The 72089-nt window shown below is 32.3% G+C and overlaps 2 protein-coding genes across 3 annotated transcripts; one reads left to right on the forward strand and one right to left on the reverse strand.

Annotated features, from left to right (window-relative positions):
- Nucleotides 1-1322: 1322 nt before the first annotated feature.
- Nucleotides 1323-34493, reverse strand: LOC123693388 (disks large homolog 1-like). 2 transcript variants are annotated; one of them, XM_045638463.1, is made up of 11 exons: nucleotides 34403-34493; nucleotides 24320-24768; nucleotides 17653-17723; nucleotides 13609-13791; nucleotides 6841-6921; nucleotides 6143-6343; nucleotides 5815-5953; nucleotides 4892-4961; nucleotides 4306-4540; nucleotides 3706-3869; nucleotides 1323-2141 (listed from the first exon to the last, which is right to left on the reverse strand). In XM_045638463.1, the coding sequence occupies exons 2-11, from the start codon at nucleotides 24576-24578 to the stop codon at nucleotides 2138-2140; spliced, it is 1407 nt and encodes a 468-aa protein (XP_045494419.1). In that variant the 5' UTR covers nucleotides 24579-24768; nucleotides 34403-34493; the 3' UTR covers nucleotides 1323-2137. The 2 variants fall into 2 exon arrangements, with proteins under 2 accessions (XP_045494419.1, XP_045494418.1); XM_045638462.1 differs by having other exon boundaries at nucleotides 34283-34479.
- Nucleotides 34494-40340: 5847 nt separating this feature from the next.
- Nucleotides 40341-57367, forward strand: LOC123693343 (myrosinase 1-like). Its single transcript, XM_045638399.1, has 10 exons — nucleotides 40341-40393; nucleotides 40767-40897; nucleotides 48919-49087; nucleotides 50635-50905; nucleotides 51257-51392; nucleotides 52346-52443; nucleotides 53192-53323; nucleotides 54254-54427; nucleotides 55656-55900; nucleotides 57100-57367. The coding sequence occupies exons 1-10, from the start codon at nucleotides 40341-40343 to the stop codon at nucleotides 57254-57256; spliced, it is 1566 nt and encodes a 521-aa protein (XP_045494355.1). The 3' UTR covers nucleotides 57257-57367.
- The last annotated feature ends 14722 nt before the right edge of the window (nucleotides 57368-72089 follow it).

Consider the following 72089-nt stretch of genomic DNA (forward strand, 5'->3'; position numbering starts at 1 on the left):
TTATTTTAAAATATTTTTTTTTGCAAATTAGCTTCAGCTCAGATAATACTATAATATAGCTTCAGGTAGGTTATAAAACCTCCTATAAAAAGATAACGGTGTTCAGTAATTTTTGCTTGATCATTTATTTACAGTGACGGCATAAAGGGTTTTCACAAAGAAATCATCCCGCTCAGCTTGCATAATCGTAGCTAACTTAATTAACTAGACCTTTGAACCGCCGCCATTAATTTATAAGTTTTAATGATGCAATGAATTTTTAATTAAGATTTATATACGTGAATGAACTTTCATAAATGTAATTAGATACTATTATTATTTAATCTTCCATATTTGGTTTGTTTTTATTGTACCTATAGGTGTGTTACAAAAAAAGTATGGTATGGTTAGGTTAGTATGGTTAGGTACTTTGAAGGCTTAAAAAGTTTATAATGTATGAAAAACAAAGAAGCCGTAAGGCCGATTCAAATCCCTCTTAATTGCCTCCAAATTATATCATGAAAATTAAAGACTTTTCCTACCTGTGAATAACTTGTAAAGACAAATAATGATGTGTGTATTATGTAAACCCACCAAAAAACATTTTCATGTAAAATTTTGCTAAGACTTAGGGTTAGATTTTACTAAGGGTTTTTTGTAGGACTTGCACTATGAAAAATTTACAAATTCTTATGTAGAGCCAAACGTTTAACTCTTGGTGTGTTAATCTACAAGCTCTTACTAATAAAAGCTCTACACCTTCAAATATGGAACTTAGCTTTCTTTACTACGAGGACCATTGTAATAAATGAGTAAATTTTTCACCTTACGTCAAACAAGGGTCACATAACGGCGAAGTCACAATTTTTAACAGAGGTGTAGAGTTTTTAACCTACAATTATAATTTAAAATCTTAAGGAAAAGTTAGACTAACCACTGAATATATTTTTAGCTTTGCCATTTGTTACTACATAAAAATGAAAATGAAACTATATAAAACTGAAAAAAAAAAACTGAACTGCAAACCTTTTTTTTTTCAAATGATCCTACTTTTTTTGTCGTGCGCCATAACATTTGTAGTTATTATGTAAGCACCGTTTAATTATAATATTATGACCGACCGAACCACATCCACACTAACCGAGCAGCAGTTGCTTTGATTGCTTCGCTAGGATGCTCACTCTGTTGCCTTTTCTTACGTCAGAAGAATGATAAAGGCTTGGATACAGGTTTAAGGATGAAATAAAACAACAGAATGACGTCAAATATTATCCAGTAATATTTTTTTTAATTTAGTATCACAGTTTCGAAACTTTACAATTTTACATAACAACGATTAATATTTACATCGAGATATTTATTAAAACTATGAATTTTATAATTAATTTAAAATTAAACAAACACTTTAAAACATGGATTAAATAAGATGTGTGTAAAGAGCTTACACATGGTTCGTTACATTTACAAAATAATTGTTGCCTAACCAAATAGTATCAATTTTTTATATTTACATGTTTAATTTACAGTTAGAATAGAATAGAATAGAATAGAAAACAATAAAAAAGGATATGGGTTAACTCTCAATGGAATAATTATCAATAAATATTACAAATAATACCCAATTTCTTATGCCTCATAAACATTTATTTCGACCACCTTCCCGATGCCAAGAAAAGGGGGAACAAGGGACTCTTGATCATACATTTTTTCATCGTCGTTAGGTAGGTACCTAATGATTAACTTAATGTAAATGCAATTGAACAGGTGATTTATTGTAATGGAATGAAGTTCAAATTATATCTAATATCTCATTTTATTTCTGGTACCAAACCAATTGTGTCGTTTATTAACAGAAACAATTATACAGCAGTTCATGAAATCTTATCGTCCATACCATAATTCGGGAAACTTGTTCATCTTTACAGCACTTATGACTATTTTATAAAATTAAAAACACATTTTTTATTATTAATACTAACTTGTAAATAGCCACAAATTCTGTATCAAACACGTACTAAACATGACAGAAATTTAAATGTTCATACATTGATAAGTATTTTATAGTTTATTTAGTAGTCTTGGTGCCTTGAAAGCGGGTTCCCGTTTAGGTAACCTGTGATCAGTCCTTTCGATGCTCAATATCGCAGACTGTGAACTGCTATCTGTGAAGAGAAATAAGTCATTTGATTATCCTAAATAAATTATCTAAAGAACTGTTTATGAGCCCTCTTCACAGTGGGCAGCGTTGGACGAGTAGACGCAATCACGATAGTGTAGAGAACCTTAATGTCTATCATCGTCCAGCATTGTAGGTTCATCATCATTCAAAATCACCGTAATGGCGGCAAACATTGGCGATCATTTGTTGGGCCAATACTGTTCATTGTGAAGAGGACCATAAAATATTATGTAGAGTCAAATTCGAAACGAAGATTTTTAACGTCAACTTTATTAACATTAATTGCTATCCACCCACACGTCAAGCCATCTGAAATAGAATTGCGAATTTCAACAATTTACGACATCCTAAAAATGTTACAGTTATGTTAAGCTCTTTATAATTAAACCCGAAATAAATTCTAATTTTAAAACTTCCTATCAAATATAGCTCTACCGTAAGCTGCCGAATCTATCAATCGATACTTTAAAATATAAGTAGCTATTTTAATATAAACAGCTAGGTACAAGACTTGTATAGCTGTTATAAATATACCCACTCAATTTTCGAGTAACATTTCATTCGTGTTATGAAAAACCCACGGGAAACTACGGTATACCTCCCTGACACGTCTAATCAAGTTGGTTAATTAACGCTTCTAGTTACTATCTTAAATGGATAGCATTAAATAAATAGATTGCAACTAGATAGGATTTCTCAAGCATTTCTGCCGCTGCATCGTATTATAATAATTTTAAATAAATTCACGACTTGTAGCGATAAAATTGCTCGATTCTTTTATTACTTTTTGGTTGCTGCTTGATTTCTTGATTGAATCGCGGAATAATTATTGTAAATGCATTAATTTTATAAAATCGTTAGTAAATACGATACGTAATCCAATCAAAACGTGTGTAATGAAGCAAAAGCAAAACTAATATTTGCAAATCGACAAAAACTTTTCCAGACACAATTATTTCGAATGTTTCTATGAAGCTGTAAATGGTTTTTGTATCGCAGAGTATCATAGAATATACACTATACAGTATGCAAATCACGCGGTGGGCTTTATTTGGTGTGAGTTAGAATCGGAACGTATTGTGGTTTTAATCCTGTTATTCCAGCAACCCTATGCAATGTTTTTTATCTTTAGCGTATTTTCGGATGTTTATTTTCATTATTTTTGTTGTTTATTTTTGTATAAAATAGTAAAGGAAGGATAAAAGTATAGCTACAGGCAATATATTACATATTGATATCTGCATTTAAGAAGTGCCGTTTATATGACTTGGTATAGGTACACATAATATAAAGCATTTGGGGAAAACTTTTATTAATTCAGTCATCAGTGTGGCTTTGCTGACAGCAGAAGCAAGGATTCAATGACGTCTTATCAATATCAATGTGCCATATTTCTTGAAAATTTATCAATTCAACCGAACCATAAACGCTAGCAAAGAAAAACCATGTAAAACTCTTGTCACAGAACATATAAGATTGACTACTGACTACTTAAGAAAATACCCCAAGAGACTAAGGTTAAAAAAGTATAACATTAACAATCTCACCTAGGATACATAATGTGCAATTCGGGTTGTACAGGAACATGTGTGTGGTGCGCGTGTGTGTGTGGAGACATGGCGGCCGCGTTGATCGCACGGATGCGCGCGCGCAGCCGTTCATACTGCTCGGGTTGGTACTGAGCTGCCACTGTTACCGCGCCTCCGGAATACTATATCAAAACAAAAATGTATCTTCATCATTGTGAATGTACCTATTAGGTAAGTACTTACAAGACTTCAATATGTGGGGACACATGTATAAAGTGCACATGCTGCATTTGTGTATAGCGTGTGCTCTTTATACGTGTGTTATTGCATAATATTCTATCAGTTATGATTTAAATGTAATAAATTCAGTTGACTAGTGACACTCGTGTGTTTAACCCCTTCCGTCATTACTATAAGTACACACTTACTAATGCATGGAAAAAAGCTAATTTATTCACTGCTTATTTAATTTAAACTTAATTTATTTGAATGTGCGTTGAAATAAATAGTGTCACTATATTCAGTAACAAATAATTTTAAAGCCAATTAGGTGTTTATTATTTTTTATACAATCAATTCCATTCACGCTTACACATATTTATTGATCTATGCACTTACTTTTAGCGCAGCAGCCGCCTGTTCATGAGTAGCTCTAGTCAGATCATGTCCATCGACGCTCAAGATCCTATCTCCTCTATGTAACATGCCATACGCCGCTCCACCAACTGCTATGCCAGACACAAATACTCCATACGCGTCACCCTCGCTACCGTCTTCAGCGTCGCCCAAACCTCCGACTATGTCCATTCCTAGTCGGGAACCAGTTCTGACTAAACGCACCATGCGTACACATCTGAAAGCATTGCTTGTTGTATTGGAAAGGGTTAAGCTGTGACAGTCAGTAAACTGTTAATTAATTATAATCAGGACGGGCAGGCCTCTTACTAATTGCAAGTATTTACGGTATTTTAAATTTGTCTGTACTAGTGCATTGGAAAAATTTGGCAATGAGCTGGATATCATAATATAAAGTAAAGGCGGCAATAATAATAATTTTATCTATCAATACCTATACAATTAAGTAAAAAAATTGTTATATAAAATTATTTACTGTTGATGTAGATGACATTTTAAATAATAATAAAATGAATACCTATTTACGCTACTGGTTCTTATAACAAAAGTCAATTCAAACAATACTAACCTGGGTATTTTACTAGGATCCTCTTCAGAGAGTTCATGGAGCGTGGAACATGACGTGGCTTGTGTACGAGCTATCAATAAAACATTAGTCTTTTTATTTAAAATATACACGATTCCTATAAAACTGCATATAAAAATATATATTTTTTGCGACACGGCCATGGCAATTTGATTTGCGTACAGGACATACGGTAATATTTTGGTTTTAATTTCTTCGAATACTATCAGATTTCGATGGACGCAATAATCTGGTATAGCGAATATAAAAAAGAGAAACTAAATATTATATTTTTATTTCACAGCAAAAAATACTTCACTCGAATCGATTGGGGTGGATCTGTAGTACTAATCAATATACCGAGACAGTAATGAGAGTTAATAAATATTTATATGGGAGTTGATCATTGGAACGAATCGGATTACACCGACCGGAGTGCTTACCGCAGCTACGCAGGAAATCGGCAAAGTGGTTATATATTTACATAATGCTACCGCGTACGTTAAAATCACAGCCTATCTTATTATATGTGAATGTGTGTTGTGCTTAAAAGTACCTACATAAAAATTATATTGCACATTTCACATAGGATACCATAATGGGCTTTTCATATTGTCTAGCCTTCTTTTATTGTACATAAACTGTCAGTAATAGCATCTTTATATGGTATTTTGTAATACATTCGACAGTAAAGTACCTAATTGTATGCGTTTGATATACAATTAAACATAGAAACACAAAACAATGGGAATTTCGAGAAAATTAACAATCAAAACGAGCTAACGATCTCTGTATGTATCTTAAAGCAGAAAGCAAATAAAACAGTTTGCTTTTTGTAATTAGCGCGATCGTCTACAAGTCCTTTAAAGGGCTTTATTCAATTTGCGTTCAAGTTTCTTATAGAGTGGTATATAGGGTGTGCTTACTGGAGTAGAGCGGAGCGGTTCTTGCGACCGGTGGCATAGATGCCGCGGGTAGAACCACGAGGGTTACGTGGTCTCCAGTGCTTCGTAATGCCGCTACTGCTTTCGCGTGAGTTGCACCGATTAATGAGGTCTCTATACCCTATGGGTAACAGACAATTAATGTTTATGCTTACTTACTATTTGTTTTATCCAGATACAACATTTAGCAATATCGCAGTGTTTTCATATTCAATTATTGTTCAAAACTCATAAATCTCCATAACAGAAGACTAAGCACATTTATCTACACATCAAAAGTAACCAGAAAAACGAGTTAAACTAAACTTACGTCTTCATCTCTCACAGCCAGTATCTTATCGCCCAGTTTGAGCCTGCCATCGTGATGCGCGGCGCCTCCAACCGCTATATGCGATATGAAGACGCCTCCGCCGCCCGCTGCGTCGTCAGCCCCGCCAGCGATGCCTAGCCCCAAACCGCGGACGCCTCTCCACAGTGTCACCACCCTTGGTCGCCGGGCCCTCCGCACTCGCTGCCACATAAATAATCTTTGAACGCGTCTGTTTTAATAATTTTCAGCGGTAATTAGGTTCATAGGTCATTCTTTGAGTGTAAAGGGAATTTAAATATCGTATTAATGTAAAATTTAAGACATTTTCTTTTTTTTAATTCTGTCAGAATGATGTAATGTTAATGATATTATAATCTTGATATAATATTGCCTAAGAAAGGCAAGATTCTTTTACAATTTTCGAATATACTGTATGATAATCAGATGATCTAGAATTCAGATTCTACATAACACAATTTTAATAAAGTATAATATAGACTATAATTTCTTCAATATAATAAAAAAAAAAAAATTCTTCAATAAAAAACAGCAACGCAGTAAACACTAAACAGCTGACATCACAAACAACACGCTTGACAAAGTAATCTGACAGTTCATATAATGGCGTCATTCCGTTGGTTTTTCCAGTACGTACCTATTACGGGAGTAAAGAGAGCCACTTACGTACAGATACTTACCAGTTTCACAATGTTTCCTGCATTTTGTAGGGCGTCTACCGCTGCCGAGTGCGGCGCATTCTCAACCGAGACATCGTTAACCTATGAATAAGTAAAACCACTAGAATAAAGAAGATTGTATCTCATGCGGCTTTGTGCATTATTTCGTTTTATGTTGGCATTTGGCAGTCATATGCTTGATTATACAATGTTATATCACTTTGAGTTTAGAAGATGAAGTTAAAATTGAAAAATTAATAATATTTTATATTAAAGTTGTAGTCGTATAAGATTGTAAATATAATACAAATCGTATAGATTGTAACTTATCATTAGAGATAGTGAAAGGTATCAATAAAATAAAATTCAGCAATTTAGCTAATATCCATCCATTCTATAAATATTTTAGATTCACACAACACTTTAATATAACGTAGTACATAAAGATAATATTGATACTAACATTATTTATTACATAATAAAAATACAATGAAAACTCGTAATTGAATCATACAGAATATAAATAAAATAGAGTCGATCCTCTGAAATATTCTCTTGCTCTAACAAATAATAACTTCAGCAACGATTTAAATAACATATTTCAAGTGAATATTTTAAATCGAAAATACAACATTATTATGATAATATTAAACTTAGTGTTTATTTTAAACGAACATAGTGTTCCAACAATAATTCACGAAAATATAATAGAATAAATGTTGTATTAGAAAAGATAATATTATTATGTTGTGAATTTAATTGAAAAAAATGAGGATTTTCAGAAATATTTTAGACTTCTATTTCGCATTGAAGATAGAAGAACAAAAATCCAACCTGTATAATAACAATCTTTAATAATAATGTTTAAACCTTGTACCGAGTTTTATAGATCTAAGCATAGGTACATAGGAACAGCGACTTTGTTTTATGTAGTGATTTGACAGGATATTTTATCTATTATTGGCATTTATTTTTCGTTTGATTCGACGATTTAAATATTATATATTTTTAATTGATTAAGTGACTGTAGAAAATTTAAAAACCGGTTATTTTATAAATATAGTTGCAAAGAAATCATCAAAATCTTAGAAATAATATTTTACCATCCTTAAAAATTTAATGCCATGCCATGAAATTGAACCACACATTGGTTTAAACGTCGTTATAATTAGTCGTAATTTCACGTGGATACATTAATATAACGAGGCAAATATATCATTAGGAGTTAGAAAACCTAGGAACTGTCATTTAATTGTAGGCTTCAAATCATAACACATTAATATTCAGTTGTATTTGATCAAAACCCAACAAACATTAATAATTACAATTTGCTCGCTATAATATTGGGCTTTCTCTTTACGATTTCAATTTTGGCTTTCAGTCTTGTTTCTAACAGTTTCGCTGAATAAACATTAGGATATAATGGAGCCTCTTTTCATTAATATGCGATCCCTTTACTCGTAGTAAATTCAAAGTGCTTTAAACACTTAAAATATTTATGTATCTTATTACAGGAACACGGAAATCCTAAATTAGGGTAACCTAAAGACGAGATGTTGCAGCTACGGAAGTCGGTAACAATGTCAACTTCGATGTAAATATAACTGAGTTTACAGATTGATTGTCAAAAGCAAGATAACTGCAAAGTTCAGTTCCTACATGGCACACCGAGAATTAACTTATAATCATACTAGCTTACCGCCCGCGGCTTCGCCCGCTTCGTCTAAAACCTAATAAAATAAAACCTTCCTCTTGAATCACTCTATCTATTAAAAAAACCGCATCAAAATCCGTTGCATAGTTTTAAAGATTTAAGCATACAAAGGGACATAGGGACAGAGAAAGCGACTTTGTTTTATACTATGTAGTGATGAGTTAGGTATGCTATATCACCCCCCAACGGTCCAGGCCTTGTCGCGGCGGAGGGGCTCAGTAGCTCAGAGTTATGGCCCTCTGAGTGAAGCGAAATTGGACCAGCGAGGGGCTGAACGGCTGGTTTAGAGTCGGGGAGATTCGACCGGCCCGACGGCCAGGGCTAGGTGTGGCCCAGCGGCCGCTGTGTGCGGCGTGGGATGGCGACCAGAGGTCGTGGCTTGGTGGACCTCGTGTCCACTAGGCAAAGGTGGCGCTGAACGGCAGTCGGGGTTGGAAAGCCTCGACTGACCCGACGGCAGAGGTCCTGTTTTGGACCAGAGAGCAGCCGGCTTTTATGCGGCGGTGGATGGCGGCCAGAGGTCGCGGCGCGGCTGACTTGCTGGTTTAGCAAGCCACGCCGTGCAGCGGAGGGCGGGATCCCGACGCGTCATTGTGATGACGCGCGGAGACTCCTGCAGAGAGGTGTGGAGCGGCGGCCGCTGTAAAACGGCCGTCTGCCAACTCGTAATCCGGTCCGTGGGGCCGGACCGAGGGCCGCCACCTCTGGTGAGGTGGGGGCTGCGAGGTAATCTCTATAAAAGTGCGCCGGAGGGTCCCTCGACGTGTATTTCACACATCGGAGGACCTTCCGACGTGCACCCTCCGGCCGGACGGTGATGGGGTCGGGGGTTCGGGGGAACGCGGATGATGGAGCGGGGAAAAATCCATTGTCTGCGCGTTGGTGGCGTAAGCCTTCGTTCCAGCAGCCGCCAGCGAGGGGGGATCTAGTGGTGGGCCTGGAAACGGGCATCTGCTGGGCGGGACACGCGGTAGAGTCGTAACCGTTCCCGCAGTTCCGTCCAAAGCAGCGCGATGGAACAGAGTGGGGTTTTAGTCGGTAGAAATCCGACATAACCACGGCTCCATCCCCGGGAGCCGGGGGTATCTAAGAAGATTTCCCCACTATAAAAAAAAAAAAAAAAAAAAGGTATGCTATATCAATGTCAAGTCGCTACAAAAAATTAAATATACTTTCTATGTGATAATAATATTATAAAGATGGATTAGGGATTTTTATTAAGATTTTTTCTAAATACATACATACATACCATGTCTTATATGAATTTGAATAAAAATATATACCTAGTTAATTGAATTGAAATAGTATGTTACTGTTTAAATTTAATGTTAAACGAGAAAATCCGCTTATCCAAATATTAGTTGTATAACTCACCATGGAGATAATTAGGAATAGAACAGATATATAGGCTTTAATGAGGCATTGTTTCAAATTTCGATTTCCTTATTTGCACAGATGATTCATTAATCCATACTATAATATTATAAATGGGAAAGTAAGTGCCCTTACGCACTAGCGGTTAACCGCGGGGGCGGCTAACATGCAACCGCTTTTATAATTAGTGCGTACAATCATAAGCGGTTGCTTAATAAAATGGGAAAGCGGCTAACCGCGCGGTTAGCCGCCCCTGCGGTTAACCGCTAGTGCGTAAGGGCACTTACTCTGTCTATCTGTCTGTTACTCAATCACGCCTTAACTACTGAACCAATTTGCATGAAATTTGGTATAGAGATATTTTGATACCCGAGAAAGGACATAGGCTACTTTTTATCGCGGGACATAGGATAGGTTTTATACCGATAATCCCACGGGAACGGGAACTATGAGGGTTTTTCTTTGACTGCGCGGGCTATGCCGCGGGTGGAAAGCTAGTATAAACTAACATACGAATAGATTATGAAACAGATTATAAAACAAAAAACACAATATTATACCTTCTATTTCTATTATGATATCGTAAATGCGACAGTGTGTGCATGTTTTTATTTGTTTGTTTGTTTGTCTTTCTTTCACTTGGCAACGGAGTGATTTTTGTGACTGGAAATAATTCGGTGATTACAACTTTCTCAACATAATAAGTGAAGTCCCATGTCCCCGTAGTGGGGTAAGGGGCAGATGCATTATGCATACATCTGTTTCACTGATCGATTTTTCTTTAAAGACAAGTAGGTGATCAGCCTTCTGTGCCCTACCAGACCGAGACATTTTTTTTTTTTCGTCGTCTCCACCGGGAATCGAACCCAGGACCCCTCGGTTCTACGCTCACGCGTCAACCACTGTAGCAAGGAGGCGGTCTCTCACTATCTCAACATAATAAGTACATATTATATTCATTTTTATCGCGGTGAAATATCTTATTCCCATGGGAATTTCCTTTAACAAGTAGGTATGCGAAGTCGCGGGCGAAGCTAATAATATAATATTATAGTCTATTAAACGATTGAAACACAAGAATTTATGCATATAATAAAATCGTAGGAAAGTCAAAACTGTACATTGAATATTTTTTTAAAAGAATACTTGGGGCGTGATCTACAATAGATAGTACCGAAGCTAAAAACATAGTTTTTAGAATTTTCGCCCGTTTGTCTGTATGTCCGGGCTAATCTCAAAAAGGACGGGAACGGGAACTATGCCGGTTTCTCTTTGACTAGGTACGCGGGCGAAGCCGCTGGCGGAAAGCTAGTACCTACAATATAAACAGGAATTATTTTTATAACCATTAAATAAATTTTATCCAAATTAAACACAGGAATGAGATTTAATTGTATCAATGATTATTTTATATTACATCTATCCGTGGACATGATCCACTTAAATACTTTCAATATTATATGCGTGCTATTAATAATTATTGGTTATAACCATAACCATTATATTTTTTCAATAATAAAATACAGCCGCTATTATAACAACATCTATGTAATAGAGCCAATAGAATTTGTTTGCACACATACACCTACTTACATTAAATATCGCTTCATTTGTCGTTTAGAAGCTTGGCAGAAAAGTCTTAAAAAGCAACAAAATACATACAAAAATGGCCAAAGACAGTTCGCTTATGTTCTTTTTCTTTTAAAGAGATTTATGTTTTACTATTAAAAGTAATTATGTGGATGTTATATAATGTTTAATGAAAAATTATAGTATAGAATATTTAATGAAAAATATGCTAACAATTCAAAGGAAAGAGGAACATGTTCAACAAACTTTAATACTAAGAAATGTTAGAATATTACGTTAGACTATTTACCCAACATTCACACATTTCCTTTTACGACGGTCTATAAAATTCCATAAAATGAATCACATACTTTACGGTAGTTTATCTTCTTCACTTGATAATATTTTTCAGTTTATTACGTCATTTTATTTTGGCGATTTTATTTTTGTCCTTATTCTAGAGTCTGTATAACTATTTTACGTTCATATTAAATTTTTATCCCTCTGCATAAATAAGGTTATGTTTTTAAGTGTGTTTATGGCTGTTGATTTTAAGAAACGCACAAATAGGTGAAATAAAAACTGAATATGGCCACATTAAAAATACGCCTCAAAAATTTTAACGCTGTAGGTATCGCTATTCTTTAATAATAACTACTAGCGGTCCACCCCGGCTTCGCCCGTGGTACATATTTACGTTTTCTCTACATAAGAACCATCCTCGTACTTCAAGGAATATAATAAAAAAAATTATCGAAATCGGTCCACCTGTTCACGCGTGATGCCGTGACAACGCGAAACGGGTTTAATTTTTACATATATAGATTTCAATGATATATTCTCCTGGGACTGTTTATCTTAAACTTTCATTACAAAACAATATAATATAACTATGAATTGTGTTTTTTTTTTATGTCACAACAAGCAAAGGGAACTCAGTTACAGTGTTACTAGTGGCCTTTTAAGGACAAATAAGTTCTTTTCTTGAAGGTCTCAACGTATTAGTTGTGTATTAAATGAAAAATAAGTATATATTCTTTTATTATTTTATTATTATTTCTTCCATTCTTCCTTCACTGTGTCTGCAATCAACCTCTGGAACTCTATTCCAGAATCGATAAGACGTGCTCAGTCAATAAATGTATTCAAGAATGCATTAAAGCAATATTTATCGCAACCAGCTTCATAACATATTATAATATATCTACTTTATTTATTTGAATTTATTCCTTGCCTATAATTTATGTAGTTCCACATGTATGTTGATGTTCCTCTTTAAGTTCGTATGTGTATTTGTGTAATATATATGAATGTATGTACATATTTATTTACGTATTTATATGTGTATGTATGTATATATATATTTGTTATTAGTTATTACTTAATATGTATCTATTTATTTATATATATGTATTATTTTATGACATATTTATTTATTATTAATTTTATTCAATTTTAAAGCATACTATGTATCCAAAATGTACTGCACCACCACCATAAAATATGTAATCCTTTTAGTTTTTCGGGTTGTCTGGCAGAAATCGCTTACAGCGATAAGACCGCCCTCTGTACATATTATAACTTGTATCATTCTTTTTTGTTATCTTGTATTTCTGTGTGCAATAAAGAATTTTTCATTCATTCATTCATTCATATTCTACACTACGCAGTGGAATGAAGTATTGTGATACACATATCGTTTTCGATGCAGATATGCCGAATGTATATTTCACTTTATACGTGCTGTAGAATAGTTAAAACGATCCTAGTGTCAGTAAGTGTATTGCGGCCAAAATACATGAAACACTTTGCTCAAATTGGACCCAGTCTTTAAGATAACATTGTCTTAAATATTTACTTATTTTATTTTATTCATGACATGATATTCCAAAATTAATTATTTAGATAATTTCTCAAAACACAATTTTCTGTTAATTTTATTACCGCTGAAATAAATATTGAAATCGGTTGACTTTTTGTGTTTATTCGTTACAAACATAAAACAATTGAAAATTTTCGCCTATTTACTAGACTATAATCACGAATTACTCTTAATAAGAAATGGGCTTTACCTCTCAATTATCCAATACATCAATATCTAATATTAGTATTACAGTAGTAAAAATATATACCTGCAGAAGGATATCACCAATATGCAGTCGACCATCCTTCTTGGCAGCCCCCGCTGGTGCGATCCGCGTGATGCTGACATCTCCACCGCTCTCCCCGCCCGCTATACTCAGTCCCAACCCTGACATTCCTCGCTCCAACGTCACCTCTGCTGTTTCCCAAACATCGTCTGAGTTGGGTGAAAACTGCGACAGAAATAAACAAGTCTTTTCTATTGTAGTTTCTATGCAGTGATTAAACATTATGTATTATAGTAGCTTTCTGACCAAGGCTTCGCCCGCATTGTCGAAAACTTGAAAAATGTATACTATCAAAATCACAGATAGCTGGACTTTGTTTTATACTATGTATTGATTGTAAGGATGAAAATAACCATGCATTTCAATAATTCGTAGAAGCGTACCTATTACTATAAGTACTTGAAATATGAATAACACATCACTACAAATACAGGAAAAAAAAATGTGTCTTTTTACACCAGTGACGAAGTTTCAAAAAAAGAAGTTGTATACTGGATGGAATGGAAAATGGTAACAAATAGGGTTGTGTGGAGTGTTCTTATTGTGTACATTTTAATTCGATATTCGCTGGGTTAGTTTACTGCGAGCGAGCGATCACCTAGTCATTAAAACTTTGATGTATTGCCATTTCGATGGTCAGTTTGTAATACAAGAGACATTTTCATAAAATTCGCTATGCCAGTATTTTTTTCTTGAATTTAACTTTTAAACGGTCATACAAAGTTTGTTCTTGACCGTCAAGACATTTAACATCTTAGTCCCTTAGAAAACTCTTTTCGCTATGCTAATTATTATAAATGTAGATGGGTTTGCCTTTGCCATTTAATGAAATATGATCGAAATATATGGAGATTTTTTTTTTTTTTTTTATAATGAATAGGCAGACGATTGACCACGATCCCACCTGATGGAAAGCGGCGATGTGGTCTACTTGGATGCACGTCTGCCTAGAAGAAGCCTGTTCACCCTCGCTTTGAAAAGGTCCAGATTGTATATTGTGCGGGAAATATGGAGCTAGGGAGAGAGTTCCATTCCTTAGCCGTTTTCATTAAGAAAGATGACTCGAAGCGACGTGTTCTAATAGGAGGGATATCTACAACAAAAGGATGGAATCCCTCGCCACGTCTCGAAGTGCGGTTGAGGAATGGAGATGAAGGGATAAGGTTGTGCAACCCGTACGCACACTCACCGAAATGTAACCTATAAAACACCGAAAGACATGCCACCTCACGACGATGCTCAAGGCTCAAGAGACGAGACTCGACTAGTGAAGGGTTGTTTATTATACGTTTGGCACGTCTTTCGATCGAATCCAAAGCTCCAAGGTGGCGTCTAGCTGCGCCTGCCCACAAATGACTACAATATTCAACACAGGATCGGACTTGAGCTTGGTAGAGATTAAGAAGCTGCCTTGGTGTGAAATATTGTCTAACCTTGTTAAGGATTCCGAGCTTTTTAGCAGCTAGATGGGCCTTGGATTCGATAAACTGCCCGAAGTTGAGTGAGGACGTTAATGTAACACCAAGCAACTCTAGGCAGTCGGTTATTGGTAGAGATACACCGCGGAAAGTCGGAGTATTTGTGAAGATGCTCCGTTTGGCAGAAAATAAGCACGCCTGGGTTTTTGAAGCATTAAAACCGACTAGATTGGCATCGCCCCAATCGGAGACAGCCCGAAGAGTTCGGTTCAAACGCTCCAACATGTCCTCCCGTAGTAATTCAGTTTCGGCCTTTGATGTGCGGGCACTGGATTTGTAACTCTCGACAATAGTGCTGTCATCTGCATAACTGAATATATTAGGATTAATCATGTCATTTATGTGAAGAAGAAACAGTGTTGCCGAGAGAACGGACCCCTTTTTTTTTTTTTTTTTTTTAGTGGGGAAATCTTGCATAGATACCCACGGCCTCCGGGGAAGAGGCCGTGGGTTATGCGGAACGCCGGCATTGATGGACATTGGCTCTGACGAGCAACCATCTACAACAACACGAATCGACCGGTCCCGCAGAAAGTCAGCAATCCATGTAGTAAGGTTGCTTGGGATGCCGTAAGAGGGTAGCTTGCCTAGAAGGCTATCGTGCCAGACTCTATCGAACGCTTTAGAAATGTCCAAGGAGACCGCAAGTGCCTCCCCGTACCTCTCAACAGCTTCCTAAAAGATGCGTCACGTGCACTAAAAGATCGCCAGTAGATCTATTATGGCGGAAACCATACTGATGATCATTCAGCAGATCGTTGGTTTCGAGGTGCGTGAGGAGCCGATTATTCAATATACGCTCCATAGTCTTACAGATTATGGAGGTTATTGAAATCGGTCGGTAGTTGGTGGGGTCTGACCGACTGCCTTTCTTTGGAACAGGCTGCACATTGGCAAGCTTCCAGTTTTTAGGAACAACTCCAGTCGTTAACGAGAGGCGAAACAGACGTGTAAGAACAGGAGATAATTCGGGAGCACAAGTTTTTAAAACGATAGCTGGTATTCCGTCAGGTCCACTGGCTTTATTCTCATCGAGATGACGCAATGTTCTTAAAACTTCTTTGTTCGTGATGCGGATGTCAGGCATATGAACGCCACAATGTTGAATTGTGGGTGGAACAATACTAGGTGGGTTTAGACGAGAGTTGTTGGCAAATAATGAGGCAAAAACATCTGCCTTATCCCTTGCATTGCCAGAGAACCATCGGGTCTCATCAACGGAGGTAGAGTGGGACGACAGAAGTTTGTCTCGACAGCTTTGGCCAAGGACCAGAAGGCTTTACTTCCTGCGGGGTAAGAAACAAGCTTACTTCCAATATGCCGCACATGAGCAAAACGAGCCTTCTTTTGCATTTTTTTGCAGGTTTTCGAAGCTTTGTTAAAGGCTTTCTTTTTTTCCCGAATATCGTGAGCTTTACGGATTCGAGCATCGACCCAGGCTTGGAAAGCTGCTTGCTTTTTAGCCAATGCAGCTTTACATTGGGCATTGAACCACGGTCTAGCATTGTTGTTGATGCGAATATCAGAAAATGGTATAAAATATTCCATCGCCTGATGAATCACACCAACAACATTATCCGCACAGCTGGATGGGTCAGCGGTAGAAAAGCACACTTGCCGCCAAGGATAGGATGCAAAAAAATGCCGCATCTCATCCCAGTCCGCTGAGTTATAACGCCATACTCTCCTTGTTCCCTTTAAAGATGGATCTGCAGGAGAGTATGAAGACACGGACTTTACCAGACAGTGATCAGATGTCCCCAGTGGAGCGGAGACAGCGACCACATGACGGTCTGGTTCTGTCGTCAGGAGAAGGTCGAGACAGTTGGCAGTATGGCTGTCGATGTCTGGTACACGAGTTGCGTCAACTACCAGCTGAGAAAGGTTAAAGGATGTTGCGAAATTAAAGGCCTCTTTCCCAGCATGGTCCGTCTTCTGGAACGGGAACAGCCAGTCTGCATGGCAGGCATTAAAATCCCCCAGAAAGACAAGTTCAGCACTCGGATATCTAAGTTGTACTACATCTGCTACTTCACTCAGATAATTAAATAGCCGTGTGGTCTCCTGATCTCCTTTGAATGAATAATTATTTCTCTCAGTTCTTCCTATGTGGAGCATCGTCATGCGGTTTTAAAATATTTTATAGCATGAAACCGTGTTATGATTTAATTGGAATGCGAATTTTTATGGTAAGTAAATTTTTATTCAGAATACTTGTTATTTTTTCATATCCCAAAATATTTTATAAAAAGTGAAATTATCATTTTATCATATAAAAAATTACGTGTTGTTATTATGATTCCTCCTTTCTTCGAATAACTCACTATTAACGATTTCACAAATGAATGCATGCAAATTGCGATCTTCACGTTAAAAATATTACTCCGTGATCCGTCATTATGCAGTTAATCCTAAATAATCGACCAAAACAAAAAAATACGTTCAACGTGAAACAAAAGGTCACGCTTTCGAACGATAAATAAAATAATAAAGGCCATAAACAAAAAAAAAACTGTCAACACCAATAAAAAAACATAATTTATCGAACCTGTGTGTTTCCTGCGGCTCGACTTTCCGGACTGCGCGGTTCACGCCCCCCCTCACAATTGCTGGCGTTTGCTGAAACAAAAACAACATTTTAAGCTCTGTGTCTGCATTTTTTCAGGTAAACACTGAATTGACGCTGAATTTATACTTCTTTTTTTATCTGTTAATATGTACTTACCGTATTAAACTCCTACAAACAAGTGGAATGATAGTATGTTTGATTATGATCGTGAATGGATCGTGACTTTCAGTTGATATCAGGAAGCAGGAAGCTTTTAGCTTAGGATAAAATATTGTGAATAATTTTGAATAGGCCATGATAACATGTTAAAATTCTTAATATTTTTTCATATTTATGATGCAAATTTTACATATTTTTGTATTATAAATTATTATACTTAGACCACAACTTAGACGATAGGTACTATAAAAAACAATCAGTATTTTTTATAAATAATCATTAAGGATTATAAATACGTATTTATACAATACGAAATTTACGAATACAAACACAATACAAACTCTAAGAAAACAACGAATACAAACTCTAAGCAAACATATTATACGTATTTCAAATTCTGTAAATTGAATAAAAGTAAATTACCTAGTAGCTTTAACACAAATAGGTACAAAAAGGTATCAGCTATTATAGTGTAGGTATCTACTATTAATATCTACTGTTTCTTGCTCTTGACAGTTTACTATTAGAATATTAATTTTATCGATATGGTTGCCTTATTAAGCGTCCTTTTTAACTTTTAAATACTTCGTATTTTCAAGTACAACAAGAACATGAACAATTTTGACAGACAAATGATTATAAACTACTATCTGTGTTATTTTTTGTAAAACAAAACAAGGTATTTGTTTTTCACGACATAGTATAAAATCCCTAGTCCCTATCTTTAAAACTACGCATTTTATAGATGTATTTTTATTCAAGAGGAAGTTTTTAGTATGTTATTTATTATGTTTTAAACAAAGCAGGCGAAGCCGCGGGCGGAAAGCTGGTATATTATATTTCATATAAAATATGTCTCATCTGGCTATCAGATAGGTGAATAAGAATCTACGTACCTGTACAGAATATCAATAACAGAATGTTATCTTATATACAGCCAAATCCTTGAGGGGGCTATTTGTTAATTATCTTCAGGTGTTTACAAATTGGACTGTGTCAATACTTGCACGTGGTGTAATTGGCGAATAAATTTCACTCTCGTGATGTAGGATTAGTGTCGAGTATTTCTCTCGAGAATGGCGGTTGTGCAAATTGTCTTGCCAATAGAAACGGTTCCAGTGAAGTGGAATGAGATTCCACTTAATTCATGGTGAAAAGGTACAAATTGCGGAAAAGGTAACGTTCATTCGAATGAATTGCAGTCACACGGTAGAATTACGGAGACAAGCCTAGAACCAAATGTATTAAAACTAACTTTGAATCACAAGAGTGACCGTTTAAATACAAAGGTTTTCTGCTGAAAGGTTTCTGGGGAACAAAACAATTACAGAATATTAGATAAGTCTTGCAACAAGGCTATTCCTGGAACACAATATTCTACTGAAAACTCTTCGTGCTTTGACCAGCCATAATATTATGTTATAGCCGGTGCCAATAACGTACGTAACAGTTCCAGGAACATTGTTTATGGGTTTAAAATCGAAACTACGTAGGTACAGCTGTAGCAAATATTTTGGCTGCTAAATAATAAATTAATACCAAGAACCAATTCATTATTAAAGCAACTTTAAGATAACACTGTTCTCTATTATTATGTAGAATGAAACTCAAATATCATTATAAAATATGCACCTTTAAACCTGGCTGCTTTTATACGGTAAATGAATTTCTAGCATATAAGATAAACGAGGACTTGGCTTAGGCTTAAATAAATAAAAATTGACATAATATTTATTTATAATCATTTTATTACTATAATTTTGCAATGTACCTATTGAGATCTAGTGTTGTGTGATATTGTATAATGTAATTTATAATTTAAATAATTTGCACGCTCAACTACGAGCAGAATGTCTAAGCACCTATAAAATTTGTACCTCAGCTTTGTAACTACATTCAGCAAATAAAGACAATTTGAATTTGAATTTGAATTTGTTTCGTTTTCATGACAGCATTCAACGTGGATTAAATAATAAATAAGCCAAGTGATGTGATGGCGTAATAATCTTTATTTACAACACTTGAATCGTGCAAACTTAAGTGTAAATTATCGCGACCATTGCCGTGGTAATAAAAATTCAATTAATGTAATTGGAAGTCGCAAATGGAAAAATATTCTCCGCATTTTATTAACCGCGGACGAAGAGTGGTGTTATTATTTTGACGCCTGTGTCAATAGTATATTTATTCAGTACAGAACAGGAAAAAATACCCGTAATGAAATAAATATTTCATTACATCCAATTATTAGACTTTATTGAAGTATTGAAAGGTATTTAGAAATTGATTTAAGCTTGGCTATATGATATTTGATCTTTTTGTAAGTATTTAATTTAGAACTAAATTAATAATTTATTAATTTAGAAATAAAACTCAATTTACGAGTTCATATACCTAGAGATACTCAGTAGATCAAGACAGAGTCGTAAGGAACATTATATTATTACCATTGTTTTTTTTTCAAAATAATGTTCAACTTGTACTGCATTCAATATGATAAAGTATGTCGTCGTCGTTTAAATCTTAATATTATATATAAATCTCGTGTCACAATGTTTGTCTTCAATGGACTCCTAAAGTCCTAAACCACTTAACCGATTATAATAAAATTCGCACACCATGTGCAGTTCGATCCAACTTGAGAGATAGGATAGTTTTTATGAAAAAAAACGTAAACATGTAGGTACCACGGGCGAAGCCGGGGCGGACCACTAGTTGTATTATAAATAACGCATATCCGATAATAATCTATGAATCTAAAAACATTCTCAAACATTACGACACCAAACCTTTGTAGACAAAAAGCAAGTAATTCGTTTTGACAAGTTCACTCCCAAAAGTAATTTATCTATCAAGACTTGACATCAAGAAGTCCTTGTATACTTTGGGAATATAAGGCATTGAACCCATATTATGTTCAATATGTAAGGAAAGTTCGAAAAGCTATTACTCCTACAACCTTATTTTACGAATTCTTCTGATTATTATTACAATTGAATTACTTAAAGCAATTTTTGGAAATTTGAAAATTATTTTTACCATAGTACTTAATATTTAAACCAAAAAGTTTAATTAAGGAGTAGTACCATAGTACTTAATATTTAAACCAAAAAGTTTAATTAAGGAGTAGTACCATAGTACTTAATATTTAAACCAAAAAGTTTAGTGTAACAGAGAAGTAGCCATTTTTAGTATAATTTATATTAAATTTTATGGCTATAATTATCGTTGAAAATTCATAGAAGCAGCGTTAATCAGATTCTTTGCATAAAATATAGCGAGCAAAGACTTCAACAGTTTCAAGTATTTTTTTTAAACAAAAATCGCGATTTAAATTATATTCAAGACAAAGGGATGGCGTATATTTTTTAAAACGGTAAAATATGTGATTATTTTCTACTTGCAAATTAGACCTTATTCTTAACAAATTTAAATCAAAAGTCAAATAAAACAGTTACAAGAACTCAGTGTGCACTTATAATTTACATGCATTACACAAATTTGCATTTCATTTACGAAGAGTTAACTCACTGATAGTTTTTAAGAAGCAGAATGGATAATATATAAAATTTGTTTTTTAACACCCCATTTGTGTTATAAAGTATAGCTAATACAAAGATTTTATTCAAGCAATACAAATAAATTGATAGAAAAGTATAAAAAAAAATATTTATAAAAAAAACGCCTCTTTATCAATTAAATATGTATGTCACAATTAAAATTATTTTACACAGACTATACAGATAAAGCTACCATTTTTTATAATATTTATAAACCGATACATTCATTTTATGCCTTAAAACTGAACTATTTCATAAACATTGCAGAGAGTAGCGTTTCTGAAATTTATTCACGTACACCTGATTTGACTACGTAACTTCAATGGATACGAATATTGCACATTTTGAATAATGGTACAAATAAATTTTATATTTAAAGGAATGAGCTAAAAATATTGTGTTGGACTTGTTTTGAATAGTTTTAAATATATCCTTTTTTATGGCTCTTAGAGTTTGTTTGTTTAAACTGGTTAATCTCAGGAACTACGTGATCGATAAAAAAAAAATCTTTCACCATTGTATAGCTAAGTAATCCCTGAGTACATAATATAGTGTAATATCTATGGGTTAAGCCGGAGCGAACCGCTAGTAGTAAATACATATTATAAATATTCTAATAATGAAAATTTGAAAGATTTTAAACCAAATACTATGATATGAAACAGATGAAGCAGTAGGTATAATTAATTATGATAATATAACGATTTGAGCAAAACAAAACAGTCTCCAAGATAGTTCATAATAAGGAATAAGATTAGACGCAACATAATTACACTCCCTCTCAGAGAAAAGTTTAAAAAGGAATTAACTTTACAGTTCGCGAACTGAAAATAAAGGAACTTCTCTTGCAATTTTTTTTGCTGTTATTGCGCGTAATCGTAGTCGAACTTTTTATAGCTTTCTTTTACTTCCGCCATTTTTAATTATTTCTCATTTCTACCGTAGTTACAGTGATAATAATATTTTTAAACTAGACAGATATGATGAAACGAGATTTTAACAGCTATGGATTATATTCATTTTCAATGGGAATGTGTTCATTTGCTCTTTTATACGTCATAAGAATACGATTATGAATTAAAATGCTATCAATGTAAAGTCAAACTAAACGTGCATTTGCAGATAAAGCTTTGCCTCTACATATTACTTTCTTTTTTTAATTAAATGTTGTACCATGCAAAGTACTATATACTTATATACGCAGAAGAATGATTAATCTCTCTTAAATACTTTAAATCCAATTTACATAGTTATATTGCAAAAAACTACTTAACTAACAAATCGCAGTATTGCGAACTAGTTAAAACTAGCTGAGAGCCGCCCTGGGACTTAATAGGGTGACGACATTCGAGTTGCCGGCCACAATAATTGCTATCAAAGAGTCGACGGGAGTAGCGGGATCAATTACGTGCCTTAGAAACCCTATATTTTGTAGTGGTTGAAAAACCTTAATTAATTATAAGCAGATAATAATAAAAATAAAAAAGTGTTTTAAGGGGAGAGTTATTTTATTGAGGAATAAAATTATTTATACAGGATCATAGGTATTATTATATCTTCATAAAAGAGCATAAAGATTAATAAAAATAATGACGCTATAAAATTGATAATAATTTTAATAAATCAAATTGCTTGCTTATAATCGCTTTCTCCAAATTACCTCATTTATTATTTTTATTATCCAGTAGGTAATTAGATAATTTTTAGGTGTTGAAACTTTTAATCGCCTGATCTGAACTAAACCTGTGATTATACTATGTACAAAAAAGATAAATATCAAGCTATCGAGCAATAAGAGAGACAATTAAATCATATAAATCCGTGTTAGGTATGTCGTGATTTAGTAATAAACATCCGTATTAAATCTATTTATATATGAGGTAGATCGGACGTTTTGATTGAGATATAGATAACTTACAATACCCTTTTGATTCACCGATTTTCAATAGGTTAGGAGAATCCATCCATGAATTAGGTACATAATATGTGTAATTATTGAAAGGTAATTCTCGTTTGTTTTCAGTCAATACGAATTCAATACAGTATATATTTTATGATAAGATGCTATATTATATAAATCAAAAATTAAGCGTGAGTAACAGTAACAGTAACAGTAAACAGTAAACTGTCATTTTATTACAATGTATTATTACGATGGCAATAAAAACATTCAATTGTTAAATGTTGTATTATATAACCAATTAATACTTATTATAACGATATCACCTATACGCTAATAGAAATACTAAAGGTCAGCCGTATCAAGGAGACTGATCTGGTTTAGGCAACCCAATTCATTATTTTTTTTTGTCTAGATCAATATTGAGCACTTTAGATAGATTTATCTATATTAATTTAAAGCACCTTTTATTTGTTGGGTTCATTTCAATATTTACTTAATTACTTTCTTGATTGTTTTAGATCATTTTTATAGATTTACTAGTGGTCCGCCCCGGCTTCGCCCGTGGTACATACTTCGCAATAAAAGGTAGCTATGTCCTTTCTCGGGTATCAAAATATCTCCATACCAAATTTCATGCAAATTTGTTCAGTAGTTTAGGCGTGATTGAGTAACAGACAGACAGAGTTACTTTCGCATTTATAATATTAAAGTATGGATTCAATGATTAAATGACACAAACGTACTTGTCACGCAATGAGTTATGACTCGTCACGACCACGCGCAATTTCAAAAACTTGATTTCATGACATTTCTGGGTCATGTCATAAGGAAATAAACCATGTGTGTATAAATAACATGTATGCCTTATCACAATTATCGTGGGTAGTATTGTTTGGAACCTTCAATTCTTTATTTATGACCGCATGATATAACTTCCTTCCTATCAAACGTATCAGGAACTAACTTATTTTTATTTCTAGGCGCGGTCATACAATATTGTATCTACAACAAATAGCACACTTACATTCTTCCGTGATTTGTAACTCGATCTTATCGAGATCTTCGACTTCCTCATCCTCGAAATCTGTTTGTACCGTGGCGTCACGGGTGTAGTGTTGCAGAGTGATGACGTCAAACGCCGCCCGGTCGTCTGGGCTGGGCGCGCGCGAGGCTTGGGCTTCAGGCGTGTCCAGCCTGGCTCGCTTGCACGCCGAGCACCCGCAGAGCGAGCCGCGCACACGCAGCAGCCATACAAGCCCGAACAGCGCCATCCACGTGGTCATGCTGTGACACTCAACACCATATCACTTCACTCCCACTTACACTCTACACTAAACTTCAATGTTCTCATAGTCATATCCACGAACAACCGACATTTTTATCCTCCTATTTTCTTGTAACAACAAAGGATAAGCGCAAAATCTTAAGATTTGTTGCGCTCATGAATCTTTTCATTCAACTCTAATTACGACGCTATACGTAAACAATGAATATCAAACATTAGCACTTTAACAATGGACATGAAAAGTTCTGAAGCATCTAAAGAATGAGTCAAAATGGAAGAAAAACAGGAAAAATGACACAGTTTACTTGGAAATGAGCGTTGCGGTACAGATATGAAAATAGCTTGTCGTTTTTACATACTCGTAATATTCATATTCCACCCTGGAAAGTTATTGTGGAATTTCTTTCTTGACTTGTAACATAATAGCCGGGTTGGTTTACTTAAAGATTTGGTTTTAAAAAATAAATAATGAGGTCGTCTTATAATGTTGGTGTTAAATTACTAACAAGGTTAAGATGGTATGGTTTTTATTACGTTTCCACTGCCAAATTGTAAAAAAAATGGATCACTTTTAATTGAGTGCAACTAGCGGTTGAGATGAAACAGACATAGGTAACTTGAAGACTACAAAGCGCTTATTTCAGAGATTATCAACATTTTATTTCAGGAAATAATTTAAATCATAATAATATGTAGGTACTATTCGTAAATATACTTGCTTGCGTAGAGGTAACTCTATATTATGTTATTTCATGTTATAGTTATTTATCTGCGTGCTATATAATATATAAATCGGTTAAGAAGTTGCTCCTCCAAATATCTTCTGATTTATAATTACAGATAGAATTGCTAGGTTATTGAATATTGTGTAAGTATTTATATTTAATGTTTTGGCAAATTCTGATTATAAAAGATCACTTATAAAATATTACCTGCTTCGAATGTCGTTAAAGTATGTACTTCCGTGAACCGTCTAACTTTTAATCTACGAGTTTAGATTGAAAAATTCGAAAAAGTATAAAAAATTTAGGAATTCAATAAAACTTTCGATAGAAGTCGTGAAGAGAGAAAGGTGCATTTTTATGTTTAGGCATAGAATATAATATAATAGTCCTACTTTTAGATAGATTATATTTCTCCTATAGTCATAATATATAATATTTGTGCTTGAATTAATTAAAAAATATTATGATATTATGATTCATATGACTGTGACTACCTATAATTCGAAATGAGAGCTTTAAAATAAGTACATTGACAGCATTTTAATTATTTGCACTAAGCTCTAAAATATATAATATGCAGTATGCACATTGCACATAACAATGATTTTGTTCATTTATAATACAAAACTGTGATCTAAGAGCCGTATGCTTAAGTATGCGTGCATAAATAAATTAAATTCACACACAGTTTAGACGATGTACCTACAGCTGTCATAATCTGATGAACAGCCTCCAAAATTGACTAGTCGTATTCAATTAGGATTTATTCCACTTAAGTAGTCGACCATGCTACATATGACGTGGGTGACTCGATAAAATGATAAATGGAGGCCATAAATTGCAGCCCCGCGATATAAATGGCAGTTCTTTCACTGAAGGACTCATGAAAAATATCAATTTGTTACAAATGATCGACGAAATTCTCCTTGGATAACGAATTATAACCCGAAAATATTGCGACGTGACTGTCCGTATTTTGCCCATAGTATATTTCAAACTGAGGTATTTTTAATACCGCGAATCGTACAAATTGAAACGGGACATTAATAATCGTTGCGTAAGGAAGAATCTTTTAGCAGAAAATCTCTTTCGCCTGCCTACTTACAATATTCATTTCCTGTCTGTTTATCTCCACATTTTTCGGATTAAATCACTTAAATCCATACTTTTTCTTCTTATGCTTATCTTTAATTTTGTTTTTGAAGTTTTGCTGAAAATATTCATTTACCTAGTAAACATTATTAGAATGCTAACAAATCGATAACGTTTTTTGCTTAGTTTTCAGTTCCAAACAATTTTTAACGCAACCGGTAAAATCTCTGCGGTAAATTCCTCTCTTTCGTATGGTAGACTGGTGCACACATAACAGTTAGACCAAACAATAACTTCAAAGTTCAAATCCAGCTCCTAAAATACTTGTGCAATTTTCAACGGTTTTTTCTCTTTTATTTCATTGGTTGGCAGGATCGATTTTAAATGATTTTCCGTTTTCTATATAAAAAGTATTTTTAATGTTTTTCTATACATTAATTAACGAGGAAAAGGTACCATAGCTTCGGTTATATAATTTTATTAAACATAAGCTTATTTTCATAATATGAACAATGTGTGAACCATTTGAAACAATTAGATACAAAGACCAGAATATATGATTGCTCGAGAAATTACTTTGTACGCAGTTATATTGTTTTAACTTGTTTAACATCGTCAAACGTTTCATGTTCATTGCTTCATTCTTAATGGATTGTTAGCAGAATAAACTAGAATAATCATTTTGTGATATTTTATGTTCTGTTCTGTTTTTGACGTGAATTAGCTAAGTGAATTAGTCTCCTTTTCTTACAATTAAAATAGGTTGTCATTTCGAAAAAGTACATCACCTTACATGGTCAGAACCAGACCAAATTTACCGTGGGAAACTGGACCACGTGAAGAACGGACTAGCTTTCATATATAAAAAAAAATCGTTAAAATCGGTTTACCCAGTCGAAAGTTATGAGGTTTACCCCTAAAAATGCAGTCAAACTGAGAACCTTTTTTGACGTTGTTTTAAAATAAACAACAACCAAGTGTGAGATGAAGGCGAATATAATATATTTTAAAAAAAACAAGACTCTCTTGTCTTGCGAACACGTCTTGAATAAACAGCTATCGAATTGCAGTGGCAATTGCAGCTTGAATAATAAGCTTTGTATTCAATGTTACGGTTCAAATGATTCAGATGGTCAAACAGACAGACAGCATGTTTAAAATGTATGGGTTTCGTATTTCTATTAAAACAATGTCCAGAATTAACTTTATATTTCTATCTTTTTTTATAAATAAAATATAAAGAAGGAAATAAACATCTACTATGGGAAGTACATTTTATAATAATTATGAACACGTGTAACATATTTAATCGACCGTACAATAATTGCTATTTTACCTTTAAGGTAAATATTAGATATCAAATTTGTTTTTAAGTATAATTGCTTTGTTTTCCTCTAATATGTATTAATTTAAAACAATATACATTACCTATTTGGAAATATGTTATTGTTTAATCTTTTTTAGTTCTTTGCGAAAGGACCAAGACCTTTTATCTTCATATTCAGAGTCATGAAAACTTCAGCTATAGTACCTCTAGTAACATTTGTAAGCAACTGCTTCTATTATTAAACCGTTATTTATATTGTTTAAATAAATCAATTGATTTGTACCTACTAGCTTCTGCTTTCCATAACTAACTCCTTTTTTAATCATTTGAGTGGTGAATTTCTTAAAATATTACTAAAAAGGTTATAATGTGAAAAATCACTATACCTTTTATCCAATCAGACACAAAATGAGATGTCCCTATATTTAGATAAACATACTATAATGAAAATACGTATTCTGAAATCATACACTGCTTTAAATCGACCGCAACTTGATAGTCAAAACCACAAACTCTATTACTGAAACGTATCACAGTTGGCCTTGTCTGTTTTGGAAACATTGAGTGATGGATTACGACCCAAAGGTAGTAAAAAGTGTTTTTTATTGTGTTTGATTTTACGCGAGAAATGCTAAAATTTTGTTTGTAAAATAAGTATGGACAGGAGTTTTCGTTACTAGGTACGGTTTATGTGAATAAATTTGAATATTTTTTTAATTATTTACTTTTACAACAAATGCACATACGGAAATGCATTGACTAAGAAGGAAGTATGGGAACATTAGTTTAAGATTACTATGCCTGGTTCCTATATTCAACGGATCGTCATAGTATCAAAGCTACTATCCGTTTTTCTAGAACTAACTACGAGTCGTTATTACCGTTCCACAATTTTATTTCTTGACGTGCTATCGACGGACATCCGTTGGTCATAAAAATACCGAGCCCTCTTCACTCACAGATGTGCGTTTCGTTATAAGCCAAATTGAAATTAAAATAACACAAAATTCAGGACAAAATAAGTTAAATATACAGCCGAATTATAAACTTTAAGAATAAAGTTTCTTATTAATAAAGAACTAATACTAAAGAACTATATATTTGTAGACATCTGCGTGATAATTTTCCTTCTAAACAACCTAATGCGTTACACAGAAAGCAAAAACGGAACGTTTTTCTCGCGCACGCGTGCATTGCTTGTCAGTTGTCAAATTATTGTCATTCATTGTTGATTGATGATTCATTTTCAAGTTTTATAATTAAAGAATAACAATACAACGACCACTGTTTATATATTTATTAAAAATGGATATTACGCCGGTAAGTACGCCTTTATATTTCTTCTTTAAAATCGTCTGCCGCTTACTTTTTGCTTCGGACACTTTTAAAGTCAAACATATATTTCTGTTACAGAAATCGAAGAAGGCTATGAGTAAAGACGAGATTGCTCAATTATTATAACCAGTAAGGAGACTAATGCTTCTACGAATAAATTAAAGGATGAATGTTGGACTTCGTTGACCAACACATTTAATGCAAAAATTGGTCAAATACCTACCAGGAAAACTTTTTATTTTCAGCCAAAAAATTCAAACATAATAAGGATGATGGACAAATATTATGAAGAAATAATTGAAATACTGAACACACAATAATTGAAATACTGAACACACAATAACTAATTAATTTTTGTATATTATTAAGCAATATATCTAGACATACGGTAGAAAAAGAATTTGTTAGGTAGTGCTAAATGTAAATCTTATGTAAAAAATGTATTTAGTTCAGAGAGCCTATTACAGCGTTAAGGAATATAATATAGAAGATGATAATCGATGGAGGGTTGTCGTGTAAGAATCACAGGACAGTTCTTTGGCATATATTATGTAGTTACATATTACTATGTAAAATTAAACTGTAATAAAGAAATAAAACTTTTATTCCATTTTATTATGTACTTTTATTTATTTTTTATTATTTACAATACAATGTTTAAAAAATTGATTTCTACATTGCAAACATAGACATACATATAAATATACTAGTGGTCCGCCCCGGCTTCGCCCTTGAAATACTGAACACACAATAACTAATTAATTTTTGTATATTATTAAGCAATATATCTAGACACACGGTAGAAAAAGAATTTGTTAGTGCTAAATGTAAATCTTATGTAAAAAATGTATTTAGTTCAGAGAGCCTATTACAGCGTTAAGGAATATAATATAGAAGATGATAATCGATGGAGGGTTGTCGCGTAAGAATCACAGGACAGTTCTTTGGCATATATTATGTAGTTACATATAACTATGTAAAATTAAACATAGTTATAAAGAAATAAAACTTTTATTCCATTTTATTATGTACTTTTATTTATTTTTTATTATTTACAATACAATGTTTAAAAAATTGATTTCTACATTGCAAACATAGACACATATATACTAGTGGTCCGCCCCGGCTTCGCCCTTGGTACATGTTTATGTTTTCTTTCCATAATAACCATCCTCGTACTTCAAGGAACATTATAAAAAAATAATTATCGAAATCGGTCCACCCGTTCACGCGTGATGCCGTGACCAAGGGAAATAGGTCTGCCACTGATATCGATATTGTGCCTAAAGCATAGAACCTCAGCGTCAACAGTAATTGATGTTATGGAGATACCCCATGATTCCTGAAATGACAACATAAATTAGGTATGTAATAAGGTTAGACGTGTTTGGTATAATATTAATGCCTCCATTAAACTAACCTGGCTCCTTTTATTCGTACGTCTGGATAAATTTCAAGAAGTAATTGTTCAACAGATTCTTTATCAAGTCGAAATCTCAATTGAAATTCGTGAGAATCCAGGGTCGCAAAAAAATCCACTCCTTCTCTATAATATATTATACTCTTTCACGCCCACTATCTTCTTCCGAAATTCGATATAATATTAAACACTTCTCTATCACTATCTGAACTCCACATTTCGATATTGAAGCGGAAACAATGAAATAGTAAGAATTTAACCGCCCGAAATCGACGGGTAAACAAAATGCTATACGAATAGTAACTTTGACAGCATAATGACATTAAAAATATTTATAGGAACGCGATAAACTGTCTTCTCCATACAATATGCTTACCGTTCGTTAATAGTAACCCTCCCATCCGTCAGTAGGAAGCCGTCGGTAAGTTGCTTGACGAGACGTTTTTTATAGGAACGATTTTCGCTTACGCTTGGTTAAATTATACTACTATTCGTAACTAAAACGGATCGTTTTTCAAATATAGGAACCGGGCATTAGAGAATTTTGGGCTGTCAAAAACATTTCTGCATTTTATTTTCTGCATGCTATTATTATTAAACTTATTAAACTATATTTATTTATAAGCGTAAGTGGTCTTTTCTTCAAAAATTTTTGAAAAACAAAAAATAACAAATTCAGATTTATACATTTTGACCCGTAAAAGATTCTCGCATGTATATTTTATAATTTAACTCTTTCATTTCAGAAACAAAATACTATTAGCCTAGTTAGTTAGGGAGGGATTCGTTATACAAACCCCAACATTGTTAATTTCAAAATTGAATCAAACGGAGTTCGTCGTCAAAAAAAGAACGATGTCAATCAGTTGAAACTGCGTGGCTGTTAATTTACATACGTAAAAATGGGTTATGAATTGAAAATCTCTGTTGTTTTTAGGTCCTGTCTGTTAAAAAAGGAACATGTTGATTTAATTAAAGATGAATATATTAGCAGTCATAGGATAAAGACGTCTATTATGCGAACATACTAATAGCACCCTAAAGGTTCTCAATACATTTAATTTTAACGAATACATTATATTTTAACTAGTTTGGCCCACGGATTTATTCATGTAGCGTATCTTACTGACTATTTTATTATTAAGAAAGAAATTAAAAAAGTAGAGCCAATACCAAAATTGAAACTAAAATTTTCAATTATTATTCACGCTCAAATCATCTATTTGTCGTGAAAAGAACATTCTTTATTATTTTAAGTTGTGATATAAGTATTCATTGTAGAATTAAAGTATTGTTCAACGTTCGTAAAACATAATCGCTTTTGAGCGGTTCTATTCAAAATTAATAAACCATGTGCAAAGTTTTAAATTTCCATATTAAGTAGAAGCAAAGTATGCAAATACGATAAACTTTTAAGTTTAAACAAGTAATGTGGAACACTTTTTTTCTTTGTATTATTTATGACTAAAAAAAGGTCAGAAAAATACTGTTATCTTTCGTTATGTAAATTACAATTCTGCTCTACGTATAAAAAACAACATTAAATTTTAATCTGCAAACTATCGCTTAAATATAATTTAGTTATTCTATCATAAATATCCTACATAATTATATCATAATTGAAGATAAATCTTTCGAAATGGAATAAAGAAATGGTATTATTTTCTCTGCAACTGTAAGACCACGATTTTAAGATAGAGCTTTCGTTGCCAAACAAATAATATTGTAGAAAGTAGGTATCCTAGGATACCCCATATTATACAATGGATTATTTATTTATTTTATTTTATTTTATTTTTTATTGCACATACAAAAGGATTATATTATTATATATATTAGGTATATATTCGATATTCCCTTCCCAATTGGATTTTTTTTTAATCAATAGTGAATAGGATCCCGTAAAAATCTCATGTACCCGGAGGCGGTATCAACATGTAGGCGTCAACAAGTATTCAATAAAGAGTGATGCAATATTTCGGTGCAATATCGGCAGACATAAATACATTGTGAATGACGTCATAAGTGCAAGGCCACAGCGAATAACTAGACAGCCGCTCAAAGTGTAAGCTTTGTGACCTTTTGCAAAACGAGACTAACTATTTCGGTTCCTAACTCTCATGTGATATTGTTATATAGTTTGATGTAGCTTCATATTATCTATACTCACATTATAAATCTGTTTGTTTGTTATGTAATGTTATGTAAATGCCAGGATATTCCAAAGAAAATGTAGTATCAGTATTTACTATTGAATATATCCTGACAATATAAGAATTTGTTGTTATGTTTGATTGAATGCGCTAATATCAGAAACTACGAATCCGATTTGAAAAATAATTCATTGTTGGATAGTCCATTTATCGAGGAAAGCTTTAAGCTATATATCATCACGATAAGACCAATAGGATCGGAATGTGGGTAAAATTGCGGGGCACAACTACTAAGTTACTATTTTATAGTTTGGAAAACTTTATACCGCATAAGATTTTTTGCGATTGGTATAATTTTTAATCAAGATAAAATCCTTTGCAGTTAGATGAAACTAAAGTTTACGAAATTTAATCAAGATCGGTTAATTACTTTCGAAGTTTAGTGCGGTCGAGATACAAGACTGGTACACAATATTTATAGTAGCTGTGCCACACGGTTTCACCTGCGGACGAACCCACGGGCAACATCAAGTATTCCTATAGAGTATAGATCATATTGTGTTATTCTGATGTATATTGTATAACCTATAATATTACAGTAAAGCTTTATCAAAATCCGTTCAATAGTTTTCGTGTACCGGTAACAAACATCCATCCATACTCATACATTTTGTATAGGTATTGTAACACTGATTGAAAAAGATACAATGCAATTACCTTACGGTATAAACTATTTTTATTTTTAGTGAAGAAACGTTGTAAAATAAACCTCTTAATTTTTATTTTCAAAATTACGCCCTATGCAAATTTTGATATTGAATTTTATTATTGTTGCCTGATTATTCAATGGTCAATATAATATTATGTGTACTTTAAGGATAATATTTTTATTAATCATCATCATCATCATTATCAGCCAAATTAGTTACAACAGCACGGAAACAAGAGAATAAGTGTATAGTCCTTTAAGAAATTGGTAAATTATTATGTTTAGTATTATTATGTTAATATTATAGTATATTATTTATAATTCCTGAATTACCTATATTAATTGATACGTAAATATTTATTTTTCATAGTTTGAAGATGAACAGAAACTAGATCATTAATATTAGTATAATACAGAAAACTTTAAAAGTATGACAAGAGTATGTTCAGTATCTTAGTTAATTTTATAAACAAAAATCATTAATTATCTTTCTCAATCTAATACAAACAAAATTAGACCGCATTTGATGCAAAGAAGATTCGAAAAGCTTGAAAATATAACGAGCTTTCATATTTGAAAAGCAAACCTTAATTAATCTACGTTTTATTAATCAAATAACTCGAACGTGTGTTAAAATGTATGTGTGTCTGTCATTAATAATGGCGGAGGTGAAATAACTTCCTGCTTCATTCAATGAAACAAATTCAACAAAAACCGAGATAATTAATTCTCTGCCATCTCGTTATACGAAGGACTTGTTTATTTCGTCAAGTAGAACATATGAAATATGCATGAGAATCTCATGTGTGTCTGTAACTTCTAAAAAATATACTTAGTATCAAAAAGCTTATATTTTTTGCAATTTTTAAAGAAGTTTAAAATTGAAACGCTGCTAATTTCATTATCAACCAAATATTTATCTTTAAAAATTAAATCAGTACGTTGTTAAAAATGTCAAATTTCAGTTTCAACCTCAACGCTTAAAATACGGTCACTTTACAAATTGGTTCGATAAAACACATCGGTAGCTAGTTAGACGCACAAAAAGTTCACTCGCTCACTTAAGGTGCCGTAACGCCTGCACAGTTAATGTCCCGATCGCGTAAAACAGCATTATTTTGGCACAACGGCGTGCCTTCTCTACGGTATCTTCCTCGGCACTGAGTTCTCTGTACAGTCGAGTGCTTCACGCATGCGGCCTGCTTTCCCTTCAAGCTTACCGAGATGGCTATGATAATTGAACTAAACAGGATTTACGGAAACTTTTCGCGAACTGTTGTCTACAAGCTTGATTCCTTTGTGTTTGTAATTATAACTTTTAATTACACAAATCAAAGATCAGTTGTATATTGATCATATTATTTCGTCTCATCATTTAAAATTACAACATTTAAAGAAAAAAAATCGACTACCGAAGAAATTCTGACCTTTACACAGATAATGATAACGCATACATTAGCATTCCATATTTTACTTCTTCCTTTCATTTAATCTCATAAGTCATTTCCATATTTCTTTCTGCCAAAATTAGTTTAGCTACGTTTCCACCCATCGTATAAATTACCCTAACTCGAGCTCTCTCATAAAAATACCTACGATCAGCTTATTATTAGAAGGACTTTTGTATGTTTCTCCTTGATTCAATCGTGCCAAAAGATTGGTTCATAAACTTGTACAATTTATCGAGTAGTTTCTTAAACAAGGTGAAAAATAATCTATTGACGACGAGTAAATTAATATTCCATGAAACTACTTCGTTTGAGAAGCTATCGCAAAACTTGACTGTAGAGGTAGTATCCGGATTTCCCTGAACGGGCTTTCTGTTATTGGGTGTTCCCATGTGTAATTCCTCAGTTGCATCCTGGATTTTGTGCTAGGAGAAAGGCTGCCTTGCTATACGAGACTTAAATATAACTAGCAAAGTGTACATCGCACCTCCACGTAATCCTACGGGAAATAACGACGCGTCATAATATTATCTTATATTATGATTTAGTTATAAATGTTACAAACTAATCATACTCGTGGGATATATCAACCCAACATAGAAATAAACAACATTAATTGCTATATTAACAGTAATTATGTAAGTTTCTCAAAGATAACACAGCCTATCACAGCCATAAATATTGAAGGATTCACCTCGAATGGAATCGTTCAGGACACATGGCCGCCAGGGGATCTGTATCCAACGGCTTAATGTTATAATCGTTATGGTCAGAAACCCATTTTAGTTAACCTTTGTGATACCCTTTGTAGTGTATTGTGGTTGAAATGTTTACGTTCACCTTCTATCAATATTTGTTGGAACTTGCTTTGCTAAAATTGTTCAAATTGTAATGAATAAATCCTGAACGCATTTGTTTAAAAAGTTTTACGAGATAAAAAAATATAAAGCATGACTTCAAAGCATTTGTGGACAGATTTGTTAGTGCTCTTTGATGGTTTTATAAACGGCATACAGTGTGACATGGGAAACATAAATTGGTCTTTGATTTTTCGACACGCCGCGTTGCATAAAGGTTTACCCAGTGATAGTTTCCTACTATTTGAAAAGTTGGAAAAATAGCTCGTGGTTTTTATGCACATAAACTTTTTCTCCAATTAAATATCGTAGTTTTTGTTGTTCAGCTCTGTACCAAAATAAGTAAGTAAACACAAATGCACTCTAATATACTAAGTGCATGGCCTAGATTTTTTTAGTCCAATGCACAAAGGTGTTGACTTTTTTCTATTCGTTAAATAAGCTAAGGCTAGATTTTTTCTAGACGGTGAAGTTTTAATGCTATTTGTTAAACCACTGATTTAATATTTAAGCGTCGGAACAGGTTACCTACCTATCTAACTACATTAGTCGTGTATATCATGTTTACTTTAGAAGTAAGTTCAACCAAGTATATTTAATATTTATTCTAAAGGAGTAAATCAAAAGAATCTCAAGTAAATTAAATGATTATGTACGCGAGATTATATTTTGTGTATGTGAATGCAAGTCGCATCTGCCGTCTAGTGGCTGCTGTCACCGCTTTATGAAATATTAGGGTTATAAATTTTTCATTACAGCATGTGCAGCAAAATTTTCCATGTGATAAATATGCACACATTTATTTTATTCACATTTTGCCATGCAAATATGTCCAACTCATGGATCTATCCGAGCATAATTCAAGCGTCTCATCATAAAATACACGCTTTAACGTAGACGGTAAACGGAAAATGTTATCAACACGGGCGATACATTGTTACTTACAATAAATTTAATGTTAGCTTTCTCAATCGTTGAACTGTTCTCTGACAAGTTTATTTCCGGAGCAAGAATGATGTAGGAACTCCGATACAAATCTGCAACTGAATGCTTTTAGTACTTACGTCTTTTATTTTCCTCTTCACGAGCCGACGACGCTTTTAACAGCAAATTGCTCGGTGTGAAATTAAATTTAATATTAGCCTCTGCTCGCGACGATATTATCTAAATTTGAATTTTCAGAGCGAGATCCTTAATTTATATCTGCACTAACTAAATTTTCCTCGGATAGTTAAGGGAAAAGTATGCTATCTTCTTCGAATAAAATTGAAAGCTTAGAGCTGGTAACTTATAGTCAGATTACCATAACTAAGTTTTGCAACCAATGCAAATCGCTGCAAAATTTCTCGCCCATCTGCACGTCTGCCGTTCGGCTAAAGTGCAAGATTGGAATTTATAATATTTTGTCTAGAGACATCTGCGAATTTTATATTTATTTAAGCATTGTTCCAAAGGTTTAATAGCAATCGGTACCTAACAAGAGAAACATTGTTTGAATAAGTGTTATATTTTCCATATACTTACATAATATTTATAAACATGTATAATGTAAATAACGTAAAAGCTTGAACAAATAGATATAAAATGAAAATTTATTTTTCTGGAAAACAATAATAATACAAAACGAAACTAATTTGTTTGCATCTATTGAAACAAATAATTACAATAATTTTCAAAACAAATCAAAATAATTTAAATTTCAATTTCAAAGATCATCAACAAAGTTATCATTTCATAATTAATGCAAATTTCCTGTTACCCGGAGAGGATGTTGCCAATTTCGTATAATTTAAACTTATGTATTGTCAATTAAATCTGTCTCGTTATATTTTGATCAAACATCTTCTAATATGTTTGTAATAATAGAAAGCTCGTTACTTTTTCCATTTTGTGTGAGAATGTCACCTATACATAATAATATTATGTCGCCCTGCAAAATAATTTATCAATAAAAGTATTAATAAAATTGATGTGGTCCATATAAATATACTTCTTTATGTTACTACAAGGAAGGATGAATGTCTCCTATAACACAGGCTATTTTTGTGTTATTTTCTAAAATAGCATAGAGACATTGTTCAAACCATCGCAGTTAATTGTACCTGAGAATATATTATTGAAATTTAGGTATGTAATTTTAATTAATAAAATTATCAATGTTTAAAAAAATCCTGGACGATGTAGACCGTACAAGAGGATTTTTTTATATTTATAATAAGCACTTGATGTTGATTATTTTTCTGAAAACCTTGATCGATTCCAGAACAATTATCCATCGATTTTATTTTGACACTATATCAGATTTCCACACATCACACGGGTTATAATACAACCTTACTTATACGCCTAATTATACAGTAATCTCAAAAACCATGATATCCTGGTATTCAGCTAGCGATGTTGCATTCACTAGTTCAAAATAGACGTTTGAACAGTAATTGTGGTCACTTTGAATGTTAACTATCAAAACAGAAACCCTTCTAACTTTGTCTATAGAAATTTAGTACGGTTAACATAATAATCCTACCTAACACCGATACAACCCTTGTGACAGGTACAAAACTGTTCCATTTTGTTAGTCATCTCTTCTCATTTTCGATGTATTGCAAACTATATAATTTGATTCAAATATAATGATGTTATTTGTTTATATCAAGAGTTCGATTGAAAGGGATGTTTTGTAGAAATCTGTGATTTAATTTGGTCAGGCATTTAATTCATAATATTATATTCTACTAGCTTTCCGCCCGCGGCTTCACCCGCGTTTCCAAAGAAAAACCCGCATAGTTCCCGTTTTTTTGTGATTTCCGGTATAAAACCTATCCTATGTGTTAAACCAAGTTACCCTCTATATGTGTGCTAAATTTCATTGTAATTGATTCTATATATGTTCTGTAGAATTTGCGTGAAAGAGTAACAAACACACACATACACATTACACATCCATCCTCGCAAACTTTCGCATTTATAATATTATTATAGTAGGATAGGATTGCTACAAAAATACTGGAGTTGTGTGTTTTTATTACCTATTTTTTTATTATGTGCTCGTAAATATTAAGATATCTAGTGGTTATTATAAAGTAGATTTATGAAATTCTATCTATTTTATGAGTTCAGTTAAAAGTTGAGATTTCGAAGGTTTCACATCAGTTACCAAGCCAACCAGTATTCCACGATTTGGAAAAATAATATTATTTGGACGTGTTCCAAATCTTTATTTTGTTCTTTTAGAAAACTATCCCTTTGGGAATCGTTTTGTGAACGAACTTCTTATCTGATGAAATATGGTCACACTTCTCATCATTGTTATCTTTAAGTACTTACTTTAATTGTAAAAAGCTTTTGGACTATAGCTGAACTACCTGAATTATATTACGTAAAATTCCGCCCGCTCCAATCGACTGGAAATATCTCTGTTTCATTTATCAAAGGTATCTCAATAAATAAAATTTATTATGTATTAAATGGTCAGTGTAAACAGAATCAAAGAATATAGAAAACGGACCCAAGCAAAGGCAAAAAAGAGTTGAAATAAATCATTACCTTAGCGTTTTTCCTTTGATTTATTCGCGTCCCACGTGAGGGAGTGTCAAACGCACCCGGCTTTCCAGTGTCTTATTATAATTTATGACCGCATTTTTTTCTCTGAGTGATTTAACCGGCTCACCTCGTCGTGGATCGCCTTTTGGGCATTTAAAGAAATATCTATAATTTACATCGTAAAACAGGTAAATACCCTATACATATAAAGATGAATCTTTGAATAGTCATATGAAATGACTATTCATTCCATTTGTCAATTAAACATTATTAAAGTTTTAACATAACATAAAGTTAAAAATAATTAATTAAAATTAAAAAAAAACACAAACTAGTTCATAACTTAGCATATTAATATTACATAGCTATCATTTAGAGGTATAATGTATGAGAGGTATAATTTCGCATTTATAATATTAGTATGGATGAGCACAGTAACTATCAGGCTATTCAATGATTGTCATAAATTAATCTGAAATAAATGAAATAAATAAAATAAAGGAAGGACGGGATAGGAACAAATCGGTACTAGAAAGATTACAATCATACATGCTCAAAATATAGAGAAAAAAAAATTCCGTCTCTCTAAACTTGATATTCAAAAAACTAACTTGTTGTTAATTACTTCGTTATATGAGCAATTTGTCTTCTGTAAAAAATTATCAGAAATTGTTTTTATTTTCAAGGACTTACAAAAAATTATTTAAAGGCAGTATCGGTTTTCAGTGTTGCCTGCAGGCAAGCATATTTACTTACTTCATACGAAATGCTTTTATCCAATAGTCAATATGAACAAAACAAGGAAACATTTCCTTTTCGTGGAGAGATTTCACTGTTTTTTTCTCATATTTTTATAATATATAAGACAGTTAATGTTATTCACAAAAAATTCCCATGACCTCGTATTTTGGCATTGTTATCAGAAGTTAAAATATAAAACCTAAGTTACATTTAGTATTAACATTATACGTCTAATTGAACATAATTATAGTATGTCATAAAATAAATCGATGCCAGGAAGTGTCAAATGTTTCGTCGTGCAGTCATGAAAGGTATTCTCGATGTCTAAGGGAAACCCCAGAAGGTTAGCGCTCTCGGCTAAGGTAAAAATTAAATAGTCTCATTGTCAATATCTTAGTTTAGTCAGTAAAATGCAGAGCATGAGTCGAGTCGCCCAGAGCAGAGCTCTTCTAGTCAGCTTCAGGTCTAAAATTTATATTTGATCCGTGCTTAGAGTCAGTGTTGTGGTTTTAGTGTCTATAAAAAATGACAAAATATTTTCACGTTTAAAACGCGACGTGTTGAATATTCAACGAAACAATCAACTTTATTATCGTTGTAATTTATAATCTTTGTGAAGTAATTGTTGTATAATGTCTATTGACATAATTATAATACATTGTATTTAATTTTTGTAGTATGAATAGAATTAATAATTATAATTGAAATATAAACAAACACACTACTCTACAAAAGAATCAATCTGGCACATTAATTTCGTTTAAAAAATTAATAATTGAAAAAAAAAAATATCGTTTACAAGGATTATATAATGAAAACGAATATTTTGATTGTAGCCTGCTGCTTATAGCAAATGGAGTGAGCGGTCTAGTAGGCTCTGGGTTGAGCAACTATTCGTTTCCAGCCAGTTTCATGTTTGGAGTTGCAACGGCTGCATTTCAAATAGAAGGAGGGTGGAATGATGGAGGTATGTCAAGCCATAATTTACCGTAAAATGGAATCATCGCAGTGATATTTGATATTTATTTTTAATTCGTGCTGTATTGGATTGGATATATTACAAATAGAGAGTATAGACTTAACCTAAGTTGTAATATTATAACAAATTGTGGACTTATCGCTACATATCGATTTCTTAAAGAAAAACGAACATAACGAAAGAGTTAATATTCTAATTCTTTCTATGAAGTATTTTGCGATTTTGGTAGAGGCACAGAATATATTGTAGAGTCGGATTTGTACGTCGATTTTTTAGCATAATTACCCTTGTCTTATGGGATCGGTTGTATGTATTTATGTATTGTATTGATCTTAAGGATCAAATGTGAGATATTACGGTTATAGCCTACGTGATCAAGGAAGTGGTCTAGGTATTAATTGCGGCAATTATAGTATTATTTGGCTGCGGTAAAAATATAAACAAGTTTGTCTGCGGTATTCTATAAATATCCCTTAACGTATGCAGTAAATGCAAGCTTGCGTAAGAATTTTAGGCAATTACAAAAATAAATGAAATGTATTTATAATCATAAAGAATTGAACGTTAATTAAGGAACTATTAATTATGTAGCATAGTTAACGTATTTTTATTTTATATTTTTACTTCAAAAGAATACGAATAGAATTATTATAAAATCCGGGTCTGCTTTTCGTGCAGATTACGTTTTTATTTTCGAATATGTTAGTCTTTATAAAAAGATAAAAGGTTTTGTTAGCATTTTCGCTTCAGGAGTTGTAAAACTAAATTAAATAGCGGCGTGTGTAACAGTTTGTTTTAGCATAAGTATGCACCTGCGGACATAGATGTTAAAAAACTGTTATCCCAAACTTACAGCGCTTGGAATTACTGGTTTTTTAGCATATTTTCATATTACGTAATTAATATTGTGAAATGTTTTTAATGCTTATAAAGTAAACAAATTTAATCTTATTCTCTTAGATTACAAAATAAAGTACAGATGGAGCATGACAACCGCCCGTCGCCCTTGTCAAAGAAAATACGAAATCAAAAACAAATACGTCGCTGCACCAGTGCTAAAGCGCATATAGTGTCATGAAATATGTCAAAAAGGGTTTGCAATTTTAGTAAAAAAATGCTGTCTTGTGATAATAAAACGCTGTAAAATTTGTTCCCGAAAACAAAAAAAAGATGAAACATCGTTTCACAGGTTTTCTGTAGATTATTTGGCTGATTTATTTCTATAAACGAATAATAATTTTACAGATATGAAGGAATACAAAACTTCAACGTATGTTGCCAGTATTTTGAAAATGAATTTGCCATTTTTATTGGTAAAACGGTAAAATGGTTAAAAGATCTTCAGGGTAATGCTGTTGGATTTTTCGATCGTGAATGTGATTATTTGTATAGTCCACTAAAGGTTCATGATCATTATTAGATTATTTTAATAAGCATAATACATTATTTTGTTATAAAGCTTAAAAACGTCATAGTCGTTTTCGCTAGCGATTTAATTTATGTGAACTCCATGATGGATATGATGAAAATAAAATGTCCCGTATTCTCGACTAAAAACTACCGCTATTCGTATTCATATATTATGAAAAATAAAAAATAATATAATTATTATAGTTAATATTGAAACTTTTGTAATTTATTTAATAAAAAATTGAATACAATTATTTTGTCCATATATAACTTTAGTAGGCAGGTACTTTATGTAATAAAAGAATTTAAATAAAAATTAAAACTTGACTTCTCATTTATGTATATAGCCTACGTCACTACCGCCACTAACATAATAATTCAGATCATTGCAATGAAACCTCACAACTCAAAATCGGTCCAACGGTTTATACTGCAGGGCGTGTCAAAGAAATATTATACATACATACATAAACTCGAAAAACATAACCCTCTTTTTTCCGTAGTCGGGGAAAAATTTGGGAAATTTTTCAATATCTGGCAACATTACACGCACACAGAAGCACCGTGTACGTACAGTGTAGAGGCGAAATGACAGCACACATAGCTTTATTGAAAATGACGATAAATTATTCGGTTTAGTTCGGCAACGCTCCATCTGCTTATTCTTATATGGACAAATCCAACTGTTAAATTTCACATATTGTGTAAATTAAATTAATTTGACTCGTAGCTCGTCCCGGCTTCACTCGGCCAAAATAAAAAAAATATAGCCTATCATTAAATAAATTGTTATTCTGTAAAGATATAAATTTCTTATGGTACCTAAACTAAATTAAATAATCGGTATAGTTTTAATGTAAATGTTGCAAACTCACTAAAAGTCCTCCTTATTATTTTATGATTTAGGTAATAATATCAAAATTTAAAGTGTACCTAACTAACAATTTTCTTCTCTATAGATAGAAGCGTCATAGATAAGTTAAGGTCAAAAACTATATGTAGGTATTGTAGTTCTTTGTTAGACAGAATCTCCATTTAGTAGAAAATCAATTGATTGAAATTAAATCTGATTGATTTATAATCAACAAAAAAATAATCAACATAGACGATTTAGATAAAGTATGAATTTTAACTAATATAATAGCCAATTAACTTTAAATGTCGTCATTTAACCCATATACTATCAGCATTGATAGTATATGGGTTAAATGACGACACGACAACTTTGCATATTACTGGAATTGCGCCTGTCTAGTCAATACATATAATAAAATTCTAGAAAAGTCGTGTCTGTACAATCAAAATATATAAAAAAAAATTAGCAGGTGCTATTATTAAATCGATCCCAAACCCAAAACTGTAGTTAAAAAATTTTTTGTCTGTTTGTCTGTTTGTCTGTATGTTCGTGCACGCTAATCTCAGAAACGGCTTATCCGATTAAGATGCGGTTTTCACTTATATATTGTGGTAATCTTCATTTAACATTTAGAGTTTATTTCATGTCAATCGGTTCGTAAATAAAAAAGTTATGACCATTTAAGTATTCACGGCGAACATTTGCTAAGGCATTCTATACACTGTACGATAAAACGTAAGTTATCTGTTACAATTATTATTCCTGTAAATGTCCAAGTGATCATATCGAAAGTGCCCAAGGGTGGGGGGGGGTTTTTGGTCAAATTAGAATTATTCTTACTTCTAGGTAAATTTTATACATAAAATGTCCTTTAAATTATGTCGTATTAAATTTTTAACCCCCGACGCAAAAAGATGGGTGATAAGTGTTTGACCGCTATGTGTGTCTGTGTGTGTGTGTCTGTTTGTGCCACCGTAGCTCGCTAACAGGTAATCCGAATTAGATGCGGTTTTTTTAGTTAGGCATCATATTTTCCGACGCTGGTTCTTAGATAAAGTGTATCAAAATCGGTTCATCCATTTATTATACCTAGGTATATTATTATAGGGGTAAATGTGGGAATGGAAAAAACGAAAGTTGTCAAATATAAGTACCTAAGTGATATATTAAATGAAAGTGAAGGACCTATCAGTAACAAATCGGTTCATCCATTTATTTGATATAGGTATAAAAGTGCTAATAAAAAAATGAATTTGTCAAATATACTCAAGTGACATATCAAATGAAAGGGCATGACGTGTAAAGTATAATTAGACATACTTTATCAAAATCGGTTCATCCATTTATTATACCTTTATATGGGTAAAAGTGGGAATGAAAAAAAACGAATGTTGTCAAATATACCCAAGTGACATATCAAATAAAAGTGCATAACGGGTGAAGTACACTTAGTTATATTTTTATTTTTTATCCAATTCGGTTTATCCATTTATTAGATTACAGCGGTGAAAGTCTGTGAAAGAAGAGGGGATACGGGAGCGAGAGGATAGCCACACCCTGGAAATTTTGAACTCTACTCAAAGCTACATAGGCCTGGACCTTGGCAATATTTTTTCCTAAGTATACTACTTCTTTTGCCACTGTGGTCCATTACAATTTGTGCACGGTTACGGCCCAACTTAAAAGATGTCAAGGAGCAACAAACTTATAGATATCAATATGATGTAGGAATGTAATATGGAGGTAGAGGTAGATCTCGCTCACTTGAAAATATTACATGAAAATAAGAAACCGAAAGGAATAAATAACTATTTTACAAACTTCCCGACGATCTTTAAAATTAAGTAGGTACCATATATTTTGATAATGAGGTATATTATGATGATGTTGGCATGGCAGCCCCGATGACTTTGTTTTTTTTTTATAAATATTTAAAATGGTATTTATTTTTAAAAATCTTCGGGAAGTTTGTGATATTATTTATTCCTTTTTCTATGCACTTTTCTTCGTAGCGCTGTTTTTTTTTTTTAATTTAATTTTTATTGCACGGTCTAAACGGTATAGTTACTACAGGCGTGAGACAGGATTCAGGAAAGATCTGATTTGGATTTTGTGCTGGATTTGATAAAAACTGAGTATCGAGTTGCTGCACGATATAAAAACATCCATACAAGGGAGGAAGGAAAAGAAATTTGCTCCCCTTCCCCCTGTTTAGCTCAATTTAGTAATAAATTTTACTTACAGTTCTTTTAATTATTTATGGTAGTCTGTGTTTACTCAATAATTTAAGATAAGTAGTAACTACTATGCAGTCACTATTCCACGCGGACGAAGTCGCGGGCACAGCTAGTCTAAAATAAAGATTTTGCAGACTTACTATAGAGGTACGTATTACATTTGGTTTTGCAGCAAAATTCATTGCGAGTCAAATTGTGGTTGCAGTTACAGATGTAAATTGAACTAATTTAGTATTTCTATTGATTTGAATTACATGGCTTAAGGCTCTTTATATGTTCTGTGGCTTAAGGCTTTATAAGTTTCCTTTTAATTACAGTACTTATGTATTCTGGTACCCATTTTGTATAATATTCAAAATTATGAATTGTAAATTAGCTCCAAAATCTTCTGCCGCGTCTGTCAGCCTGTATGTCTAACGCCTGTTTACGGTAAACACAAAAACAACGACAATAATTTTAGGGGGCTTTATAAAAGAAAATATTGCCATCAAAAACCTCAAAATGGATGAAGATTTTAATAATTAATAAATAAATAAATATTTATAAATATTTCAGGACAAATTTCACACACGGCACTGATCCCATACTAAGCTTTCGCTTGTGTTATGGAAACCAGATGGCTGATAAACATACATATATAATTTTAAATAAATACTTATATAGATAATAATCAACACCCAGACACAGAGCAAACATCTATGTTCATCACACAAATATTTGCCCCGGGTGGTATTCGAACCCACGACCTCTGGCTTGGAAGGCAGGGCCACTACCGACCAAGCCAACCGGTAATTATTAAAATCTTACACAAATTTTAAATCTTTTTTTATGAAATATTCCATCAATTAAATTATCGAAGAGGATGTCTTGAAAGCGGTTAAAAATAACTTTGTAAAATAAAATCATAAGCTGTATTCTGTGTTCTGAATTTATAATCATAAAGTTAACGCTCATGATATTAATTTGTAAAATGGTTTGACGAAGCTTCATAAAAAAATCATACGTTGTTTGGTTTTTATTAAGAGTACATACATTACTATGTAAATATACCTATGTAATATACTACCTAAAAATATCTGAAAAAGTAATTGGGAAGTATAAAATAAATCATGGAATCTACACTAATATTATAAAGAGGAAAACTGTGTTTGTTTGTTTGATTGTAATGAATAGGCTCATAAACTACTGGACGGATTTAAAAAATTCTTTCACCATTCGAAAGCTACATTATCCACGAGTAATATAGACTAAGTTTTATCCAGGAAATTTCACGGGAACGGGAACTATGCGGGTTTTTCTTTGAAAACGCGGGCGAAGGCGCAGGCGGAAAGCTAGTTTGTTATAATTGTGTGTTAATTTGTATGAAACTTTATTTACAATAGAAATTACTTTAAAAATAAGTCAAATAGATTTAGTTGACTCAATAATAAACTTGCGATGATAGACCGATGGTCAAGATTCGATGTTCTCTTAAAAATATTTATATGATCTGTTTCACTACGCAGTTATTAAATTAATGCGCATAGAAATTCCAATACAAATACATATGTATAAAAAACGTTGAAAAGATCACAGTTTTTGTTACATAAGAATAATTACAAATATATACCTATGTACTTGTATAAGTTCATATTATGTAGGTACTTATAGGAACATATAGTACAATTTCTGAATGCATAACAATAAGATCTATAAATAGATAAGTTTTTATGTCAATCAACAAAAAATAACCATTTACTTAGCGTAGTTTATTAAGTAACATATAGTCACCTCTAGAAGTCAAGACCTGGTTTAAATTTAGTTTTTTAGTGTTTGGCACAAATTTTTGTGCGCATTACTAGGTACTTATACATAATATTTTGGTACCTATGGAGCATATTACATAATGTCAGTTTTTATTCATCAACTGACTGCAATTTTGTGTTGTTTTATGAATAAGGTCAATTAAATGTTTTTAAAATAGATATTTTCATTAAGAGTGCATAATGTACATAATTGTCATTTCCCAAACGTATGTTGGTCTGTTCAACCAAGTTTCATAATTATGAAAGTCACTTATACACATAAAATCTTCGTAATATAACAACAAAATATAATTTATACTACAAAGTAGTGCTATAGTTTCCTATCGACTTTTCTCTATAGATTTTGATTTCCGAATTGCTTCCCATAGATTGATAAATTTGTAACTAAATAATTTCCATGAGTTATAACGAAGCCTTGTAGAAAATGTTTGACTGTCTACTTAAATTCTTCAATGTCTACAAGTGTAGGTACTATATATGAAAATGACAGTACTTTTACGAATATTATCGAACGATAAACATAGTTGAACAATGAACGAATTTAGTTGCTAATTGCTTATTTCTTGTTAAGCAATTTTTGTTTGAGATAGCACGCTATGGTGTTATGTTTACTACAAAATTGTTAGGTACTTTACAATCAATTTTTAAAAGCCGATGTTGAAGAGCAAATTTTTATGTAATAATATATTAAGTAGTACTTATAAGAGAACGTATCCATTGTCGAAATGAATTAATAGCACAATAATTAAGTTTGTATCTATGATTGTACTTTGTACAATGCGCATACACTTCATCAAAGCATCAAAGCTATTTACCATACATAGTTACTAGATATTTACTAGTCTCAACTAAACGGCTTATTGCAAATATATATAGCTACATACATACTTCGGTTTTGAAGAATACCAAAATATCTTTCAAATAGTGTGCCTTATATTAATGTAACTTTCCTCGTTAAATAATAAAAATTAAATTGGCTTATCCTTTTAAAAAAAGGTATAAAAGGTAAAACAATAGGTACATAATATGATACGGTCTTGTTATTTCGACAAAAAATCTGGGCAAATACGTGACGAGTCAAAAGGGTCCCCTTTCAATAGCAGTGTGAAGTACTTTGTTATAGGTATTCTTTTACTGAACTCTGATCATAATATACCTACTAGCAGAGAATTTGATCTATTTTTTTTTCGAATATTTTTTATTAAATCGAGCTCTGGCTCGTCCTGGCTTCATTAAGTTTGACACGGATCAGGAATTGCAAAATATAATGACCTGTGTGAAAAGGAAATATAGGTTAATAAGTAGAGTTTTAATGTTTTAGATGATTTTAATTATTCTTGTAGTTTTTTAAATAAATAAAAAAACAGGGAATCAAACCTTTGCTCTATCTATACTAATATTATAAAGCTGAAGAGTTTGTTTGTTTGTTTGAACGCGCTAATCTCGGGAACTACTGGTCCGATTTGAAAAATTCTTTCGGTGTTAGATAGGTCATTTATCGAGGAAGGCTATAGGTTATATTATATCATCACGCTACGACCAACAGGAGTGGAGCCACGGGGGTGAAACCGCGCGGAGCAGCTAGTATTATATAAGTGTAGTTGAAGTTAGATGTCCTGTAAATTCTATGGTCTTATATTTAAGACTATAGAACTTACAGGACATTAGTTTAATTTAATCAATTATTGTATTTTCTTACAGGCAAAGGTGAAAGTATGTGGGACACATACATACACAAGCATCCCGAGTTTACGCTGGACAAGTCAAACGGCGATGTAGCTGCGGACTCGTACCACAAATATAAGAAGGATATCATTATGGTGGAATCCCTTGGCGTGGAGTACTATCGGCTGTCCATTTCATGGCCACGGTAAATTTATTTTAGGCTTATTTTTTTATAAGAAATCTATTTATGCTCTAGATATGTAACTAGTGAGGTCGGCTTAGTTGTAACTTGAAATTCAATTAGGTACATTACAGGCCACTCTACCTAAAAATCTAGGTAGCACCGTACAAATATTAATGATTTTATAATAATACAAATATTAATTAGTTTTTAATAATAGGTACTTAACTTACTTTGAGCACGTAGCTCAGTATAAAATGTACCAAATTCGTTGCTTTTCATAATAAAAATGCTGGGTAGAATACTTCTATCTATCTATCCTCGCAAACTCTCATCGTGTAGGATGTATTACTTTCATAATAATATCAAGATAAGGCCGATATCTCTATCGTAACCAGATTGTAGCACATCAATTTCATATAAATAATTGTAAAGGAATGCCCTCGTTTGTGCCTTGATTATATTGATATTAAATCTCTTACCACTTCACGGCAGAGGCCTCTATTACATAAAATAATAATAATTATTACGTATACTTTGTGTAATAACTTTGCAGTTAACGTTTATTTGTTCTATTGAAAACATCAAAGGCGCTCATTATAAATTTCCTAAGGTTATTAATGTTTACCTCATATTAAGAAGGTTATACTTACATTTATTAATTTGTAGTAATGAATATTAAAACCAAATATGATGGTGTATAAATAATTACGCAGCTGTTTAAATTTTCTCACGTATTTTTTTCAATATCATTTTTATTTTTCACGTACTCTACATTTCTCTTAGGCATTTGTTTAAAAAACATAAAAAATGGCGTTAGAATTATCTTAATAATAATAGGAAAGCATTTGGTACTCATAATATAATATGTATATTTTCCTATCAAAATCTGTAACCTTTTTCTCATAAAGACATAAAAATGCGTGCAGTAGGTACCTAGTTTATAAACTATCACAAAATGTTACATGAAACTTATTAACATCCTTATCATGTAGAATGACAAATTATTGTAAGCGAGAATTAGATTTTTTGCGTGCCTTACTACGAAAAAAAGTTAATTAAAAAACAAAAAAGAGCAGCGTTTTAGTATAGACGCAATTACTATTAACATAATCTTTGTGGCTTTTCACACTACCTGAAGATGTTAAGACCGCTTAGTTACAGAGTAATAGAATTAGTTTAGTTTGAGATCACTTGCTCAAGTTGCGCGTATTACTTAAAGAGCTTTACTTAAATCACATTTCATAAACAGCTGATAGAAAGACATTTCAGCTTGAATTTGCGTCACGTAAAAGTTACAACTAGCTTTGTCTTTAAATTATGTAGTAGATACCGTTTAAATAGTTAGAGGAAAATGATTTCATAGAATAATGTGAAATCTATTCTATATTATGAATTGGGCACTAACTTTAGACAACAACAACAAATCTAAAGCTCGTATGAAATATATGATAACAATCTTATTATGATATCATAATTTATTCAGAATATTAACGGATCCTATGATAACAAAACATTTAACATTAGATTTATTTTTTAATTATTAACATCTTGTATATTCACCCGTGCAGGATATTACCAAAGGGAACGGACAATTACATAAATAAGGAAGGCGTTAAATACTATCGGAAGATTTTTGAAGGGCTCGTAAAAGCCAATATAACTCCTGTGGTAACTCTGTTCCACTGGGACCTGCCCACATCTCTCATGGACTTAGGAGGCTGGAGCAACCCCAGAATGGTTGATTACTTCGAGGATTACGCACGAGTAGCTTTCACTTTATTCGGAGATATTGTCAAAATTTGGACCACAATGAACGAACCACATATTCATTGCTATCAGGTAAGTTGTTATAAACTAGCTGTTGTACGGCAGCTCGTGCGAAGTTTTAATCCTCCAATGTCCCACATTAGTTTGAAATTAAATGGATAATTAACATATTCATTTGAAGATGCTACTCTCCTTTGAGTCGTTGTTTAAACATCACAACTTAGAATTATTTAAAGAACCTTGAAGCCACTCAAATAATCTGTTCATTTGAAATTTATTGTACTAAATTAAATTACACTGCATTAAATGTAAAACGAAAATACCTCGCAACTGGACCCTGATAAAACTGGGTCGTTCAATATTTCCGTTGAATATTTTGCCAAAAATTTGTTGTAATATTTTAAAAAGCCAATTTTATTTTAGGGCTACGGTAAAGACGTATTCGTGCCAGCAATAAAGATTCATGGAATCGCGGAATATTTATGTTCCCACTACATGCTGTTGGGACACGCTCGAGCTTATCACCTGTATGATAAAAAATTCAGACCACACCAAAAAGGTATTTAAAATATTATATATATAAGGCTTATTTTTTGATGTCATCAGTTCGTGGGATGACACTTTTATACGCATTTGAAGATGAAACTGATAGAGCCACAAAGTGTAAAATTTCAAGTTTTATAAAATGAACAAACGATTCGATGGGTAAAAGTTAGTGGTGTAGTTAATGCATCAATTGACAGATTATGTGTATATCAATCAGTTAGTTTATTGTTTAAATATATAGAATTAAACGTCACTGAGACATGAATTTATTGAAGAGGTTTTCATTTCTAAAAAAACATGAAATACCTCCTCCCGTAGGTCGTATAATGGAAAAGTCTGTCCCTTGTGGAAAGAGTTATAAGTTAAATAGTATAGAACAGCAATTAAAACTACTAACTTCAGAAAACTAACATTTAAGGCACAAAGCAAAGAAAGTATGAAAAATATTTAATACTTAAAAATAAACTTTCTCAATTCTTAGTTTTTGTTTTTATCTGAATAGCAGATTAAACAATGAAACACGTAGCAATTATTTTTACAAAATGAATTTTAATATCTGAAAATTATATATTATACTAGCTTTCCACCCGCGGCATCGCCCGCGCAGTCCAAGAAAAACCCGCATAGTTCCCGTTCCCGTGGGATTTACGGGATTAACCTATCCTATGTCCTTTCTCGGGTATCAAATTATCTCTATACCAAACTTCATGCTAATTGGTTCAGTAGTTAAGGCGTGATTGAGTACCTAACAGACAGACAGAGTTACTTTCGCATTTATTAAATGTTTTAGTTTGCTGTTGTATAAGTTGCTCCAATTTATTTTTGTGTATAGTATGTGTAGTCATATTATTATCAAGTCTTTTAGTAATATTAAAACATGTTTAAATGATATTGTACACTTATAAATTGAATATACACGCAGCTTATATAAAATGAAAAAGTATTTAAAAAAAAATCTTATTGCAGGAAGAATCGGAATAACTTTAGATGCTTTTTACGCGGAGCCTAAAGATGAAAATAATCCAGATGATCTTGCTGCCGCTGAACGTTATCTGCAAATGCGGGTTAGTAATAATATTATAATTTTTCAATATATAATATTATCAGTAACTTTAAAATTCATATTTTTTTATTTATTAATTCTCACTCTTAATCTAAATTGTGGCAGCCAAATCTGATAAATGTGTATTCATGTCATAAATAATCAATTGAAACAAATATCAAAATCATAAAATGGTTTCCCTTTTCGTCAACCATAGTAACAACGCGTAAGAGCATAACCTTTACAACATAGAATAATAAAGATACCGGCAAAATATACCATGACATTTGTAAAAACCCGCATTCCAACAAAAATAAGAAATGCAGGGTTTATCCCATGTCATGTGTACAAGGTTGCCTTACATGCATACGTTATGTTTTTTCTTTTTTCTTATATTTTGTAGGTATATATAATTTATAACTCTCATTCTTTGTTGCTTTTCTCTCGTGTATGTTTCCACTGTAGGAACACATACTCCTATGATGGTAAAGGCATAATCCACCACGATGGCCAAATGCCGGTTGGCAGATGTCACATGTCATCGAACTTTTTATTCTTCGACATACCAATTTCCTTACAATGATTTCCCTTAACATTTTGAGCAGTGGTGATCTTATCAACATGTGCAGATAAATTGAAAAACATTTTCATTCTTGCTCGCCTGGTCAGGAACCTTATCGATTTCTAAGTCGAAGTTCCTTACCATTGATCTTCCACTCCTTGGTCTTCTGGGTTATATTTATCTAATAGCCATTATTATATTATTACAGGTAGGTTTGTACGCGCATCCGATTTATTCAGAAAAGGGTAACTATCCGGATTCAGTCCGTGAAAGGATCGATAATATGAGCATAAGCCAAGGATACGCACGGTCACGACTACCGGTTTTTACTCCGCAGGAGGTAAGTGTTAACATTGCTACTAGTATTCCAAGCATTTGATCTGAACCAATAAAAGTCAATTTTAAAGTTAAAATTCCATTCATGATCAGGGATTTCACATTGGAATCCTAAAACATTATTCTACTAACAGTTCTGAAAAAATATTAAAATATGATACACTTTTAAAACAAGTCTATTTTTTTCCGAGTATTTTAAAGGCCCTCACAATCTAAGTGGCTTCTGGCCAGAAACTTTTTCAAACAATTTTTTTGTTGTTCAACCTCGTAGCGTTATAATTATTTTCACGTTCCCCATTCAAAACTCATTAATGCTCTTTAAAATTCACTTGAAAACTTAAGTTTTGCGCACTTATTGAATATTATTTTATTTCCTAGTATTTCAATATTATTACGAAAGTGAATTTGTTTATATTTTAACAACTATAATAATATATTTACTAATATTAATATAATACCACCAATTTAATTCAATTCTAAATCCATATTTAATTATTATGCCAAATGAGCCTTTTAAGATATCTAGCAGTAAGGACTAGAACGTTATATATACATTTACGTCGACACTGGTTTTAATAACTAGAATTTGATCAATATTTATTATGTACTTTACCACCTCCTAAGTATTAGGTAGAGATTTAATACTCGAAGTAATTCAAAGGTACAAAATTGGCTCATTTGCAACTAAACATAGCAAATACGGTTCGCAAACTGGGCTAAAAATCTATACTAATATTAGCTGAAGAGTTTGTATGTTTGTTTGATCTCAGGAACTACGGATCCGATTTGAAAAATTCTTTCGGTGTTAGAAAACCCATTTATCGAGGAAGGCTATAGGTTATAATATATCATCACGCTAAGACCAACAGGAACGGAGCAATGTGGGTGAAACCGCGTGGCACAGCTAGTTTAATTATATATTGTATTTTGCCAGGTGGAAATGGTAAAAGGAACTTCAGATTTCTTCGGGCTGAATCATTACACATCTTTTCTGATGTCTTCCTCGTCGATGGAGAAGGGTTGGGCTGTGCCCTCAATAGATCATGATACGGGTGTGAAGATGGAACAACATCCGAGCTGGCCAATACCTGGGGCTGATTGGTTGGCGGTAGGTTTCAAATACTCTTTCATATCTAGACTATTATAATAAATTCACATTTTTGTCATTGTATGTTTGTTTGTATAGTTTTCTCACCGATCTACTGGACCGATTAGAAAAATTCTTTTACCAGAAAAAAACTTATTTTTTTCTGAGTCACATAGCCTATATTTGTTTGTCGTTCTGTCACGTCCAAACAGAGCGATTATATGATATTATTTTTATATCTGAAGTTAGAAGCCTAGAGTGTGACATGGGATTTTTTTGCTGCGGTGAAACATCTCCGCCAGAGGAATTTCCTTTGACTACGCGGGCGTTGCTGTTGGCGAAAAGTACTTTATAATACTAAATATAGTCTTTTATTACTACTAAGCTTATACAATTACATCGTCATAAAGAATATTATAATTTTTAATTACCTATGCAATATGCATTTAGTATCAGTTTCAGTTATAAAAACCTCAATTATAAATAAACAATTTCAGAAGAAAAGTAATTTACGGTTCTCAGGGAAAACCACATTTAATTTATGTTTAAAAATAGTCTACTAATTATTCACGTTATATATTTTTGCTATAGGTTTATTATGTATAATGATATCTTAATAACAAAGTAAGCGATAAATAGTCAAACAGTTGCACAATAGCTTTAAGTTGCGTATTAAGCCTTAACTTCGTACACTTGTTAAAAATTTGGAGAAATTTGACGAAGCTCTGTAAGCATTATTTAATTTGCATCTTAATGGTTTAATATGTGTGAATAATTCATTGTTAAATAACAATTAGACTCATGTTGTTTAAGCGCTAATTACTTATGTTAAAAATATTGAATTAAACAGTATACGAGCTAATCCATACAAGGGTGTTTTTCCTCCAATAACTTACGTGGATGTGTAATTGTGTAGCGAGGAATGTGTTTGTATGTACCAATCATATTGCTTCATTTAGTTTGAAGTGTTCAGCGTTTGAAGGGATATTGTTTATTTATTTATAACACTTTATTGTACAAACTAAATTATGACAAAAACAAGGTTATGACAAAAATATAGGCATCGTTTGAACAAGAGGCGGCCTTATTGCTAAGGCAACCTGATGGGAAATATTTACAAGCACATTCCTCGCTACATAATATCCTCGCATAATATTAGTGGAAAAGCACCCTAAATGTGTCGTTGTTTACTGTCAGCTTATTTTAATTCGCATTACCAAAAGTTTTTACGTATGATGTGAATTTATAGGTTCACCCGCCAGGATTCCGAAAAGTTCTTAATTGGATAACGAAGAACTATGGTACGAAAATTCCCATAGTTGTTACGGAGAATGGAATGTCAGATTTTGGTGGACTCAATGACTACGAGCGAGTTTCGTATTATAACAGATATTTGGAGCAACTGCTTTTAGCAATGCACGAAGACGGGTGTAACATTGCTGGTTATTTTGCGTGGACCTTAATGGACGACTTTGAATGGAGTGATGGTTACAGGTAAGTTTTATGAACAGATTTATTAAAACGTGACAAAAAATCAATTAACTTTAATATTTACGTATTCGTTATGCTATATACAATATACATACATACTTCATTTCATAAAAAGAAAATATTTGATTGTTTGTTTGTAATGATTTATCTCCTCATCTACCAAGTTGCAACCTATTCAAGCGACATTTGTCATATTTTATATTATTTCCATGAATGATCAATCCTGGCAAAACCGGATCGAACATCTAGCAAAATATATTTGTAACGGGTCATAATATTATTTATGAACAAAGTTGTGTGCCAACAATAGAACAAATTAAGCATATTGTGCCGATAAACTGAAGAGCTCTATCCACTCCCTATAGCTGTTGTAAATTCTATTTATTTAAAAAAAAATCACTAGTTATTTAAAATGTGAAATTTACACTACATTACACATTTTCAATACGCTTTAGTGAACATAAAATTTTCGGAGCTCGCTAAAATCGGTTGTTGCTCTCGAGGGAAATTAGTTTACTATCTTAGATACTAACGAGATTGCGTTATTGGATATAGAAATAATCATTTAATTGACACATTTTAGAAGATCTATTAAGAACGATACAAATATTTGATTTCCTCACATACCTCAACCTGTACAATAAATAATTTATTTCTGTCTTGTTTGTATAAGCTAATCTAACGAAGTAATAAACTTAATCACAGCTGTAGAATTAACAGATAAACATGTCAGATATATAAGACCGCAGTGCATACATTTATACATGCAAAAATGCGTGTATCTTTATATTAATAATTTTTGTGAGCCACGCCTTACTATGTTTGCAACTGCAATACAAACAGTTTCGTCAAAGTAAATCCTATTAATATTATAAATACGAAAATATTATGTAAGGATGGATGAATTTATATAATAAGTAATGAGGATGGATGGATGTTTGTTTGTTACTCTTTCAATCGCAAACCACTGAACGGATTCTGATTATACTTCGCATGTAGCTTATGTACCAGAATAACACATGAGCTACAATTACCTATTATACTAGATGAGCTATAGTAATAATTAATTTTTCCCGAGGGTTCGTGCGCGGGGAAACCACGCAGCATAGCTATTAGTATAAAAATATATTTTGCTATGGCGATAAAAACAACACAGATAAATAATTAAATACAATTACGTGAAACACAATATTTTCTTACAGAGTGAAATTCGGCCTGTTCCACGTCGATTTCAAAAGTCCAGAGAAGACGCGGACACCCAAACTCTCTGCGATTAACTTCCGTGAAATAGTCCGAACAAGAAGGATTAACTTTAATTACATAAAAATACCTTCATATAAATATCATCAGTTATTATAACATCGGATAATGTTTAGTATATTTATAAAAGTGATAATAATTGTTGATAATTTATATTGTGATAATAATAATAATTGTAAATATGTTTGTTAATACACTCGTTATGTTTGATTCAAATGTTTTATTTGCTTATTTCAACGTATTAATTTAATTGTGTGGTTTGTGGTTAAGTAAGAAAAACACAGATTTTATAGACCACAAATTATCCACAAATGAATGTTGAATTAAATGTTCCACACAAAAAATACTTATATGGATAAATCAATGCCTAAAGATTGTAGACAGATATTTTCGAGAGAGAGTCTAATACCAAAACTGTGTTCGAAACCCACAAGCATTGTATATTCTAAAGTTTACAAACGAAATTGTAGACAGTAGTAATTGATACGAGGACACAATGTCTCTAATTAGTTATTCAACAATTCGAAACCAAGATGAATATGACAGCAAATTCCAACTCAGTCGGTAAACCCTAACAAGTTTAAGTAATGTCACAGGATATTCTGTTAGTATATTATTAAGAGATAGTGTTCAGATAATTCGATAATTCAATTAGTTTGATTGGATATGTTTATTCATTATTACTGTGGGAATTTTCGTAGTTTAACCGGGGTTTTTTAGAATGAACATTTTAAACACAGTTTAAATACAGGGAAAGACGCTGTTAATGATCATGCTCTCAGAAATCAATCTAGCAGATAATCTCATACTGTTGTCACATACATGTAATGTTCGAACACACATGACATTACTTATGACAAATGATAAATATTAAACATATCGCGATCAACCGCAATTTAAATCCATTCCTTAGTAATTATTGCTAAATGGTTTATTACGTTGCGTCGTGACTGGTCGACCTCGGAAGCCGGTACAGGAACTTTTAAATATTTTAACAATGCAGTTCTTATACTGTAGACGTATTACTATGTTTTTTTTATGGATAATTGTATCACATAAACCAGTATTACATATTAAAGACGTCAGTGACATGCGGAATACTTTGTAATTTAAAATAAGACCAAGAAGGCAATGACCCACATTGGACAGTTAGCGCTCTTGTTAAATAAATGTTGCACCAAATTCAACGGAACTAACTACGGTCTTTACGATGTTTTAGCAAGAATTTAATGTATAATGAAATCTCGTGTCTCTAATGATGGGAAATGTATTTCGCATCTGTTTCACAATTTGAATGTATTTTGGCCAAGTACATAAATTGGTGTGATACTAGACCGGTAAGTTTTATATAATTCTCCAGCGAACATCTAATCCAGGATTCTAATCAATCCATTATTAGGGAATCATTCAATATTTAAACCTAAATTTAATAGAACTATAGGCCAAACCTTGGCCAAGCAAACGTGTAGGCGTAAAGTAAAACGTACATTTCTTAAGGCGCAACGCTAACAATGTCAGAGAGAACTCTCAAGAGTGCGTTATGTCCTTTAAATCCTCATTTGCCCAAATGTGAAGTTCATTGTCGCATAAAGTACAGTTAAAGCATTAATATTCTTATCAATGTAGTTATTATTTCTGTAAAAGTACTCATATAACCGAATATACCTATTGTATAAAGTTATTTTCATACATGCGACATCCGCTTTCTGTAAGCGACGCGATGCCTTATAATATTATGGAATCTTCATGTACCTTCTTCAGGTACAACAAATATATTTATGTACTTAGGGTGGTATTATATTAAAATATTAATATTATTCAATATGCATATCACTGCTTCTCTTCAATTTCATGCAACTCGCCATGAGGTTGTCGCTCTAATCCCGATGGAATTAGTAACACGTTATGTTATGTACCTACCTATCCAATCTTCTGGCTCTTAGCAAATGTATAATATTATAAACATACGAAAACAGACAGAGCTTTAGTTGCCAAGTAATAAATAATAATCTCTAAATATATAAAATTCTCGTGTCACAATGTTATTTGCCATACTCATCTGAAATGGCTGGACCGATTCCCATGAAAATTTTTTACCCCTGTGATAAGAGAGGCAGAATAACGTACGTCGGGATAGCTATTTTACATGTGAATTCTAACACTCAAATATGAGACATGCAAATTATGCACACAAAATTAAAGATAATAAACTGAATTTTAAAGACACATCGTTATAAAGATTATCTTTATAACCAATGACATAATGAACGTATTACAAGATAATCTGCAATATGCAAGCGTAATAATAAAGAAAGTGTTTTATTGCAAAATAAAAATATTTAACAAATCCAAGAGATTAGCTATTATCTCGCTTATTCAGTGCTATATTGTACTGCTGAATATCACTCAATATTTCATCCAGTTAATCGGTTCAGGTCATGAATATTGTAATTGATAGTCTTGAATCTAGATCTCCGTGTAGCTTCCTCAGGCAATACAATAATTTTCCTTGCTTTATATCGTCTTACGGTTCATTTATATTAAACGAGTGAATGCTCTTACATTAAGATGTCAAATTATTTTAGTGTAAACAGGCGTAGAACATTCATTCGTTGTTATTAGTCAAAAGATTCAATGTTCCAATACTGAAAAACACTGAATACGAGTTTACGTTTACACTAAAAGATCTCGTAAGTATGCTCTAGCTCTATGTTCGTTTGATGTAAATGCACCGTTAGAAAATAGCCGGCTCTCGTAATATAATGTTGATTAGTGTCACTAGATGACGTAATCTTTTGCTTTAGTTCAGTAGTTTGTTTGTCTTGCCTAAGTGCTCACTTCTGCTTAATGGTGGAGACAATATAGCGTCTAGCTAAATCTTGGATTTGAGTATGATTTTGTCGTGAAATGTTATAATAGAGCAATGACATACGCTTGAAAAACAATATGGAGTAAAAAAGCGATGTTAAGTAAAGGTCAATGGAAAAATATAGCTTGTAGGTTTTTATGTACGCTATTGTTATGCAGAAAGACTGGTTATACATTATATCGTTCTTTGGCTACTGATTGTAAAAATAAGTACTTACCTTATAATAATTTAAAAATTGATCTCATTATTCAGAGCTATTTTTGCCCAACGAAAAGTAATTTCATTTAGAATTATTTGTTGTCTCCTGAATAGAATTTTGATTTAAGAATCCTAACTATAACTACACTATAAACATAGCTTGTCCAATTGCGTGTTTCGTCATTTTCCTCGGCCGAGAAACGCCACATTAACGAGCCAATTGCCTCGCGAGGCTGTTCGCTTCTTGTGGACCCATTACCTAAAATACCTGTTAGGGATATACCATGTTAGCTGTCACATTTTGATCTATAACACTACGAGGAAGGAGTAAACACAACTTACAAGTTCATGTATCCGTACTGCAAACCAATTCGTTTTATTTATTTTGTTATTTGATTTATTGGTTTACTAACGTTTGAATACATTTCAGAAACATACCTACTAGGGTCAATGTACCACTAGCTGACCAAGCACCAATACATGACCAAAATTCAAATATACGCGCCAATTAAGAAAATACGGCAGCCCCAGATGATAGTTTATTGTTTTTTCTATAAAGCAACATCATCTAAGTATATAAGAAAAACAAACCTTGCTGCTATTGGTCAGAAATATTGACATTTTTTCAACACGAAGATGTAATTAAGTAGGTGCCCCGTTACTTACGGGGCACCTACTTAAATGTGATTACTTATCACATTTTTTACTGAGAGTTTTTTATCGGGAGTTAATTGGGAAATCTTAATTTATCTTGAATGCAATCGATTACTCTTTATATGTCTTGTTATAGGCATAGTGTTGAACCATTCTGTTATAGACTTTCGGCTTCATTTTTGGCATGAACAGTTTTTCATGATTTTTAGCGACCTGGTTATCTTTTGGAGCAACAAAAACAATTTTTCGCCTAAAGTTGACCAGTATGGTTCTTTATATTTTGCTAAGAAAGACTTGCTTTTTTTTGTGCTTATACCTAATTTAACAAACCATATAAGCCGTCTAAGTCCTATTCCAACACCAACAATGCATCTCGAATCAACATCAACTTCAGTCAGTCATTTCCTTGAACCTCCTTCGCCCAAATTAGTAGATTTAATAACTAAAATGCAACAGCAAATAAGCCCAGCTTTTGGCAAACATTTAATATGGCCGTCTGATTCTCCGTTAAAAAAGAAGACTGAACGCTTGCCCTTTGCTACAACTTCCAAGAAATGGCACGACTACTGGGTGTCGAAGGAAAAAGAGAAAGAAGAAGTAAGTCATTAAGGATTAATAACAGTATTGTAAGAATTATTTATAACATTTAATAAAATAAACTTTAATATAAATACAGACTTTTTTTATTTATTAAACAAAACTAATGTTCGAAGAAGGACATTTTGTCCATTTTGAAAATGGTCAACTTTTAGAGCAATGATGGTCAGATATTGGTGATCAGTGGTCAGGTATTGGTACTTTTAGCAGAAGTAACTTTCAGAGTAGTTTTCATAAAATCTTTAAAGGTTATCAAATTGATACTAAGAACAATAGTTGCAGTGACTATTCAATTATCTGTGTCCCAAAAATAACATTGAACGTAAAACAAATAACCCGTTTTTTATATACAGGGTGTAATCGTTAAGTGTGCACAGGCGATTATTCCGTAACTATTACAGATATCAAAAAACTTTAAACTGATATCGAAAGTATTTAACCTAATGAGTAAAATGGCCATAATAAATTTTTAAAAATAAAACGAGAAATATCTAAAAAATTAACTTGAAACCCTCCCATACATTTAGTATGAGATACGAATATCCCATGTACATGGGTTGATCCAAAAGTAATGATAATCAATATTAAACAAGGTCATTACAGTTATAATAATTATGTAGTTCTCTAGATATTCTTCTAACTAGAATATTTTTTCTTCAATATTTTTTTTCAATATTTTTTTTTCCTAAACTTAAAAAAAAAAACTTTGACTTCATCCACTAAAACCCCTCTTAAAATAATTTATTGCTAAGAAAGTGTTTCTTGGGCCGAGGAAAGAGATAAAAGTAAATAGGAGCTAGATCTAAAAAATAGGGTAGGTGTTCAAGCATTTGGAATGCCGATTTTTTAATGGCAGCCATCGCAACTGACGCTTTGTGATCTGGTGCGTTGTCTTGGTGAAACAGCGTTCAGGTCCGCAGTTTGCCATGTCTCTTTTCCTTACTAACCTACCGCAATCTTTTAATTTGGTCTTTTAGTGAGAGCCCAATAAAGTGGCTACCTTTTTAAAATATTCCACCATAATTATTCCTTCAGCGTCCCAAAAAACTACCGCTTTAATCTAACCTACTGATTTTCACTTTGAATTTCTTCATCGTCACTTTGGAAGCTCGCATCCAGGACATTGATTGTTTTTTGGTTTCAGCATAAACATGGTGAACTCGGGTAAAGTCCATGATTACAAAACGTGACAAAAAATTATCCTGATATCATTAAAAATTTAGAAATTTACCCTCTACATGTCGAATCATTGTTTCTTCTTTTCGTCGGGAAACATTCTGGCACGCACGGTTCACATTCAAATTAGTGTAAATAATTGGAAACGTGGCCTGTTGATATGATTTTTTTGTGATTACTTAGTGAATACATGATCAAGCAAAAAACATTTATTTTATATTTTTATGTGCACAGGAAATAACCAATTATCATTACTTTTGGATCAACCTAGTACATTTAATATGAAAGATTTTAGCTTTTTCTTTCTTTTTTTGGTTTTCTGCTTTAATTACTTCGCAAATTTGAAGGGAATTTCATTTAGAAACTGTAAATAGAGCTCCTCATTGTATTGCATAATGAAGACATCACTTCGAAAATCTGCTATGAGTACAAAATTTATGGGAAATAAAATGTATGGGAGCGTTTAATGTAACATTTTTGGATATTTCTCGTTTTATTTTTAAAAATTTATTATGGCCATTTTACTCATTAGGTTAAGTACTTTCAATATCAGTTTAAAGTTTTTTGGTATCTGCAATAGTTACGGAATAATCGCTTGTGCACACTTAACGATTACACCCTGTATAGCTAAAGATAAAACCGCTTAAATGGTCAACTAGTGGTACATCAACCCTACCTGTAAATGGTAAATTCAACAAACATATACTTGAAATTGAAACATTCTATTTTGTTCTAAATTTCTAAACTATATAAATCGAATATAGATCCATCGCTATGGAACTTCTGTGAATAATAATTAATAATTTAAGCATTTTGATTTGTGACAAACAGGAAATATTCCTCTGAATTAAAAGATATACAATTATTTACATATATAAAATTGATTGATATAATGTGTACATAGTGTGTTATAACAAAACATATTTCATAACTCGTGAAACACAAAACATGCGGAAAGGGATAGGAAAATAAGGTGTTATTAATTATATCTGCACAACTTTGCGGCTCATTGACCACTCTGAAATATATGAAAAATCACTTTCATGGTCGGATGAAAGTAGGTAATATCAAGACTAGTTCAAACTTCACAGTTAATCTGAGCTATGGGCACTGTGGGTCATATCTACAAAGCCCTATTGGCGACAATTATATTGATCAGCGATAAGAGATATATCAAGACATGTCAAGTAGGCATTAGCAATGAATATAGAGTTTGTTGCTCATAACGAATAATTATTATATTAAGTGCATTACATAACAATAATTAGTGAGATAAAAATATTGCAGCAGCTCGATATACTAGGAGCATGACCACCAACCTAATATGATGTTGTTCAGCATTCGATAGAAATAACACGTATATATGTATGTAATATAACATAGTACAATTTTATCCAAAGATTTCATTTAACGATGATTAGCGAGAAATCTTTAAAAATTATTAAATGTTTTGCATCGCGGTAGAAATTCGGCATGAAGTTTAAACAGATTGGAGAGTACCCAAATAGGGGCTACCACTAAAGACATTTGCTTATGGGGAACACCTTCAATTTCGATACACCACCACATTTTCGTTCAGAAAATTATTCTGACGGATCGAACCCGATTTAATGTTCCATGTTTATTTTAAGCAAATCCCCGACCATTTGCAAGTTGCCTATTGATCAGCTGCTTTGCGATACTCATCGAAAGTTCGCTTTATATTCATTTCCTTTTCATGGCATTGATATTTTCTGTTTCAATACTTTTGATGCCTTTTCTATCACATGTTTAGTGCGCTCTATGGTTTATGTATTTATAACTGCATCGGATGTTTAATGTGTTAAAACATATTTATTAGATCGAAATGAACTACTTATCATGATTAATTTTATACAAAAAGTAAAACTGCACTCCCAGCCATTTGTTGGGTGGAAAATAATAATTACTAAAATAATAGAAATAATAAACCAGGGACTCTTTTCTAAAGCTAAATCAAATAATGACGGTAAAGTGTATTAAATCTTGGTGTAGTAAGGCTCTAAACAGAATTCCTTTATACAAGTAAGAAATAATTTATATTTTTGTTTTTATGGCATTCAAATGCTTTATAAATATAAATTTATAAAGAATAGAAAAAATTCGATCACGAGGCGGGACAAAAAGAAATAATTTTCTAACAAAATGTTTCTTAAAAATAACAAGCCAACGGATAATAATATATAAAAACAAAGTTTTGACAGATATTCCCAAATATTTAATGGTCCGTCGATGTAATAAAATGTACAATTAAAAAGTTTGTTACTACAAGATACAAATTTCTTTGTCGGCGTCTAAATCCATAATTGATTATTATCATCCCAATTTTAAGGTGTTTTTATGTCACGATAATATGAAAAATAACGGTCTTTTTTTGTAACGATCTCCAATGAACCCTCTCATAACTAATTTTAAAAATATAACTTTAAAAGTTTAATTTACGTATCCTTCAATTTTGTATGAAAAACTTTAATAATAATTAATAGTTGCAATGAGATCTACTCCTATACTAGGAGCAGAGCAATTATTTCACATTGGGGATTTGAGAATAAGTTCGCAGGCGTCGCCAAAGCCGCTTAGTGTTCCTTACAGTTCATCTAAAAGCAATAATGAGGTAATAATGTCTGTGAACTCGCTCTAAGACTATTATCCGACCAACTAGCAGAGTCATTAAAGACAATGCGATCTGTGAACAAACATCGGCCACGTTCAAGTCAATTAGTTCGGTTGCTTTATGATTATTGCCAATATTTTATTACACTAACGAGAGACAGAAGTAAATAATTTTTGTGCTAGTTTTTCTTGAAGAATCGACGAATTTCTTGACGCAAATAACGTAGATTTCTATCAAAAATAATTAACGTTAACGTTATTAAATGTTTGTATGTAATAAAATGTAATAATGTTTGTATAGGTGTTAATTAACTATATAAGTATTTATTTAAAATTATTTATAAAATATGTATGTTTATCAGCCATCTGGTTTCCATAACACAAGCGAAAGCTTAGTATGGGATCAGATCGTGCGGCGTGCCGTGTGTGAATATTGGCCTAAATTGGCCTGAAATAAAAAATAGTGGGTGAATTCTCCATTTTCTCACTCCCATATTACTATGGAAAGTAAATCCAACAAGAGAGAGAGCAGGCGTAGGACCGACAGCTGTGACGTGCTTTCCGAGACACGGAGCATTTACAACATCGCCTTCTTCCTGAGTCAAGGGTGCTACTGAATTTATATTCTACTTTTATTTTCTTTTAGTAAGTCGTTATTTCCTATTTTTATTTTATTTTTATTCTATTATATCTATATTTACAACAGAAGCTTGCCAGTAAGTATGAAGAATCCTACCGCTTTCAGACGCTGAAAATTGACTTCAATTCATTAAGGTAAATTTGTAAGGTTTAATTACCATACCAGAGACTTAATATTTTTTAATAAAAAAGAAACATCTTTTCTTTAAACGTTTAAACATTTATAAGTATTATTAAATCCTCTTACTGTAAATTCAGAACTCTTTTCAGAAATTTGGTATTAATGAATTGCCGCTTCACTTAAATGTTTCAAAGATATTGAATACACTTCATAAATACTTTTATGATTAAAACAAAAACAGTCCCGTAACCAAAATGTAATCCCTTAGAAGATATTACAAGAGTGACACGCTGACATTTAATCCGGTACGTAATACGTTCTCCCTAAAATGGCTCGACCGTAAAATTCAATCGAGATTATCTCGGAGCGACGTATATTTGCGACCTTTTGACCGATGGTATATTTTTAGTATTGTTACGCTTTCACCTGATTCGCATTCACACTATCGTGGTTATGTCTATGGTTAAATGTGTTTCCTAATTTTATAGACTAGAAAGAGACCTTGACATTGAGGGATATTTATTATCCCTCAATTGTATTGAGTTTGATCTTATGAAGGTTATCAATTACAGTTATTTCTGTCGGACACCACACAAAAAAAATGTTTTTGTTGTAAAACAGTATTTCATCATATAGTTGGATACATTAAACGCACGTTATCAATGTTGACATTAAAAAATAATCAGTTTATTTTATCCGAAGACATAACAAAACTATCAGACGATAATCAACGCAAACTTAATAAAAAGAATATATAATTAACTGACGCAAATAAACAATCAACGAACCGCATACTAGAAGTTGCTCAGTTTTCGCTTTTATTTTTATTTTGTATGTAAATTAGTGGAGAACATTAGGAACCGACTTCGCTAATTTACCAACCGTTTAATGTATACAATTAAACTTAGCTTTTCGGAAGCTTCTAAGTCGTTACCTCATTCAAATGGTGGTAGCATTAACTTAACGATCGATTTGTCACGTTAAAGACAATGAGCAACCACGGAAATTAATTCAGACCTGCTGTTTCTTTATATATAACTAGCTGTTCCCCAAGAATTTTTCAAATCGGACCAGTAGTTCCCGAGATTAGCGCGTTCAAACAAACAAACAAATAAACAATCAAACTCTTCAGCTCCATAATATTAGTATAGATAAATATACTTATAGTTATATAGAAACTAACTATTGCCCATTAGCTTCGTCAGCACGCTTATATGAAATTCAACATGTGAATTAAATGTTACCGCTTGGTATAAAGTGGCCTATAAGTATAACTCTCTAGCCTTCTAACTTTCTCCAGACGCAACAATTCATACCATAAATTTCATACAGACAAGAAATACACTTTCACATTTATAATATTAGTAATGAATATGAGTAATTACGAAATATTCAAACGAATAGCCTGTGCCTACGTTAACGTGAACTTGAAGGCGCACGTAGCAGCTGTTTCCTCTACGCATTTCTACTTTGTTTCATCCATTTTATTTTACAACATAATTTAACATTCCTCTCGAGAGTTTTAGCTGTGGTTCTAACTTGTAATGAAGTCCCTATTTCATTTATAGGTAATATTAATATTGATTGGCTAAAATCTAAATAGATTATCAAAGATGAGAATTCAAGTGTTAGTTCTGCTATCTGGTTATTATTTGTCACAAGGTAATTTGTTTAGTGTTTCATCAAATGGGCCTTGCCACCTTATGGTTGTTTGTATTGTATGGTTGATATCGCATTTTGAATAGTTTTCACCTAGTTCTCAAGTAGCTATCCTAAAAATAGAGTAAGAAAATATTTAGGACCAACAATGTACCGAAGAATGTAAAGAAAAATCGATCAGTGAAACCAATAGTGAAACACAGGAACCGCCATTGCTCTGCAGTAGACACGGGACTTCACTTTATGTCTTTGTAAACTTTGCCTTTGAGACGATGCATTGCGAGTCTGTGTCCTTGCGAATTGCATACGCTTTGTTTCAGCTTAGTCAAACGTCGAATAAATCTATTTAATTTATTATATCCTTTTTAAATGTAAGTGCGATGTTTTGATCCAATAATCGTTTTAACTTGAATTAAGCTAGTGGTGTAGAATTTTTGTACACAAAATATGTCTACTGCTGACGGAGTCGCGGGCGGAAGCTGATTTGGTTCTTATTCTTCTAGACTTCTTAATTATTAAAGTTTGTATTTGAAATTCGTAAAAAAAAAATTCAATTGCTACGAATATAACAAAAGATCTGGCTTAGATATAAGACACCTAAATTAATAAAAAATAACTGGCCACCTACAAACAAGAGCTTCACAAAAAAAATCCAGACGTGTTTTTATTACATAAATATCTTGTTAATAACATTCGCGTCAATCGCTCATGGTCTGTTGCACACATCGATCGGTAAGCGATCTGCGGCAATATTGTATTGATAGCTCTCCGCTTTGTGGCAGTTTATCTCTTGAGCTTCTGAGAGCAAGCTTATGCATTTATTAAAAGATTAATATCATTAACAAATTTTCTTACCTTTCAAACACGCTTTTATAAGCTTCACTTGTATGTTAGTAGATATGTTTGTAACCATCGTGTTGTATCGGAGTATCGGACTCCTTTTGATCTACTTTAAATTTATAAATGGACAGATTCAATTCAAACTTTTTTGTACACTTATCAAGAATTGCTGACAATACAATAATTTCATGAATTTATGCGTGTTTTTAGTTTATCTTATGTTATTCAAATACATAATTATCTATATATTATATAAAAACGAAACCCGTTTTCCTTGGTCACGGCCGCGGCATTACGCGTGAACGGGTGAACCGATTTCGATAATTCTTTTTTTATTATAATCCTTGAAGTACGAGGATGGTTCTTACGTAGAGAAAACGTAAATATGTACCACGAGCGTAGCCGGGGCGGACCGCTAGTATACATATAGATATTGTTGCATATTATTATCTTCAAGAATAGTTTCTCAAGGCTATTTTATATTATAAATAGCGATCCTCAGCAGAGCCATTAAGCAGAGCCAATGTAAACAACAGACGATCAATCACTATTAGCTAACACAGCTTAATTAGAACTACCCTCTGAGTACGCTCCGCTTAATTCGAGACAGCGTAGTACAAACAAATCGCAAAACATAGATTTATTGTGTTTATTAATTCTTTTATTGAAATTTATGTTCTTCCCTAAGATATTTCAGCGGGTAGTTATCAAAATATCTATCAGTTAATTATTTAATTAGTGCTCTTTTTTACTTTTAGGAGAGACCTTTAGGCATTGAGATTTATATATTATGGAAGGAATTAAATAGATAGTAGTTTAATAATAAAAGTTAACTTCATTTTATGGGGCTTAAAGTCAAGGACGAGTTTTAATTGAAATCTATACAAACCCGATCCTTGTTTGCCGTTTGGGGTTTAATGTATACAGTACAGGCGGACTGTACTGTATACATTTTGAAGGCATGATCTGTTTTATATCAATTTGTTTTTATAGTGTCGTAATATTAAGTACGAAAAGTCAGAAAACGTATATATATTTACATTCAAATATAGCTGTTTACTGCAACTCTATTTATAAAATGTAACAAGTTTGATTGTTCAAAAAGTATTTTGAACAATCAAACATAGGTAAATAATGCTTCTGCATAATCCCACTTACTAAGGGAGCAAAGCCACGTTGAAAAGCTAATTCATTATGTATCATTATGTATACATAAATATTGATCTGCATATTATAATCTGAAATTTCCTATCTTTCAACATTATTGGAATATATTAAAAGCAGCTATCAATTAAAATTCCAGGCATAAAAATCTCCGTAGAATAAATTTGTTTGCATGTATTGATGAATTGCCTTTCATATTTATTAATGCCTTTTAAAATTTATTTCATTCATAATTTTTCACAGCCTTTATGTTTCTGGTAACATTATTATAGCTGTCGAAGTGCGACATCACGAAGCCATATCAATTAACTATTGTTTGGTTAATTAACGTCGAAATATACGCAATTTTAATTCGAACGTTTTATTACAAACAATTGACAATTAAAGGTCAATGGAAATATATTATTTTCAATTATTATTTTTTGTTTCGACAACTATTGTTCACTTTTTAGTTGGTGTACAAAGTAGGTGTTAATAAGTCCTTAAATGTGTAAATATTCACTTAGTTTTTTGATAAATGTGAGATTTGAATTAAACTGTCTAAAGGACTTTTTCTTTGTTAAATATAAAAAATAGTACTTAGATATAATAACATAATAGATGAATATAATAACTCGTTATTATTTCAATTTTAATTTAAGAGAAAGAGACAAACTAAAGAAATTCATTATTAGGTTAGTAGTACATTTAAAAATTAACCTGAAAACATATTGAATTATAAGAATCATATAAAAACATTGAATGGGAATATCGTGACGTTTAATTATTTTCACTTAATTAACAAATACCTACAATAGAAAAAAAAACTGCTTAACTTTTGAATAAAATCTATTTATTATAAAAAAACCTACTTATAATGACGTTTTCTTCATTAAAATCATTAACTATGATACAATTTTTCCCTGCTATATTATAATCATAATTTCTTTAGATTATTTCATAAATAGAAAACCTATATTTTCTTGTTTCATATTCACTACCATAATTATTGTATAAATTTTCCATCGTCAATCAGAATCATATTAATTTTACCTTTCAGACACTCAGCCTAAAAATGAAAAGAACTAAAATACAAATAAATAATATTTGATAAAATTTCTCTTTAGGTTTAATTGTACTTCTTCTACCTATTAAAGTTACAGTAATCAAGAACACTATTTTCAATTTACCTAGTTAGGTATTTTACCATAGTCTCTATTATAATTCATATTTTAAATAGAACTAATGCAACATCTTTCTTCTTTCTTAATATATAAAATTCCTGTGTCACAATATTAGCAATACTGCTCTTAGGCATTACGGGATCTGGTATCTACTAAATCGTAAAGAGTATTACAAATTAATCATCCAATAGAATGTAAATGTGTAAAACAACTCACACGCGAACGAATAAAACCGTATTCATATTCATGAAAAAAAACATCCATTTCCCAACCGGAAGATACTTGTGATTTACTGCGACCCTTTCAATTCGAACTCGTATCGAAAAGTATTGTTTAGCCTTTTTGTCTTTTTATCTCCACGTTTTTGAATTAAGTTTGTGTATTCTCTTTTATTAGCAGTGTTGATTGCAATGAACAAGCGACCTTATCCTACTTAATATTATAAATTCGAAATTTTGAGAGGATGTGTGTGTGTGTGTTTGTTACTCTTTCACGCAAATACTACTGATCCGATTACAATGAAATTAAGCACACATATAGAGGGTAACTTGGATTAACACAGAGGATAGGTTTTATCCTGGAAATCCTACGGGAACGGGAACTATGCAGGATTTTCTTTAAAAACGCGGGAAAAGCCGCGGGCGAAAAGCTAGTTTAACATAATATTAATATCGTAGATAAAAAACATAATCAATAATATAATATAAAAAATGCACGTGTTCGCAAATAATTTTAAAGAACAAAGATAATGAATTTAAAGTAATAACAGAAAAAAAATTAACTGAGTCTTTCCGCCTATTCTGGTTGCTAAATAGCCATAGATAGCCAAACCTAGAGATTAGCTTAGCCAAAATACAAATACTGCAATCCAAATAACATTAAAGTATACGTATTATGTATAACAACAAACACAGGTACATCAATGCAAAATCCTTTGGGTACGTTAAACCTCTTACGTACGATAAGTAGGTAGGTAGATTATAAATATTTATATTGAAATAGTTTTTCGCGGCATTTTCTTATTGGAAGATCAAGAAAAATTTTTTTGTGCTAAATGGAAAGATTATAAATTAGTTTAATAACAAAACTATTTCTTTTAATTTTTTTTTTTGCAATAATTCAAAAGTTATTTCAAAATAAAAATTAGTCTTTGAATCCAGTACCGAAAACACACCGACAACTCCCGAAGCGTCACCCGGACGCGTGTGACGTCATAATGTT

This window comes from Colias croceus, chromosome 7 (genome assembly GCF_905220415.1).
Source record: "Colias croceus chromosome 7, ilColCroc2.1".
NCBI lineage: Eukaryota > Metazoa > Arthropoda > Insecta > Lepidoptera > Pieridae > Colias > Colias croceus.

Coding starts and splice junctions, on each gene's coding strand:
- LOC123693388 (XM_045638463.1), bottom strand. CDS start 24,578: ATGACCACGTGGATGGCGCTGTTCGGGCTTGTATGGCTGCTGCGTGTG. Junction 4,541..4,891: donor GATCCTAGTAAAATACCCAG/GTTAGTATTGTT, acceptor CAATGCTTTCAG/ATGTGTACGCATGGTGCGTT. Junction 3,870..4,305: donor AGGCGGCTGCTGCGCTAAAA/GTAAGTGCATAG, acceptor GTTTTGATATAG/TATTCCGGAGGCGCGGTAAC.
- LOC123693343 (XM_045638399.1), top strand. CDS start 40,341: ATGCAGAGCATGAGTCGAGTCGCCCAGAGCAGAGCTCTTCTAGTCAGC. Junction 40,394..40,766: donor GCTCTTCTAGTCAGCTTCAG/GTCTAAAATTTA, acceptor TTTTGATTGTAG/CCTGCTGCTTATAGCAAATG. Junction 54,428..55,655: donor CTGGGGCTGATTGGTTGGCG/GTAGGTTTCAAA, acceptor GTGAATTTATAG/GTTCACCCGCCAGGATTCCG.